Genomic DNA, 57,740 nt, shown 5'->3' on the forward strand with positions numbered 1-57,740 from the left:
CTCTTTTCTCATTGTTGTTGATGTATTTATTAATATGTTCAATTTATTGGATTTTTTAAATAAATGATGAATGCCCTTTAAACAAGTTCAATGATACAGAGATGTAGAAACAGTTAATAATCTCTATAGAAATCCTTATTACCCTCCAGGCCCAGAGATATGCCACTTATGTCATGAAGCTGTTCATCCCAGGCTCTTTTGGATGCTTATGACACTTCGTAGCACTCATATGACACTTTAAGTGACATAGGAACTTGGGAACTTTGAGGACAATTGAAAGCATCAAAGGTATTCAGCAGCCAGGTGCGGTTGCTCACGCCTGTAATCTCAGCACTTTGGGAGGCAGGCGAATCACTTGAGGTCAGGAGTTTGAGACCAGCCTGGTCAACATGGTGAAGCCCCGTCTCTACTAAAAATACAAAAATTAGCTGGGCGTGGTGACGCGCGCCTGTAAGTCCCAGCTACCTGGGAGGCTGAGGCCTGGGAGGCAGAGGTTGCAGTGAGCTGAGACTGCGCCACTGCACTCCAGCCTGGGCGGCAGAACAAGATTCTGTCTGAAAAAAAAAAAAAAAAAAAAAAAAGGAATTCAGATCGTGACAAGTAATCCATAAGGTTCACACATGAGAACGTTAAGAGAAAAGAATGGAAAACCAGAGTGGGAGCGTAGGACCTGGAGTTCCAGGTCAAGGACTCTAGACTCTATTCCATGTGGTGTTTCAGTGGACTATCCACATAAATAAGCACTGCTCTAGAATGGCAATGGTGCATAGCTTTGGAGTAGGCAGAGCGGAGACTGGGAGAGCTGGAAGGATAGTCAGGAATAAGAGGTCATTGAGGCCTGGGTCCTGGCAGCAGCAATGAAATGAAAAATGATTTGACAGCCTGGGCAATATAGTGAGACCCCTGTCTCTACAGAAAAAAAAATTGACCAGGCACAGTGTCTCAGGCCAGGTGCTCCCAGCACTTTGGGAGGTCAAGGCAGGAGGATCTCTTGATCCTAGGAATTCAAGACAGGCCTGGGCAACATAGGGAGACCCTGTTTCTAAAAAAAAATTACAAAATAAAAATTAAATTAAAAAAAATTAGCCAGGAGTGGTAATACCTGCTGTAGTCCCAGCCATTCAGCAGGCTGAGGTGGGAGGACCATTTGAGCCCCTAAGGTCAAGGCTGCAGTGAGCTGTGATCATGCTAATGCACTCCAGCATGGGCAGCAACAGAGAGAGCCCTTGTCTCAAAAACAAACAAACAAACAAACAAACAAAAAACAGTGATGTGAAACATGGGGGAGAGTCAGCAGAACTTCATCAGTGATTTGGATGTGAGTATGGGAGAGATTAGGAACCTCTCATTACTCTGTGGTTGGGTGGAGAAGGAATAGTGGCAAAAATTAATGAGAATTCAAGAGGAAGACTGGTTTGGGGAGGAAGATGGTAAGTCTGGATTGGGTTTTATTGCCTGTAAGATGCTAGTAGGTCATGAAAGTGGAACTCTCGAGTTCCTTGCTAAGGTGTGGTCCGCAGAGCAGCAGCATGTGATCCCCCAGGAACGTGTTAAAAATGCGGTGCTCGAGACAGCTGGCCTGCTGAATCAAATCTGCGTCATAAACCTGCACTTGTTAAACCGTGGTCTCTGACTTAACATCACACTGCTGAGGAAATCACCAAACTTCCTATACTCCGGTCATTAAAGCTTCTAGGATTTTTTTGTTTTTTTTTGAGACAGAGTCTTACTCTGTCACTCAGGCTGGAGTGCAGTGGCACAATCTCAGCTCACTGCAGCCTCAACTTCTCAGGCTCAAGAGATCCTCTCACTTCGGCCTCCTGAGTTGCTAAGACTTGGTTAATTTTTTGTACTTTTGTAGAGACAGGGGTCTTGCCATGTTGCCCAGGCTGGTCTTGAACTCCTTGGCTCAAGCGATCCACCCCACCCGCCTCGGCTTCCCAAAGTGCTGGGATTACAGGCATAAGCCACTGTGCCCAGCCAGCTTCTAGTATTTAGGGTGTGTTTTGCAGATGTGGTTACTGCAAAGGAGCTGCAGAAGAAATAGATTTGTAAAGTTTGCATGAGATCCTTCAAAAAATTCTGCCTGTAGGCCGGACGCAGTGGCTCACGCCTATAATCCCAGCACTTTGGGAGGCCGAGGCAGGCAGATCACCTGAGGTCAGGAGTTCGAGACCAGCATGGCAAACATGGTGAAACCCCAACTCTACTAAAAATACAAAAATTAGCCAGGTGTGTGGCAGGCACCTGTAATCCCAGCTACTCAGGAGGCTGAGCCAGGAGAATCACTTGAACCCGGGAGGCGGAGGTTGCAGTGAGCCAAGATCGTGCCACTGCGCTCCAGCCTGGGTGACAGAGCAAGACTCCATCTCAAAAAAAAAAAAAAAAAAAAAAAAAAAAATTCGGCCTGTAAAGGCTACCCAAGGCAAAGGACACCTGTGGACCACGCATACAGCTGGGCCATAGCTGCTGACTCATCTGCCTGATGCAGCACTCAGTTGCTCTGTATTTCACACATTTCTCTCTGTATTTAAGAGCAGCTATAATAATATCAAAGAGAAAATTACTTATAGAAGTTTTAAAGAACATGTCAAATTTTAAGAATTTACATATAGATATTAAATAATAAGTGAGAATTTGGGTAGACTAGCATAATTATAAAATGAATATCTTATTCTCAAAACTCTTCATGTTTTAAATATGATGTTTTCATCTTAATTGCAAAAGTCTGTTCCTAAAACTCACCACAAAACAGACATCTATGTGTGAGAAATCATTTCCTAGTCTCACAAAGAAAAAAATCATAACTATGACATTTTCTAATATGTGGTTTATACAAATGCATAGACAATCCTTTCCTGTTCCGTTTGTTCCTTTTTTAAAATCAGATATATACAGATACTATACTATAGTATAGTACACACTGTACTACACTCACTCAATGCAACTTCTGCCTCCCGGGTTCAAGCAATTCTCATGCCTCAGCCTCTCCAGTAGCTGGGACTACAGGCATGCGCCACCATGCCCAGCTAATTTTTGTATTTTTAGTAGAGACGGGGTTTCACCATCTTGGCCAGGCTGGTCTCGAACTCCTGACCTCAAGTGATCTGCCCGCCTCGGCCTCCCAAAGTGCTGGGATTACAGGCGTGAGCCACCATACCCGGCCAACACACATTTCTGGATGTTAAAATTTAATCGAAATCCTCAACAAGAGGGAAAAAATCAGAAGTGACTTTCATTTGTAGAATGTGCAAAAGCAATATGTTTACCAATGGTGGGGTGAGGGGCCTTGTAAAATGATCTGTAAATAAAATGTTCCTACTCCACGGACTGCTTAAATCAGAAGCAGAGTTATTAGGATGAACCACAGGAAACTCCCATCTTCATAGGTCAAACTGGTCAATTATTGGTCAAATATTGTCAGTTTTATATGGTTCAGCCTCTACTGTAATTAAGCGTTTTCTTATGTGTCACCCTATGCAGTAACTGGACAATAAAGTAGAAAGCAAAGCAAACGGTGTACGAGTAGGATTTTTTTCTTTCATGTGGTTGGTTTTCAGTGTTGCACTGCCTCTGTAATGCTGTTGCTTCACTGACTTTCTTAATGATAACTCTGTAACTTGACTGCCAAGAAAGAAACTCAATTGTGATGAGCCATTGGTTACAGTGCCCTTGTCTGATAATTGCTCCAATCATCAGAAAAGAGTTGACAGATAGTGTGACAGGTTGGAAATCAGCCCCACAGGAAAAACATTTTTTTCTTTAGCTTACTGGAAATGTACATATGATGTCTCCGCTTGCTGATTATGCCTTCTTTGTACTGAAACTCTAAAAACCTAAAATGCAAAGACCTAAGGGTAAAAGGCTATCTCACTGTTTCAAATCTGTTGCCAAAAAAAGCTGACCTGACACAAATAAGAAGCAAACTATGTTTATGTTCAAAATGTCTTATTTCATGTAATCAAATTTGGAATGCATGGCTAATTCATGCCTCTTGCCTTAGGGCTAATTTTGTATCATGACAATGTAATGAGAAGAATAAATTATCCAACAATTATAGGGAAAAAATAATGTTATCTGGGAGTTTTTAAAGGAGATAATATATACCTCACATTTTAAATTATTTTATAAAACCTTAAGTAGTCAAACAAGGGCCAGGAAAATCGTCCAAGTGAATTATTTCCAAGTTTAAAAAAATTAAAAGAATGAACAGGAAATTAAAAATGGGTGCCATGGTTTAGTGGTTACATTATTACAATACCTTAAAAATAGCACAGTGATGGACATATAATAAACACTCAAGAATTGTAACAACTGTTATTATTACTACTATCACTACTAACACCAACATTACCATGACTATTAATAATATTATTGACCAGGTAGAGTTGCCTTTGAAATAATAGTTTCACTTATTTTATTTCTATGTATTTCAAAAAGTGTCAATTTGGTTACAGATTTCTTTAGTTAGATCAAGAGTAAAGATGTTTTATTCTGCAATAAATTACAAAATTAAATATGTATGCAATGCCTAATCTTATACGGTGCTATAGTAAACATTAATATAATTTGTACAAAATTGGCATCTAAAAATCTGGATTTGAGTGTGGGTTCTGTTACTAATTGTTAACCACGGAGAAGTTGCTTAAAGTCTATGAAACTTAGTTTTCTTATCTGTAAAATAGGGCTAATTATAGTAGCAATAATAATAGCTAACGGTTAGGATTTAATGCTTCCTATGTGCGAGGGAATTTTCTAAGAATTTTATATACATTAACTCACTTGCTAATACTTCCCATAATGCCTAGCATTAATTTAGTAAAAGAAGATTGAGCTGTCAGTCTCCGTTTGCCTTCCACCACTGGCCCTTCTCTGCCAGGAAGCTGACTCCTGCAAATAGATCACTTGGGCTTCCTTGACACCTGACTTTCAGCTGGATTCAGACAGAGGAAGGTACCAACAGGAGATTAGAAGCTAGCAGGAGACAGAGGCAGAGCTATGTCTCTCCCTTTGCTCCCTGAGCTAGCAACTCTATTCTAATGTGTGTGTTTGAGGAGGGAGAGAGATCCCTAAGACTAGACCTCTCGCCAAACATTCTGGAAACATAGGTCCTCTTCTAACTGGACTCAGTGAACACAACATCCTTTTTTTGCCTCTTTATGCCCAGGGTGGTAAACACTTCCTGCTGTTGCTAGTTTCTTGGTACCTAAACACCCGTCTCTAGTACCCTTATCATAGCTAGGTAAGTAGTTCCTTCATTAAAGTATCTTGATTTGACCCCTATGAGGGGAATACTCTTTCTTGCTGGGACCCTGACTTTTTTAGGGACTGCATATTTTAGTATTTCAGTCAACTACTTGTTACTCAATATAATGGTAACTTAAGAGTTTTTTTTTTTTTTAATGAATCAGTATGTCAGGGAATATAATTTTGCTTTTCAATAGTTTAAGAAACCAAATGTTTCTAACTTGAATGAGTTCACTATTTTTTTTAAATAAACAAACAAAAAATCTTTCATTTGGTTCACACTTCAGGGAAAGGATATTTTAGATTCAGTTTAGTTTCTGAGCATAACCAATTAGCCTGGTATATCCCAGTTAAATGGTTCATGGTTTGGTTTGGTTCAGGTTAAGCATAAAACCCTGACATTGTGGAAAAGGTCAGTTGGAATATATGTGTTTCCCTGAGTGGGACAAATGCACACTCTAATTATGGGGATATATTCCTAGGATGGTAGAAACTTAATGTCATCCTAGTAATAAAATTATTCTCAGTTAAGTGAACGGCTCATCAACCACTGGCGTTCTTAATGTGTGTGGTTCAGCTTCCCAAACAAGATCAGTAATAGGGCGTGGCAGAGAGCACCTGTAGTCCCAGCTACCAAGAGGCTCAGGTAGGAGCCTCTTGGATTTATTGAGCCCAGGTGTTCAAGACCAGCCTGGGCAACATAGCAAGACTCCCTCCCATTAAAACAATCAACAGCAAACCATGTACACCTCTTTTCTAAGTGCTTCTCCACCCTCCACCCTCCACCTTCTCCCCTTAAATTAATTCCTTTCCAATTAGATTTGTCTTCCTCAAAGTATGGGCCCCAGACAATCTGGGATTTGTCAGAAATGCAAATTCTTAGGCTCCACTGCAGATCTTCTACTAAATGAGAAATTCTGGGTTAGGGCCCAGCAATCTGTGGCTTAACAAGCCCTCCAGGTGACTATAATGCACTATAATGTTTGAAAACCACTCAGTTACATGTTTCTTGAAGTCCGATCCTATCTATCTAGTATTTCTGTGTTGGAATTGGGTTCCACTCAAAGATCATGCTGATATTATTAATTTCATGTGTGTGTGAGTGACAAAATAACAGGGACAATTGATGGCATGCCCAAAGACATAAGTGTTTGAACTCCAGAGCTAAGATTCCTAACCGCTAAGCTAGAATGCTCCCCTAAAGGCTGCGCAGAAGCAATAATGAAACCCATGCAAAACTCAAGGAAAAACTAGTCGCATAAACTTTTTAACCCTCAAACACCCGTAATCTGATAATGCAGTATCTATTTATGATAATACATGTTTGCTTCATTATTTTTATCCAGTTGAAAAGGCCAAGACGTAATTTTACTAATACACATCTAAATTTTCAAGCACAAGTTCCTGGTTACCCTGTAACTAAATAACTTCTCACATTTTGGCTATTGAAAGCCAGTTTCTTTGCTTAATGAAAACCAGGCAAAGCTGCACACATACAGTGCAGCTACAGTCTGTGATAAAGCCATGGACACCTCGTTCCGAGCATTCCAAATGTGTTTAATTGTATCTTTTGGCTTTCATATTTCTTTTTTCTAGGACAATAGGTCTGTTTTAGTTACATATTTTTTTTGCCTGAAGTCAGATCTCACAGCTTCCGGTGAAAGGCACAAAATGGTCAGGAAGAGCAGGGTTGGAGGTGGGTGGGAGTTGATTTCTAATCTAGGGATTCCCTTAGTCGGAAGCTAATGATGATTCACAACGCAGGCACATCTTTAATCTCACAATGAATAATGTATAATGGTTTACAGAAAGATTTAATAAAAGATCCCTATGTTCCAAAGCAAGTAATTTGGGAGTTATGCTAGTTCCTCCCTCTCTCGCCCCCAAACACAATCTGTCACCAAGCCCTACTGATTCTAGCTGCCAAACCATTCTCAAACCTGTTTTATCCTTTCCATTCTCATTACAACTGCCTTAATTTAGGACCTAGACTCTTAATTGGACTTCCTTTCTCTTGCTCCCTTTTGCTTCATTGTCATGCCAACTACAAAAAACTTTTCTTAATATCATATCGCTTCCCTATTTTAAATGTCTCCAACACCCACCCGATTAAGTCATTAGCAGGCATACCTCCTACCTCATCTTGTTGCTCAATCAATATTCTAGCAATTTGCTGTACAAGCCAATCTGTTTCATACCTTCTAGGCTTTGCTTTCCAGCCATTTCCTCTGCCTGGAATTCCCTTTCTCCTATGCCAAGAGGGAAATACATTATATTTTCTTCAACATCCAGCTCAAAGGCCACCTCCTCTAGGGAGTCTTCCCGGTTCCATGACCAGAAATTTCTCCATCCCTTGCCATCCCTGTGCCTTGTACATAATCTCATAATCCTTCACATAATTATCATTATTTTAACAATTTTTTTTTTCTTGAGATGGAGTCTTGCTCTGTCCCCGGGGCTGGGGTGCAGTGGCGCGATCTTGGCTTGGTGCAAACTTCGCCTCCTGGGTTCAAGTGATTCTCCTACCTCAGCCTCCTGAGTAGCTGGGCTTGCAGCGCCAGCCACCACACCCGGCTAATTTTTGTATTTTTAGTAGAGACAGGGTTTCACCATGTTGGCCAGGCTAGTTTTGCACTCCTGACCTCAAGTGATCTGCCCACCTCAGCCTAAGTGCTGGGATTACAGGTGTGAGCCACCATGCCCCGCCCATCACATAATTACTTTAGCTACTTATTTATATGTCTTGTTTAATGTGAATTTCTGGACAGTTCCACACAAGGCCTGACGTAAAATAGGTACACATAATTTAAGAAATAATTGCATTCATCAATACCACATAGTATGTTAAATGCTATCAGACACGATACAACTGGAAAAGTTTTGCGTCTCATGCAGATGTTCTGAAGAGCCAGATAGTTGAAGTTGAATGATACAGCTTTACCACCTGTCACCTGCAGCAGTTGCTTATTCTTGTCTTTAGTTACAGAGTAAGAGAAAAAATTGCTTTAACTACCATAAAAATCTTCCTATTCCTGAAATTATATCTGTACAACATAAAGGAATCATAAAGAAAAGCCAGCTGAGCACCTACTTTTGCCTTATTCTGTTCTAATTACATGTTTTAGGGTGTCTAACCCTGGTATGTCTAGGTGTATCTAAGAATTTTGATTTTGAAGATGCACTTGAACTGACCACGTTCTTAGGCATAACCACTAACCTCAAAAGTCAAAGTATAGCGTGGGCATGGTGACTCATGCCTGTAATCCCAGCACTTCGGAAGGCCAAGGCGAGGGTATTGCTTGAGACCAGGAGTTTGAGATCAGCCAGGGTGAGACCCTCTCTCTTCAAAAAATTAAAAGAAAAATTAGCCAATGTGGTGGCACATGCCTATAGTCCCAGCTACTCAGGAGGCTGAGGTGGGAAGATTTCTTGCTTCCAGAAGGTAGAGGCTGCAGTGAACCATGATTGCACCACTGCACTCCAGTCTGGGCAACAGGGTGAGACCCTGTATCAAAAAAAAACAAACAGGCCAGGTGCAGTGGCTCATGCCTGCAGTCCCAGCACTTTGGGAGGCTGAGGCGGGTGGATCACTTGAGGCCAGGAGTTTGAGACCAGCCTGGCCAACATGGCGAAACCCTGTGTCTTCTAAAAACACAAAAATTAGCCAGTCCATGGTGGTGCATGCCTGTAATCCCAGCTACTCAGGAGGCTGAGGCATGAGAATTGCTTGAACCTGAGAGGTTGCAGTGAGCCGAGATTGTGTCACTGCACTCCACTCTGGGCGACAGAGTGAGACTCTGTCTCAAAAAACAAACAAAACTCGTACAAACAAAAATCAAAATTCAAAGTATAAAAGCTCAAGGTATAAAACAAAATGCTAATGTATTAACTAACAATAAAAGATATAGACCCGTGCAAAGATCTTGCTATTCCTATCCACTCATGCCTAAGCAAGAGTTAAGTTAGAAGTCAGAAGTTTGGCCGGGCGCGGTGGCTCATGCCTGTAATCCCAGCACTTTGGGAGGCCGAGGTGGGCGGATCACGAGATCATGAAATCGAGGCCATCCTGGCTAACACCATGAAACCCCGTCTGTACTGAAAATACAAAAAATTACGTGGGCGTGGTGGCAGGCGCCTGTAGTCCCAGCTACTCAAGAGGCTGGGGCAGGAGAATGGCGTGACCCGGGAGGCGGAGCTTGCGGTGAGCCAAGATCTCGCCACTGCACTCCAGCCTGGGTGACACAGCGAGACTCCATCTCAAAAAAAAAAGAGAGAAAAAAAAGAAACTACTAGTCTTATGAGACATTTCTTCCAACCCAGAGAAAAGCAAGGTGAACTATTCCTGTCCTCACTGTAACAGAGCACACTGATTCTCCAGGGCCTGGATGCACTGTGTCGGGTAGAGTGAATGACTCTTTCTCCTGGACAATGCAGGAGCATTACTAAATATCTTTCTAGGAGAGATGGATTTTGTCATCTCCATTGCCTAGGTTCTGGCCTTCTGCTAACATTTTTTTTTTCTTAATTCAGACAGTGCGTAATAAACAGTGACCTCAGAACTCACCCCCTTTCACTCTTGACTTTCCTAACCACTTTTGCAACTTGGCCTTTTTGTCTTGTCCTGTCCTTGGTATCCTAGTTATGATTATCACTTCTTCTCCATCACCTTACCGGTAGACCAGGCAATAAGGCAGTCATAGTGATAAAATTCGGATGGTTGCAGTTTTCTCAGGCATTCAATTATGGTCTGTCTCATCTGTAGAAGACAGGTCCCATCTTCAATATTTTTATCCTTTCTGGCTTTCTCCTTAGAGAATAACATTCTGGGAGTACCTAACAGTAGTTCCCTAGATACTGACTATACTTAACATGATGGTCTTGACAACTACTGCTGTCCCAAGATATTTTTTTAAAGGAAGAGGAAAAATTAGACATGATGAACTGAATCTTTCTCATACTGACTCTTCAAAACACTTCTGCTTCCACTCAAAAGCTGAAGATGGGGCTGGGTGCGGTGGCTCACGCCTGTAATTCCAGCACCCTGGGAGGCCGAGATGGGTGGATCATTTGAGGCCAGGAGTTCAAGATCAGCCTGGCCATCATGGCAAAAACCCATCTCTACTAAAAATACAAAATTAACCAGGCATGGTGGCGGGCACCTGTAATCTCAGCTACTTGGGAGGCTGAAGTAGAAGGATCACTTGAACCCAGGAGGCGGAGGCTGCATTGAGCTGAGATCGCACTAGTACACTCCAGCCTGGGTGACAGAGCAAGACTCCATCTCAAAAAAAAAAAAAAAATGCTGAAGATGGGAGGTGACCCTCATAAGGTTATAAGGAATAGAAGAATTACTCCCTGCCAGAGGCTAGAAAAAGAGCTCTGTTCATATAATCTTCCTGCAATTTCCTGCAATGATTTTCCATGGTTGCAGAGGCTTAGGAGAGAATGTATATACAGGCATTGTCTGTGTTGTTCAAGATGTGACTTCCTTTCTTCCTTTTTTTTTTTTTTTTTGTTGTTTTCTTTTGAGACAGTTTCGCTCTTTTTGCCCAGGCTGGAGTGCAATGGTGCGATCTCGGCTTACTGCAATCTCTGCCTCCTGGGTTCAAGTGATTCTCCTGCCTCAGCCTCCCAAGTAGCTGGGATTACAAGTGCCTGCCACCATGCCCAGCCAATTTTTTTTTTTGTATTTTTAGTAGAGATGGGGTTTCACCATGTTGACCATGGTCTCGATCTCTTGACCTGGTGATCCGCCCACCTCGGCCTCCCAAAGTGCTGGGATTACAGGTGTGAGCCACCGTGCCCGGCTTTTTTTTTTTTTTTCTACTCATAAGATGCCTGGTTTTTTGTCCAAGGTTGGCCATAATTATTCATGACCTTGAAGAGCATAACTTGTGCATTATCTCTCACGACTGTATACAGGAATATTAAAAAAACTTGGTCTTGATCTACTATACACATATAAACCAATTTCAGCTCCCAAAAAGAAATAAATTATTCAACGTATTTTTTAAAGTTTTAAAATTCTGGCTGGTGAGTTTGGGGCACATTTCTGAAATGTGATTCTAATTATTTATATAATACAAAAAAAAAGCTAAGCCTCTTTCAGTGTATGACTCACAACTTTTTTTCTACCCACATATAACTTTTAAAATCATCTTTACATAATATCAGCATATTCTGGTGCTTAACTATATTATAGCTGGCCACTTAGAAGAATTAAATAAATCTCTCAGTTGCTCCTGTGAGGATCATTTGTTTTGTGAACTCTTTTCTTTTCTTTTCTTTTCTTTTCTTTTTTTAGACAGAGTCTCACTCTGTTGCCCAGGCTGGAGTGCAGTGGTGCGATCTCGGCCCACTGCAATCTCTGCCTCCTGGGTTCAAGCGATTCTCCTGCCTCTGCCTCCTGAGTAGCTGGGACTACAGGCGCCCACCACCACGCCTAGCTAGTTTTGTATTTTTAGTAGAGAAGGGGTTTCACCATGTTGGTCAGGCTGGTTTTGCACTCCTGACCTCAAGTGATCCACCCGCCTTGGCCTCCCAAAGTGCTGGGATTACAGGTGTGAGCCACCACACCTGGCTTTGTGGGCTCCTCAATAGATTTACTCAACCCCGACACCTGGATTCCTGATTCTTTATCCTTCTCATCATAAAATAGGAAGACTGTACTTCTGTGCAGGGCATCACACAGACGACACTGCAAGGAAGTGGGCCTTATTGTTAAAAAGTTTACAATTTTGGGCCGGGTGTGGTGGCTTACACCTGTAATCCCAGCACTTTGGGAGGCCAAGGCAGGTGGATCACGAGGTCAGGAGATCGAGACCATCCTGGCTAACACGGTGAAACCCCGTCTCTACTAAAAAATACAAAAAATTAGCTGGGCGTAGTGGCGGGCTCCTGTAGTCCCAGCTACTCCAGAGGCTGAGGCAGGAGAATGGCCTCAACCCAGGAGGCGGAGCTTGCAGTGAGCCGAGATCGCGCCACAGCACTCCAGCCTGGGCCACAGAGCAAGACTCTGTCTCAAAAAAAAATGTTTACAATTTTACGAAGTACACTGACATGTAACATATGAACAGCAAAATAAGTAGAATGGGTGGGGCACAGGGGTTCATGCCTGTAATCCTAGCACTTTGGGAGGCCAAGGTGGGTGGATCACCTGAGGTCAGGAGTTCGAGACCAGCCTGACCAACATGGTGAAACCCTGTCTCTACTAAAAAATACAAAAAGTAGTCGGGTGTGGTGGTGTGTGCCTGTAGTCCCAGCTACTCGAGAGGCTGAGGCAGGAGAATCGCTTGAACCCAGGAGGTGGAGGTTGCAGTGAGCGGAGATTGTGCCACTGCACTCCAGCCTGGGCGACAGAGCGAGACTCCATCTCAAAAAATAAATAAATAAATAAGTAGAATGTCACTATAAAATTAGTAAATTAGATTTAGGATGTTTATATTAGGGATAAGTAGCTTGAGGGTTAATAAAAATAGATGAGGCAGATTGCACTGACTTCCATGTGCAGAATGAGGAGCAGTATAATCCAGTGGTGAAGAAAGTGGCAAAGGGGCCAGATAAGCCTGGGCTCATCTTCCAGCTCTAAAGTTGGCTCCCCATGCCATTAGTTAGGGGACCATGTCCTATGGACCTTGGGCATTTATGATCTAAGCCTCCATTTCCTCATCTGTAAAACTGGGTTAATAATCCTCACTTTAGTGTTTATTGAGGTGATTAAATGATGCAAATCCGGTAAAGCATTGAGCACAGTGCCCGCACATAGTGAGAGCTCAACAAATAGTTTTGTTTTAGAATTACAGCACTTTGTATTTATTCAAAGCATTTTCAGATACATCATCTTATTGATCTGAGCCTTAATTCTGTAAAGATCATGAGGCAGGTATTATACACCTCTTGTACCTCTACACGCACACACACCCCCCCCACCCCTTCCGGTTCTGGACAGACACAGAAAGTTCAAGAGTCGTTCAAGTTAGTGATAGAGCTGGTATTACAAGAGTCAATAACACTGGTCTTTCTCCCTCCTATCTCACTGAGTAGGGAGGACATCCATATGTGTTCCCAGGTTCAGGCAGAGTGGCATCATGTCAACAACTACTGTTCTATTTCTGTGGTACAGTGTTCATGGAATAGAAAAAAAAATGCTATTTTCTTAATGGCTTGAAAAAACTTTATAGACAACTTAAAAGACGTCAAGGGCTCTTTGAGTGGCAGAGAAAAGGTGACTTTTAGATGAGGTGAAGGATTGGTACTTAGCCCTGCTTGGGGAACAAGCTCACCAGAAGTAAGGGATTTTAATCAAAACTGCCTGGGAAGAGGAGATATATTTCAATTTCTTCTGAAACTAAAGGTATTATTTAGCTGCAGAATTGTGATAAAGATTACCTGGGGTAAAATGCATAAAGGAATGTATATATGGAGCCATGATAGAATCTGGGGATCTGGAAGCAAAGAAAATAAGAAAAATAATACAGCTCCATTCTCTTTCATTTTTATTACATTGCCTAAATTTACACTAATTAGGATTCATCTAGGTTAATAGGCAGTTGTGGATTTTTAAAGATGCACATAATTCAAAAGTTTACTTATCTGCCAGCCATTAATAGATTAATGTGTTGTTTAATCAGATTGCTTTCCTAACTTTTAAATGACACTGAAGAAAACATGGCCGGGCGCGGTGGCTCACGCCTGTAATCCCAGCACTTTGGGAGGCCAAGGCGGGTGGATCACGAGGTCAGGAGACCGAGACCATCCTGGCTAACACGGTGAAACCCCCGTCTCTACTAAAAATACAAAAAATTAGCCGGGCGTGGTGGCGGGCACCTGTAGTCCCAACTACTCGGGAGGCTGAGGCAGGATAATGGCTTGAACCCGAGAAATGGAGCTGGCAGTGAGCCGAGATCATGCCACTGCACTCCAGCCTGGGTGACAGAGCGAGACTCAGTCTCAAAAAAAATAAAATAAAGAAAACATTTTTTCACAGGGAGAGGAGGCAGGTAATCTGCGGGTAAAGAGCAATTGGAGAAGTAGACTAAATTGGGTTCAGTCAACTAATAGGTGCCTAAGTAACCTGGGAGAACACAGGACTTTCAGGGGAATGAGTTGCAGAAAGGGAGATGGCAGAGTCCTACAATTATTATATGGCAAAATAATTTTCCAGAATTATGCCTGTATCCAGAGAAGGTGTGGAAATATTTTTCTTCTTCACCTTCTTCTTACGTAAGGGGGGCCCTTAGTCTTCCTGTAACCTTATAACTAATGATATCACTCACTGTTATTTGATTATATAATGGTTAAACAGATATTTGTGGGCCGGCCTGAGTGGTTATATTAGTTCTAGGGGGAAATTATTCTTGAAGTGCTTTTTTTTTTTAATTTACCATGCCTCCAAGACAAGTTCATGTTTTGCCTTTTTTTTTTTTTTGAAAGGATGAAGGGATTTATCGAAAATGAACGTACACTCCACAATGTGGGAATGGGCCTAAGCATAGGGGCTCAAAGGCCCTGTTACAGAGTTTTTGTGAGTTTATATACCTGCTACTTGGGGTACGCCCTATGTAAATGAAGAGGATGAAGTAAAGTTTCAAATTAATTTACTCCGTACATGCCCTGTGGAGGGGATATTTGCTGTCATAGCTGAAGTATGAATCGGCCTTTTGTTCCCTGCCTCCACGCCCTATTTTACTGCCTCATCTCCCCTCTGAGAGATGTGATCCCCATAAATCTTTATGGGAGGCAGAAGGACCGATGGTCTTTTTTCTGTAACTGCTTCATGCTGGCTCCGGGTGTAGTCCCTACTTATTGGGGATTAAAGAACTCTCATCCTGCTCCAACTAGTGGAGGCAGGGTAGATTCCTGATGGCCAGTGGTGGTGTCTTTACCTGGAACTGGCTGGAACCTTTGTTGCATGATCATCTGAAGCTTGATGGTCTCTTTATGCTGGCATGCCAGGTTTCTGGGTTCTCTCTCCCTGAGCAGCCCTGGTGACCCTGCTCTTCCTCCTGGCTGGCTCTCCAAAATATGTTAACGGTGGAGGGTGTCCAGGTTCTTGGCATCTTGAACAAATGGCATCTTGAACAAAGAATTGGACAAAATGCACAAACAAACCGAGGAAGGGACGAAGGGAAACTGAAAATGAAAGTACACTCCATAGTGTGGAAGCAGGCCTGAGCGTAGGGCCTCAAAGGCCAATTTTTGAGACAGGGTCTTTCTCTGTAGCCAAGGCTGGAGTGCAGTAGCATGATCCTAGCTCGCTGCACCTTCTACCTTCCTGGGCTCAGGTGATCTTCCCACCTCACCCTCCTGAGTAGCTGGGACTACAGGTGTGTGCCACCAAGCCCAGCTAATTTTTGTATTTTTTGTAAAGACAGGATTTCACACTGTTGCCCAGGCTGGTCTCGAACTCCTGGGCTCACATGATCCACCTCCCAAAGTGCTGGGTTTACGATTCTTGAATTTTAAATAAATAGTATACAAATTAAATGTTTTAAACTTAGGAAGTGCTATGTCTCTATTAAATATATTGATATCGCAAGCTAATATCTTTACATTAGGAACAGGCAGTTATAATAATATCCTTTATTCCTCAGCTCTCTCCAAATTGGGTGCATGTCTTGATTTTCTACTGTTATTGGCCAGTATATTTTTTGTATCACTGTAAATATTTAATGGAAAGGCAGTAGAAATAGATATATTTTATATTTTCTAAAAATAGTTTCAGTTGTTTAATTGCCCAAAATTGGTTAGAGGACTTGTTCCAAGTACAGAGTCTATCTGCTGAAAATATCTAATCTTCACAAAATACATTGTTGAACAAATTCACATATTTTGAAAATAGAACTGGACAGCAATGTCTATGGGGAATCCTTGCTAGTTATCAACCTATCCTAAAGTTGCTTGATTTCTCTTTCTTATTTTTATTTTTATTTTATTTTATTTTTTATACTTTAAGTTCTAGAGTACATGTGCACAACGTGCAGGTTTGTTACATATGTATACATGTGCCATGTTGGTGTGCTGCACCCATTAATTCGTCATTTACATTAGGTATATCTCCTAATGCTATCCGTCCCCCAGCCCCCCACCCCACGACAGGCCCCCGTGTGTGATGTTCCCCATCCTGTGTCCAAGTGTTCTCATTGTTCAATTCCCACCTATGAGTGAGAACATGCAGTGTTTGGTTTTCTGTCCTTGCGATAGTTTGCTCAGAATGATGGTTTCCAGTTTCATCCATGTCCCTACAAAGGACATGAACTCATCCTTTTTTATGGCTGTGATTTCTCTTTCTAAATATTCTATTTCTCCTGAAATTATTTGAAACTTCAAATGAAAATCTCCAAATATGCATGGCACCAAATTCAGCACAAAACTTATCAGAGCAAGTAGCATTTATTTGGCATTACTCTTTTCCTAACTGACCTCCTTCATTTTTCATTAAATTTATATCATGGTTACCAGATTTGTGAGTTAATTTGAGTCAGTTTCTAAAATACCACATTAACACAGAAGACATTTAAATACAAGGATTCAGAACAATAAGTAACACCTTGTTTTAGGCTTTTTCTTTCCACTTACACCATCTTGGTGCTAGTTACTATTATCTCTTTTCTTTTTTTGAAAGAGAGTCTCACTCTGTCGCCCAGGCTGGAGTGCAGTGGCACCATCTCAGTTCACTGCAACCTCCGCCTCCCGGATTCAAGTTATTCTCCTGCCTCAGACTCCCAAGTAGCTGAGATTACAGGCGCCCACCACCATGCCCGGCTAACTTTTGTATTTTTAGTAGAGACGGGGTTTTGCCATGTTGGCCAGACTGGTCTTGAACTCCTGACCTCAGGTGATCCGCCTGTCTCAGCCTCCCAAAGTGCTGGGATTACATGCGTGAACCACTGCGTCCTGCCTACTATAATCTCTTAATTGACATTTTACAATAACTTCTGAAACTGGTCTCTATTTCCAGTCTGCCATCTGCAATCAAATCTCAACACAGTAGCCAAAGATTTATTTTAAAATAAATCAGATGGTGTCACTTTTCAGCTTAAATTCCATTAAGTGCTGACTACTGCACTTAAAATAAAATTCAAACTTTTTACCACAGCCTATGAGGCTCTGCATGACTTAGCTTACCTCTTTTCTTGTTGTTCTTCCCCCTCATTTCTGTATTTCAGCACCACTGGCTTCTCGTGTTCCTCAAGGAAGTCCAATTTGTCCCCTGCCCAGTTCTTTGGCACTTGAAATCTTCATTAGGAGTGCCTGACTCCCATCTTTCCCAAATCTGGACCCTGCTCTTCTTCAGGTCTCAGAGTTCTCTGCCTACCTATGTCATGTCATCCCCAAGACCACCCAGTCCTTCTCTAGAATACTATCCTGTCTTATTTCCTTTGCAGCACGTGTTACTAACTACAATTATTTTATCTATTTATAGCTATCTCTCTGTTTGTCCTCCCTTCCCACTAGAATTTCAGCTCAATGAAAAATGGATCTTACCTTGTTCTTAGACACTATCACTTGGAATTGTTCCTGGTACATATAGCAGTTACTCAATAGGAGTTGATTTCTTGATATTTTAAACTCCTATAACCTACATTTTAGAATTTAAAGAAGGCCTCAAAGACTATTAAGTCTGACCTTTCTGTTATAGATAATACAAATGAGAGCACAGAGAGGTTAAATGACGTATTTGGCAAGTGAAAAGACAAGTACTAGAATCCAGTTCTAATTCCATAACTTCACACAGCTACTCTATTACAGCTAGTTAGCTAGTCACCCTGAATTCTTTCCCTAATTCTTCAGCTAGCTTGATCATATATCTCTTCTTTCCCTAGATAATTTTAAGCTATTGTTTTGTCCATTCATCATGGCTAATATAATTTATTTGTGAGTCTTATTAGCCTTCTTATTAACTCTATGAAGTGCTTTGTGATTCTAGTTATGAAAACTATCTTATGAAAATCAACCATCACATGTGAAAAAAGCCAGTCTACAGCAGTACTGCACACAGTGCCTATAACAAAGGCTCAGTTATGCTGTTGCAGGAGAGAGTCAATAATTAGTAACACATTTCTAAAGGTCTCTCTTGCATAATTTTTGTGTCCAGATGTCTATGACATTTGGGTTCTAAAATAGAGTTCCAAATACCACACATTCATGTACATTTTCCAAGAATAATTGGATGATTTTGAGTCTTTCTATTTAATAAACATCAGGACTAAAGATGGCCTACTTCACAATATCAAATTTATTCATTTTAAACATCCATTTTGATGTGGAAAGTGTTTGGCATAAATACAATTAAAAGAGTGCCGGATTGTAAATCCTTTGAAGTTTTTGTTTATGATCTATCTCTTCCAACTGCTAGTAGTGTAAAAATGGAATGTAATTTGCATAAAATTTTTCAATTCACATGTTCTTAGAGCTTAACTATTAACAATTCCCACAAAACACTCTGGTGGATCCCCATGGCTGGGGGTGCAAAGTCCAAGTGCCCTAATAAGGTACAAGCTCCCTTTCCTGCATCTGGTCCTGCCTACCTCTCAAGCGTCAACAGCTGCCACTCCCTTCCCAAAGTTTATGCTCCAGGAACACTGAGTTGCTTGTAATTCCTGGAACACAATGGAATGTTTCTTGTTTCCATGTCTTTCTGCATACTGTGCCCTTTCCACTTCACTCAGCTTGGTCCTATGCAATCTACAAGTTTCAGTTCATAGGCCACTTCCTGTAAGAAACTGTCTCTGATGTCCTCAAGTTGGGTGAGGGAGACTTAGAGTTTAACTTCCTCCCTGAGTTACAATGAATTATAACTAATTGTTTATGCATGTTTCCCAGTGGGCCATGGACTACTAAAAGGAGCTCATCTTTGCCTCCACAACATCTAGTAGGAGTTAAATAAAAGTTAAATGAGTCAGGTATATTGGTGTGCCTGTAGTCCCAGCTACTCTGGAAGCTGAGGTGGGAGGGTCACTTGAACTCAGGAGTTCAAGGCTGCAGTGAGCTATAATTGTGCCACTGCCCTCTAGCCTGGGCAACAGAGCAAGATCCACCCTTTCCCAAGAAAAAAAATTAAATTAATAAAAAATTTGCATAATAAAATTAAATCAGCAAAAAGCAAAGGCTGGACTTCAGTGATTACTAGGTGCGTGAAAAACCTCAGTTAACTAGAACTGAGTCAATTTGCTGAAATTTTGAAAGAAGAAGATTTACACTTTATGTTTTTTGTTTTTCTTTTGAGACAGAGTTTTGTTCTTGTTGCCCAGTTCTGGAGTGCAATGGCATGATCTCAGCTCACCACAACCTCCACTTCCCGGGTTCAAACAATTCTCCTGCCTCAGCCTCCCGAGTAGCTGGGATTACAGGCATGTGCCACCACGCCCAGCTAATTTTGTATTTTTAGTAGAGATGGGGTTTCTCCATGTTGGTCAGTCTGGTCTCGAACTCAGGTGATCTGCCCACCTCAGCCTCCAAAAGTGCTGGGATTACAGGTGTGAGCCACCGCCCCCAGCCTATACTTTATGATGTTGTTGTTGTTGTTTTCCTTTATATTTTTAAAAACAGTTTCAGTATTTCTTTTTTGCTTTTACCAAGGATCTCTTCTGTTGTTGTTGAGACAGAGTTTTGCTCTGTTGCCCAGGCTGCAGTGCAGTGGTGCAATCTTAGCTCACTGCAACCTCTGCCCCCCGGGTTCAAGTAATTCTCCTGCCTCAGCCTCCTGAGTAGCTGAGATTACAGGTATGCACCACCACGTCTGGCTAATTTTTGTATTTTTAGTAGAAACAGGGTTTCACCATGTTGGCCAGTCTGGTCTCGAACTCCTGACCTCAAGTGATCCACCCACCTTGGGCTGGGATTACAGCCATGAGCCACTGTATCTGGCCTCACTCATTCTTTCATTAATTTTAAAGAGATCCTTGGGCTGGGTGTGGTGGCTTACACCTGTAATCCCAACACTTTGGGAGGTCAAGGCGGGAGGATCAGTTGAGACCAGGAGTTCGAGACCAGCCTGGCCAACATGGTGAAACCCCATCTCTACTAAAAAACATAAAAATTAGCGGTGGTGCACACCTGTAGTCCCAGCTATATGGGAGGCTGAGGCAGGAGAATCTCTTGAACCGGGGAGGCAAAGGTTTCAGTGAGCCAAGATCGCACCACTGCATTCCAGCCTGGGTGACAGAGCAAGACTGTCTCAAAAAAACAAAAAAAAAGATGCTGTATATTTTTTAAATGAATATAGATATTTGAGATTAATAAAATATAAATATATTTAAAACAATACTTAATCCACAGAACTGATGTCATTATATAATATTACAATCTGCATATTAATGCATTCATTCAACAAATATCTATTGAGAACCCAGTATGTGCCAGGCCCTGTGAAGGTACTGGGAACTCAGTAGTGAACAAGCTAGAGGTAGTTCCTGTCCTCAGGGTGCTTATAGTCTAATAGGAGAGACAGACAATGAACAAACAGGTAATAATAAATGAGGTGACTCTTGTGAATAAAAAAAAAATCTGGAAAATATGTTAGAATAAAATAGGAGAAAATGAAACAGGTATTCAAATAAGGCCCTTCCAGAAAAGTAAGTTTTAGACTAAGATCTAAGGTCTAAGAAGCAGCTAGCACAGAAAGAGGTGGGGGAATAGCATTCTGAAGAGAGGGATCAGTATGTGCAAAGGCCTAGTTGAGGAAGAGCCGGGCTGGGTGTGGTGGCTCACGCCTGTAATCACAACACTTTGGGAGGGTGAGGCAGGTGGATCATGAGGTCAAGAGAGCGAGACCATCCTGGCCAACATGGTGAAACTGCGTCTCTACTAAAAATACAAAAATTAGCTGGGCAGGTGGCGCATGCCTATAGTCCCAGCTACTCGGGAGGCTGAGGCAGAAGAATCGCTTGAACTCAGGAGGCTGATGTTGCAGTGAGCCGAGATGGGCGCCACTGCACTCCAGCCTGGTGACAGAGCAAGACTCTAACTCAAAAAATAAATAAATAAATAAATAAAAAGAAGAAAAAGCCACATAGTCAGGCATGGTGGCTTGTGCTGAAATCCAGCTAATAGGGAGGCTGAGGCAGGAGGATTGCTTGAGGTCAGGATTTCAAGACAAACCTGGGCAAAACAGTGAGACTCTATCTCTTAACAACAAGACTGGGCTGGGCGCAGAGGCTCACATCTATAATCCCAGCATTTTGGGAGGCCGAGGGCAAGACAGCTGGATTGCTTGAGTCCAGGAGTTCAAGACCTGACTGGGCAACACGGCAAAACCCCATCTCTACTAAAAATACAAAAAAAAAAAAAAAAAAAAAAAAGAAAGGTCATGGTGGTGAGCATCTGTAGTCCCAGCTGAGGCAGGAGGATCTCTTGAACCTGGGAGGTGGAGGTTGCAGTGAGCCAAAATTGAGCCACTGCACTCCAGCCTGGGCAACACTGTAAGACCCTGTCTCAAACAACAACAACAACAACAACATCAACAACAGTAACATGGCTGGGTGTGATGGCTCACACCTGAAATCCTAGCACTTTGGAAGGCAGAAGCAGGAGGATCGCTTGAGCCCAGGAGTTTGAGACCAGCCTGGGCAAGATAGGGAGACCCCATCTCTATTTAAAAACAACAATGAGAACCTCATGTGTGGCTGGGCGCAGTGGCTCACGCCTGTAATCCTGGCACTTTGGGAGGCTGAGGTGGGCGGATCACGAGGTCAGGAGTTCGAGGCCAGCCTGGCCAACATGGTGAAACCCCGTCTCTACTAAAAACACAAAAATTGGCCACACGTGGTGGAGGATGCCTGTAATCCCAGCTACTTGGGAGGCTGAGGCAGGAGAATCACATGAACCCAGGAGGCGGTGGTTGCAGTGAGCCAAGATCGTGTCACTGCACTCCAGCCTGGGCGACAGAGTGAGACTCCATCTCAAAAAAAAAAAAAAGAAGAAGAAGAACCTCATGTGTTTGAGGAACTGAAATAGGGCCATTGTGGATGGATACAGCATGCTGGGCAAGACCAAATCATGCAGAGCGTGTGGGCCATTACAAGGGATTTCCTTCTAATCACAGTATGAAAAACGTGGACAGGGGTAGGCCAGTCACAGTCTATCTAAATTACTTCATGTAGTGCTGATTTATGTTGCATTTACATAATCACCTAATTTTATCAGATACTCAAATAGTATTTATGAAATTATTTTTCAGAATACAGAATAGAATATTGTCATACTGAACATCTTCTCAGAAAATGAACATTTATTTTAGTAGATCTAGTCAACTGTATATTGACAGAAGCTTGGCCCTTCAGGGTGCCCTCTCATCCAACCTTAAATGGATATTCACAGAGAAAAAGGGCTATTGACATAAGGATCCAGAAAGCAAAATTTTCTCTTTTTTTTTTCTCAGAGAGAGAGTCTCGCTCTGTCGCTCAGGCTATAGTACAGTGGCATGACCATAGCTCACTGCATCCCTGAACTCTTGGGCTCAAGTGATCCTCCCACCTCAGCCTCCACATGCCCCACTCCTAGCTATTTTTTTTATTTTTCTAGAAACCAGATCTCATCATCTTGCCCAGGCTGTTCTCGAACTCAAGAGATCTTCCCGCCGCAGCCTCCCAAAGTGCTGGGATTACAGGTGTGAGCCACTATGCCTGGCCTAAAATTTTTTCTCTTTAACTCTGGGCACACTGGTTCCAAAATGCAACATTCTCTCCAGTTGATTATTGTCCTGGCCATGAAATTCCAAAGGACTATGACCTGAGATCGAGCTGGGGGTGGAAGCAGATGCTTTTAGCTAGGGATGAATGTTGCTGTCTTCATACTTGAATTCTGGAAGATCACTCTACTGCTAGCTCTTTTATTCTCATTGTTCTTGCATAAGCTGAATTTTTGTGCCTCCAAGGTATTCTCCCAAATGAGGAGGAGGCTATGTTTCTATATCCTTTTGTGTTTGAAGGACAGTCTCAAACTCAAAATGAGAATATAGAGATCACACAAGCCAGACACAGAAAGACAAATACTGCATGATCTCACTCATATGTGGAATCTAAAAAAAAAAAAAAAAGTTGATATCAGAAGCAGAGAAGGGAACAGTGGTTGCCAGAGACTGGGGAGGGGGAGAAGAATGGTGGTATGGGGAGAAGTTGGTCAATAGGAACAAAGTTACAATTAGATAGAAAATAAATTCTGTACAGTTGGGTGACTATGGTTAATGGTAAAATATGTACATTACAAAATAGCTAAAGGAGAGGCCTTTGAATATTCTCATGACAAAGAAATGATAAATGCATAAGGTGATAGATGTACTAACTACCCTGACTAGATTATTAAACAGCATAGATATTTATGAAAACATGTACTATTACAATGTGTCAATTAATTTTTTCAAAAGAATATAGTGATCATAAGCACACAATACTAATGAATATCTAGGTAGTATTTTATGGTTTGTGAATGCACAATTCCTATAACTTGAGGCATTTGCCCTTTACTGTGCTCTAAGAGAGATTGAGAAGTCAGCTGTCAGCAATTTCCCTGGGGTCTCGAAGCCTTGGTGATGTAAGCACTTTTCTTCATTGGGTTAAACTTAGGAGGAAAGGAAAATCTGCTGAGTTAGTATTTTTGGTGGCAATAAGCCAGTTTTCCTTTCCATATGTTGTTTGTCCTGGAGCACTTTTATAAGGTACATGGGATTCATTTCCACTGAAGGAGAGGCCGTACAGCATAGGGGAAAAATGAATGACACAGGACTGTATGATTAGTTATTTACCATGATCTGCAGAAGGGTATAAAAATTGGGAATGGGCAGGCATGGTGGCTCATGCCTGTAATATCAGCACTTTGGGAGGCTGAGGTGGGAGGATGGAGGCTGGGGATTAAGAATGGGCACAAATTCAGGCTGCCATTCCAGAAAGTGAACAGGTTTTCTTGATTTCTTGTACAAAACAGGTTGCTAGAAGGTCAAGGCTGGGAAAGTTTGGTTTGAAGTGCTGGCCCTCACTGAGGTGGGGTTTTGGACTAAGAAAGGACCCCTAGTTTGCTAATTGAGTTCAAGTGATGGTTGAGTTCCCAGTGCTCTGACAAGGGAAGTAGAGATTACTGCAATGGTAGCATATGGGAAGGATTTGGAAAGGAAGGCTTCCTGGAGGAAGTCCTTTCTAAGCTGAGATCTAAATCATGGAGATGGAATTTCAGGTACAGGAGTGGGATGGGAAATAAGTGAGGTGTGCTGGTGTGTGGAGCATGGAGAAGCTTTTATGCAAAATATAGTTAATGAAGGTGTGTTCTAGGAACTGAATGTAATTTGAAACAGTGTGCAAGTTGCGGGGGAAGGGGTGATTGAGAGGAGGCTAGAGTTGTGCAACCAATTATGAAGGACAAGCTCAAGATTTAACTGAGGATAAGGGTGACCCAATAAGGGTTTTAAGGAGAATGATCAGTTGATGAATATCAATAAATATCAATTGGGTGTCATTGTGAAGAATGGATTGGAGGGGTCAGGAGGTAAAACAGAAGACCAGTCAGAGGCTATTGTAATAATGAAAGTGATGGATAGTGATGAACTGAACTAAGGTAGTGGTGGTGGAGTGAGTGGAAATGGATGGAATTAGGAAGTGAAATTAGTAAGACTTGATATGTGTTTGGAAGAAGGGAGTGAGGGAGAATAAGTTGTCCAGCGTTCTTCTAGGTTTCTGGTTTAAAGAGGAGGTAGATGATATGTCTGTTCCCTAGGTAGGATGGCACCCAAGAGAGCTGGTGCAGTGTTCTTTGCATTAGGCCACGCTCCCTCCTCTCTACTGCAGGTCATGCTCTGGTGAGAGGGAAGTCTGGGCAGCCAAAAGGCAGCTATGAATTGAATACGATAGTCATGATTTCCCAAGGTAGTACTGTTCTATGCCTACTGATTCTCATCTGGTTTATCGTTTTTCTGGAGAACAGCATCGAGTTTGGACCATAAATGACAGTCACCTACTTATATGGGTGACTGCCCTTAGAAGGAAAAATGTGTTAGTTATTTTCTTAATTTAAAATTATTAATAAATTTTTTTAAATGTTATTATTTTTAGAGATAGAGTCTTGCTTTTGTCGCCCAAGCTGGAGTGTGATGGTGCCATCATAGCTCACTGCACCCTCGACCTCCTGGGTTCAAGTGATCCTCCTACCTCAGCCTCCCAAGTAGCTGGCACTACAGGCGTGCCACCAAACTTTGCTAATTTTATTTTTTGTAGAGTTGGGGTCTTACTTTGTTGCCCAGGCTGGTCTCGAACTCCTGGGCTCAAGCAATCCTTTCTTTTGGGCCTCCCAAAGTGCTGGGATTACAGGCTGAGCCATTATGCCCAGCCTAGCTCTTTTCTTGAACACAAATTTTACTGGGGTTGCAGATATAAGGTAGTGTGTGAAAGAGATGAATGGGGTAAAAAAATTTAGTAATGAATAATCCATTATTCTTATCATTTATTTGAGTAAAATTACTGTGATAGAAATTCTAAGTTATATCTATTCTGACTGAAAAAAGTTACTGAACTTTGGAAATTATTTAATGAAGTACTATCTTGGGTATATTAAACAAAAGAAAAAAACAGAAATTATTTCACCCTAACCTGTCACTTTATTTTTTAAATTGTGAGTAAATACTATAAAGAGGTGTAATAAACCATGGCCACGGCCATGGCTACAGTAGTGTATATTTTTTGCACAGGCTTTTTTTTTTTTTCACATGGATGTGATTTAATGTAGAAGAGATTATTCTTAGGATATAATTGGGCTTTACTCCAAAGTGGATGAAGCTCAATTATATTCTAAAGTGAATAGTTGATTCCAGGGCTATGAAAAAGATTTCCTGGATCTCTGAACTGATGAGACTGTTCTATAGCTCCATGTTAAAGTCTTAAAATCCACTTAAATGTTTTTTTTTAATCTGGAAGCCTCATTTGTATATTTGTAGCCCACTTCCTTCCAAAAAGGATCCAAGATAGCTCAAAAATATTGAGTCCCCATTAGAAACCAGTTTTTCATAGTAGTTGATATGTTTCTAACCCCAAACTTTTTTTGAAAGCTAACTTATACAGGCTGCCTTGTTATTTCATTTTCAAACAGATTGCATTCCAAAAATGCATTTCAGGGTTGGCTCTTTGGAAATTGGAATACATTTTTTTTCAGAAACATTGTGATGGTTGAGTTCCCAGGCTAGTGCACAAAAACCTGGTCAACTTTGGATGTATACTACTCATTTGAATTCTGGTTTCTAGAAGTATTACTGAGGAGAGTGGAATAAATAGAGCTTTACCCCCATTTTCTATATAAGAGGAAAATTCCAGAAAATGTGAAGCCTGTCTTATTATCTCCACCCTTTTCTTCATGTTTCTCTCTCCTGTTGGTGTTTCGCCAGGGCTTCTGTCCTGGCCCAAGGCAGCACAGCTTCCCTCCATTTGGGCTTGTTCCAACTCCTAAATAATGTTATATTTCCTAATGATTGCTTCTTTCTTCCCTAATAAAACTTCGATGCCCTCAGCGTAGTTATCTTAACCTCCCATTAAAGCATTGAACACCCATATGTGAATGACTAATGAATTCTCAATATTTGCAGAGCTGTTTTTAAAAAGACAGGGAATATATGTTATTTCAAACATGTATGACGTGGGGGAAAGAACGTTGTGCAATAGAGTAATAGAAAAGGGGTAAATTCAGGTTAGGATAAGGCAGTTTTAGACTAGGGCTTCCAGAGTTAGATTCTTTAAATTCCTACTTTTATTTGTTTGTTTGGTTATAGTCTCTGCCTTTCCTTTTAAATGAGAGCAACAACTAGCATTAGCATATCACTTTATAAATACTATGATATACATTTGAACTGGTAAGGGATTATTTCTATTTAACAGAAAAGGAAACTGAGGCTCAGAGAAGCTAAGTGCCTTACTCAGGATCTCTAGCTGGTAGGGTTGAAGCTCAGATTGAGAATCCGGTTTCTAAGACTCCTCTTCTGTGCTAGTTCTGATGCATTAGACTCTCAGAGGTTCCAAAGTTCCAAATATCTCCATGTTTATAGTTTAGGCTCTGGCACTGCTGCAAAGAGAAGAGCATGGAAAGTCAGGGATTTAGTTCAGCAATGCCATTCCCAAAGCAGTTTCTGTCAGAATTTAGATGTGCCTCCTTGGCTGGGTGCAGTGGCTCATGCCTGTAATCCCAGCACTTTGGGAGGCCAAGGCAGGCAGATCACTTGAGGTCAGGAGTTCGAGACAAACCTGGCCAGCGTAGTGAAACCCCGTCTCTACTAAAAATACAAAAATTTGTTGGGCGTGGTGGCACGCACCTGTAATCCCAGCTACTCAGGAGGCTGAGGCCTGAGAATCACTTGAACCCGGAGATGGAAGTTGCAGTGAGCCAAGACTGTGCCACTGCACTCCAGCCTGGGTGACACAGCAAGATTCTGTCAAAAAAAAAAAAAAAAAAAAAAAAAATAGATGCGCCTCCTCCTGTCAGAAATGGTTGCTATGCTAATAGCTGATGTAAACGAGATTTGGTCAGAAGGGAGTGGGGAAATGGAGTCAGGAATAAATGGAAACATTTTGCATATTAGAGAAGATATATATTTTATATGTATATGTATATAATAATGACTTTATATTGCATATCATCATCAAAAAACATAGATCAATACCTTCCATAAATATTTTTCAGTGTTCCATTATTGATAAGACAATGAAATTATGTATCCTATAAATGTCAGTGTTTAGGAAACTTTAAGAGATGGAGAACATACGCTTGCTGAAATAGGGAAGAAATGAAAAGTAAAATTTAAAAACAGAGGCACAATTCAAGAAGCTATGATATTCGTGGTCGCAATCAGAATGAAAATGGAGCCCAGTCAAACATGTATCTGTATGTTTGGAAGAAAAGTGCCCTAATGGCAAGCTCTGCTCATGGCAGGGAACCTTCCTTCCTATTCCTAAATGACGTGCATGGACGTGTTAAACAGCCTTGGGTTACTTCCTTGTTTGGGGCCAATCAGCTATCATCAGTGAAAAAGATTACACAGGAAAACACAGATGCCCAGAAGTCCTGACTGTAGTTTTGGAAGTGAAATGCTGAGGGTACCATTTAGGTATCTCTCAGGGTGCTTAAATGTATAAACCCCTGAACAGGCCGGGCGCGGTGGCTCACGCCTGTAATCCCAGCACTTTGGTAGGCTAAGGCGGGTGGATCATTTGAGGTCAGGAGTTAGACCTGGCCAACATGGTGAAACCTTGTCTCTACTAAAAATACAAAAATTAGCGGTAGTGGCCTGCGCCTGTAATCCCAGCTACTAGGGAGGCTGAGGCGGGAGAACCCCTTGAGCCTGAGAGGTGGAGGTTGCGGTGAGCCGAGATTGGGCCATTGCACTCCAGTCTGAGCGAGAGAGTGAGACCCTGTCTCAAAACAAAAAAGTGATGGTGAAAGAGCAAAGGCAAATAATTTACTCTTCATGTTAAAAAAACGTTTACAGGGACACCTGGACTTAAAAATAATATTAGGGTGGGGCGCAGTGACTTATGCCTGTAGTCCCAGCTACTCAGCAGGCTGAGGCAGGAGGATTGCTATAGCCCAGGAATTCAAGGCTGCAGCAAGCCATAATTGTGCCGCTGCTCTCCGGCCTGGGTGACGGAGCACTGCCCCCAACCCTCCCGTCTTTATTTTTTTTTCGAGACAGAGTCTCACTCTGTCACCACGGCTGGAGTGCAGTGGCATAATCTAGACTACGACCTCTGCCTTCCAGGCTCAAGCAATTCCCCCACCTCAGCCTCTCCAGCAGCTGGGACTACAGGCGCGTGCCACCATGCCCAGCTAATTTTTGCATTTTTAGTAGAGATGGGGTTTCATCATGTTGCCCAGGCTGGTCTGGAACTCCTGAGCTCAAGTTATCCTGCCTTGGCCTCCCACAGTGCTGAGATTATAGGCGTGAGCCATCATGCACGGCGACCCCTGTCTCTAAATAATAATAATAATAATAATAATAATAGACAAACATTTATCAAAAGCTGTTCAATAACGAAAAACTTTTGCAACTGAGTGATGAAAGGAAGGTGCTAGGCTATTGCCTGCATTCAAAAGAGATGAGTCATAGAATCTTACTGTGGGAAGGAAAGAAAGGGGTTCTTGTCAAGGGGAGGGATGAGTGGGCAGAATGAGCAGGGAGGGTTGTAGTAGGTTTTTAAAAATTGCTGATAATCTATCAAGCCTAGATTGGAGAAGAATATCCCAACAATGAAAATGTTAATCCACTTACTTTAAACAAAGGCTAGGCATTTAAGTAGGCAGATAGGATGGAATTTGATACCATTTAGGGGTGATTGGATCTATTTGAAATTCAGAACCTCCTCAAAGAATGTTAGGGCTAAATTGGGGCAAAATTAGCATTTTTTCATTTGTTTTGAATTTTATTTTGGCAGGTAGAAGGACTTCTTGTTTGTATAGAAGTACACTTGGCTTTATTAAAGTATAGGAAAATTCACTAATATCCATTTACTGTACTATATTTTATTAGTAAAAGAAAGATTTTAAAATCAAAGAGGTAGTCATATACATTGGTAATTCTTAATATTCTTTACTCAGGTAATTTGTCATTATTTATTTAGACATGAAAATACTATGAGCCTCTATAACCTTAAGTTCCAGTGCAAATTATTATTTTGTTCTGTTTTTTTTTTCCACCAACAATCTTTGCATTGTGCTAGCACACAATTCTCACAGTTTAATAAAGGAGCTTCTTTTGTATTTTAAGAGCTGTGCAGAGCAAGTACTGTATATCTTTAAATGTAAATAATATATAAATTATGTTTTCATCAAATTATATTAAAATCTGCTATCTAAATACATTTATGCTGAGTCCCATATTTTTGGTTTAATGAATATTTGTTGAATAAATGAATTCTTATATTGAGAATTTAAGAACAAGTTACTTTTTTTAAAGAGCGGATTTAGTTAGATAAGACAGGTGATACAGTATGGATGAAAAAAAGCAGATATAATTAAGTCTACTGGTAGCAGAATAACTTAATATTATACAATCCTTCTGGTTCAATAAGACTCAGAGATGTGATACTAAAACTCAAAATATACAAGCATTTTTTAGTTTACTGAGCTTGTTAAATTCATTATTTCATACGGTCTTCATAATTTCTATCTCCAAAATATCCCTTAAGTATGTCTGCTCCTCTCTGTTGACACTGCATTCCTTAGTCCAGGCCTTGAACACTGCTACCCTGGGCTACACTCAATGGCTTTTACTTTATTCCATTCTCTACACAAATTAATTTCTCAAAGTGAAACCAGACCATGTCACAACCCTCTTGCTGTCCCACAACACTTAGAATAATCTCCATGTACCTTACTATGGCTGTCGGGCCGTACAGATCTGGCTCTGCCTTTTCTCTAACATCATCTCACCTCATTCTCCTCAATCATCCACTTCATTCCTGGCAAGCATCTTCTTTCAACTCCTCCAATACTATAGTATTTTCCATCTCTGGGTCTTTATGTATACTATTCTGTTTCAAAAACACATTCCCTGCCTAAAATATTATCATACTCATTCATATCCAAAGTTTCTCTTTCATCCAGCCTGGGCAACATGACAAGACCCTGTCTCTACAACATTTTTTTTAAAAAATTAGCTGGGCATGGTGTTGGGCACCTGTGGTCTCACCTATTTGACAGGCTGAGGTGGGAAGGTGGCTTGAGCCCAGGAGGTCGAGGCTGCAGTGAGCCTTGTTTGCATCACCGCTGCACTATGGCCTGGGTGACAGCGTGAGACCCTGGCTCAAAAACATAAAATAAAAAGTTTCGACTGGGCACAGTGGCTCATGCCTGTAATCCTAGCACTTTGGGAGGCCGAGGCAGGTGGATCATGAGGTCAGGAGTTCAAGACCAGCCTGGCCAAGATGGTGAAACCCCGTCTCCACTAAAAATACAATTAGCTGGGCTTGATGGCGGGCGGCTGTAATTCCATCTACTTGGGAGGCTGAGGCAGAGAATTACTTGAACCCAGGAGATGGAGGTTGCAGTGAGCCGAGATAGTGCCACTGCACTCCAGCCTGGGCAACAGCGCGAGACTCTGTCTCAAAAAAAAAAAAAAAAAAAAAGTTTCTCTTTCCTGTTCTCTTATTTGTATTTTTCATAACATTTGTCACAATTTGTAATTGCTTTGTTTTCAATTGAGTTTTTTTTTCTGTTTTCCTCCTAGATCCATGAGCATAGAGACTATATTGATCTTGTTCACTGATGAATGCCTAGTACAGAGCTGCTGTGTAGTAAATATGCAATAAAAATTCATTACATGGGAGCCAGGCACAGTGGCTGACTCCTGTAATTCCAACACTTTAGGAGGCCAACGCAGGAGGATCGCTTGAGGCCAGGAGCTCAGCACCACCCTGGGCAACAGAGCGAGACCTTGTCTCTACCAAAAATTTAAAAGTCGGCCGGGTGCGGTGGCTCACACCTATAATCCCAGAACTTTGGGAGGCCGAGGTAGGCAGATCTCCTGAGGTCAGGAGGTCGAGACCAGCCTGACCAACATGGAGAAACCACATCTCTTTTTTTTTTTTTTTTTTTTTTTTTTTTGAGATGGAGTCTCGCTCTGTCGCCCAGGCTGGAGTGCAGTAGCGCGATCTCGGCTCACTGCAAGCTCCGCCTCCTGGGTCACGCCATTCTCCTGCCTCAGCCTCCTGAGCAGCTGGGACTACAGGCGCCCGCCACCACACCCAGCTAATTTTTTGTATTTTTTTTTTTAGTAGAGACGGGGTTTCACCGTGTTAGCCAGGATGGTCTCGATCTCCTGATGTCGTGATCCGCCCACCTCAGCCTCCCAAAGTGCTGGGATTATAGGCGTGAGCCACCGCGCCCGGCCAAGAAACCCCATCTCTACTAAAAATACAAAATTAGCCGGGCGTGGTGGAGCATGCTTGTAATCCCAGCTACTTGGGAGGCTGAGGCAGGAAAACTGCTTGAACCCGGGAGGCAGAGGTTGCAGTGAGCTGAGATTGCACTATTGCACTCCAGCCTGGGCAACAAGAGCAAAACTCTGACTCAAAAAAAAAAAAAAAAAAAAGTTAGCCAGGTGTGGTGGCAAGCGCCTATACTCCTAGCTATTTGGGAGGCTGAAGTTGGAGGATTGCTTGATCCAGAAGTTGGAGGCTGTAGTGAGCTATGCTGGCACCACTGCACTTTAGCTTGGGTAACAGAGTAAAATCCTGTCTATAAAATATCTATCTATCTATCTATCTATCTATCTATCTATCTATCTCATGAGAATTAGTAAATGAAGAAATGAACAATAACCTTGTGAAGTGCACAGGTTTTTCAAAGGGGTCAACATTATTTACTAATGATCACATACCTGTTAAGTGGTGAACCAAACAGAAGTTAAGACCTTGTGATCGATGGTCTAAGGTTCAGTTTTACTCACTGATTGGCTATCTAGCTATCTCCCGCTCTTGCCACACACCCCTGTAGAGAAAATTACTTAAGAATAGGAGCAAAGCTAAGAATAGGCATGAAACATGAAGGGCACAAATAATAGATAAATTTGTTATGTCCCATACATGAACAATGAGCAAACCAAATATGATAGCTGAGAAGGAGAGACATTCCTCAATATCCACAGGGGATTGGTTCGAAGAACCCCCCATGAATACCAAAATCCATGGATGTTCAAGTCCCTTATATAAAATGGTGTAGTATTTGCATATAACCTACGCACATCCTTCTGTATACTTTAAATTTAGTAGTCTAGATTATACCTAACACAATTTAAATGCTATGTATAATACCTAACACAATGTAAGTGCTATTTATAATATGTAACACAATGTAAATATTTGTTATACTGTATTGTTTAGGGCATAATGAAAAGAAAAAATTGGGGGCCAGGCAACTTGGCTTATGTCTGTAATCCCAGTGCTTTGGGAGGCCAAGGTGGGAGGATTGCTTGAGCTCAGGAGCTCAAGACCAGCCTGGGAAACCACAGGTAGACGTTGTCTCAAAAAGAAGTAAAAGAAAATAAAGAAAAAAGTGTACATGTTCAGTACAGATGTAATTAAAAAAAAATTTTCAGCTGGGCATGGTGGCTCACGCCTGTAATCCCAGCACTTGGGGAGGTTGAGGCAGGCAGATCACTTGAGGTCAGGAGTTTAAGACCAGCCTGACCAACATGGTGAAACCCCATCTCTACTAAAAATACAAAAATTAGCTGGGTATAGTGGTACATGCCTGTAGTCCCAGCTACTCGGGAAGCTGAGGCAGGAGAACTGCTTGAACCCGAGAGGGAGAGGTTGTAGTGAGCTGAGATCACGCCACTGCACTCCAGCCTGGGCAGCAGAGTGAGACTCTGTCTCAAAACAACAACAACAACAAAAAATTAATTTTTTTTTTCTTTTTTACATGAGCCAGTTCTATAATAATGAGTAACATTTTCATGTACCTCCTTTTCCATCTCTTTTTTTTCTTTGCTATTTTATTTCTTCCTCGACTCCACCTTTGTAAAAATGTTTGATATGTATTCCGTGGAGGCGATTAATATATTCTCTGTGTAAAGCATCTGGAAACTCTAAGAAAAAGTAAAGAGGAAAATAAATCTTTACAATTTAACTATGTATATAATTTTGTATCTTACTAAAACCTATTGTATCACAAACATTTTCCCATATTACTAAAAATTCTTCACAAGCATGGTTTCTAATATCAATAAAAGAGATGATATGGATACAATCTTTTAAAATAACAAGTCCTGTCCTTCAATTACTCATTCATCTTACAATGATATGTTGAGCATACATTATGTATTATACATTAATAATACCACCAAGCCTTAGGGCTTCAATCTGATTTTCCTAGAATTTAGTAGTCATCTTTTCACACTTCAAAGCTATATTGTGGACCTCTATAATTTCAGCAGAATTACTCGTTCTCTCCTCTGTGTTCCCATAGCATAGTGTTTATGACAGTATTATGATAACTTTTGTTTTATATCATAATTAGTTAGGTGTCTCTTTCCTTCTGTTGATTATAGGCTCCCAAAGGGCAGAGGCTGTTGTTCATCCTTGTGTCCTCAGGGCCTAGGACAGGACCTGGAACTAAAGTGGATTTTTTTTTTTTTTTGAGACAGAGTCTTGCTTTGTTGCCCAGTCTGGAGTGCAGTGGCATGATCTCAGCTCACTGTAACCTTCCTCCAGAGTTCTAGCGATTCTCATGCCTCAGCCTCCCGAGTAGACGGGACTACAGGCACGTGCGCCACTGCGCCCAGCTAATTTTTTGTATTTCCGGTAGAGACGGGTTTCGCCATGTTGGCTAGGCTGGTCTTGAACTCCTGGCCTCAATTGATCCACCCTTTTCGACCTCCCAATGTGCTAGGATTAGAGGCGTAAGCCACCACGCCCAGCCTAAATCTTGAATTTATTTTTGTTATATCTGGCTGCTTCTAATTTCCAGTAACAATTTACTCATCCCACAGATAAATACCGTGGGTGCTACTTTCTACCATGCATTGTTCTGGGTATGATACATAAAGACCTAACAATAAACGGAACTTTCCAGGCCCTTCCCTTTTGGATCTTATGTTCTAATAGAGGAAGATGGTCAATAAGCAAAGAAGCAACTAAACAAACAAGAAAATTATCACATAATGGTAAATATTTCACAGAGAATTAGAACAAAATGATAGGTAGAGAATGGCCACTTCAGGCTGATCATCAGAAAAGGCCTGCCTTTAGGATATTTCCCCTCTCTCTCCCTTCCTTTCTAGTTCCCTTGCCAACAGGCCTTCGCCATCTCACGACTACATTAATTATTACAACAGCTTACTGGATGGGCTTCTGGACTCCCGAATCTACTCCATATCCTGCTGCTAGACCGATCTTCTGTTTGATTGTTGTGGAAAGAAGGGGATAAGTCCTGTGGAAAATTGTAATTTTCTCCTTTGTTAAACATACAGCCTAAATTACAGAATTCAGATCTAATTTTTACTCACCAGACAGAAAACTTAATGACTCATTTAATTAATAAGGGATTAAAATGGGAGAGATCTCTTTGAATTTTGGCTCTGAGACCTTTCTGATTAGAGTTTATGGAGAAGGAATTATGCAGTATCTTGGAGGGAGCAAGGACCAAGGCCTTTTTCTTTAACCATTGAGGCTGCACAGAAAAGAACATTCACTCATGGAGCTCCAACAAGGTGCTATAAACTGTACTGAGTGTTTTATTTGCCATCTATTATATAAATCTCATACTAACCCTCTAATTAATTAACTTGTCTAAAGTTCCCATCACAATTAAGTGGTAGAGCAGTGACTAGAACTCAAGTCTGTCTGGGTACGAACCTTCTAACCTTATGAATTATTTGGTTACAAATGATATCCTGAGAAATATAAGAAAGATAAGCAGAACTGCAAATCAATTGACAGAGAGCAGTACCTGGAACAGTTATTTGTAGAATAAATGGATAAACAAAAATAAATAGGATAATTTACACATAAAGTAATCATTTAGGGAAATGGAAAGGGAAAGGAAGTAACCACAGTTAAAGATATTTGTCTGTTCACTAACGCAACAAATACTCATTAGTACTTACTCTGTGTCAGATGCTGCGCTTGGCATTGTGGATATTATTCCTGCTCTTCTGAACCTTACAAGCTGGTGGAACAGGTAGATATTAATATATACTTGCTTTGAAGAAAAACACAGCCTGTTTTGAGAGTTGGACCTGAGCTACTTTGGATCGTCCTTGGTGACTGGTGTTTAAGTTGAAACATGAAAGGTAAATAGGAGTTTGTTAGGCAAGGAAGGAGGTTATGAGCATTCACAGGTCTCAAGGCAGAAAGCAGTATGGTGTTAGAACTGGAAGGGAAACACTTTGGATAGAACGTGATGAAAAGAGTGGGGAGGTGGAGATCAAGGAGATCATGCAAGAGCTTAAAGATTTTGAGCTTTATCTTAAGAGCAATGGGTAGACATTGGATGAGAGGCTTAAACCTGAGGGACAAGACCAGATTTATATTTTAAAGAGCTCATATGTCTTCATGGTAGAGCACAAACTACAGAGAAACCAATCTGAATGCAGAAAGACTTCTTAGGAAGTGTCATTACAATAAGGAAGTGAGACTTGATAATGTATCCCTTTGGTAGAGAGAACTGGAGGATTCAAGAAACATGTAAGAGGTAGAACAGACAGTATTTGGTGATTGATTGGAAAAGAGAGTTTGAAGGACAGGTTTCTGGAATGACTTGTCATATTTCTAATGTAAATAATAACTTGGTACTAGTTAATGGGATTAGGGACCCAGATGGAGTGAGAAGTGTATAGGAGTTAATATCATAAATTCCATTTGAAGAAGTAAGCCATTGGAAGAACGCAGTTGGGGCTGGGTATATCAGCCAGTTGTGATAAAGGAAGGTTTAAAACTCATTGGCTGATGACAATGATCTCTAAACTGTTTTGATTTCTCATGCCTATGAGTAAAAAAAATTTAGTAAGTAGCCCTATAAATTGTATTTATTTATAAATCATAAGATATTGTCAATCTCTACATTAAATATTAGCAATGATTGATTTATTGTATGGATAAAATAAATAGAAATAAAAATGGTAACTATGTTTTCATGTACTCCAATAGATCATGATACTTTGGAGATAACTAGTCTAGAGAATTAAAGGAAAGAAAGTACTGTTATTTCAGACGTACAACTACTGGAAGTTATAATACCTTAAATCTATTAATTTAAATGAAATCATAGAGAAGGCAAGTTAACCTTTTTAAGATTAATAATCAGTCAACACAATGAAGGCAAACTTCTAAATTTTAAGCTAAACGTGGAATAACTTATTCAAATTGAGAGGCAACCAACCTGGAGCCCAAGTAGCAACTCTAGAAAAATAAAGACTGGCTGGTCCCAGAACAGACAAAAAAGCTTCAAATATCTAATAGGATATTAGGGTGGGAGTATATGTTTACCTATTAGTTCGAACTGTGTGACTTGCACATCACAAAGACACAATGTGAGCCAGCTCAAGCAAAAAGAGAAATGAATTAGGAGGATACTGGAGTGTTTTATAGAGAGTAGTAATGTGAATCTTAGGGAATTGGACCCAGAGACCTGAATCACATCAGTTCCCACAGTTTCAAGTCTCTGTTTCTTTGCATATCAACTTCCTTCTTTACTGTCTTTTTTTTTTTTTTTTTATGGAGACAGAGTCTTGCTATGTTGCCCAGGCCAGTCTTGAACTCCTGGCATCAAGCGATCCTCCTACCTCAGCTTCCCAAAGTGCTGTGATTACAGGCACAAGCCACTTTCTTTTATATTAATTAATTTTCTTTTCTTTTCTTTTTTTTTGAGATGGAGTCTTGCTCTGTCACCCAGGCTGGAGTACAGTGGCATGATCTGGACTCACTGCAACCTCCCCCTTCTGGGTTCAAGCAATTATCCTGCCTCAGCCTCCTGAGTAGTTGGGACTACAGGTGTGTGCCACCATGTCTGAGTAATTTTGTATTTTTAGTAGAGATGGGGTTTCACTATGTTGGCCAGGCTGGTCTCAAACCCTGGCCTCAGGTGATCCACCCGCCTTGGCCTCCCAAAATGCTGGGATTACAGGCATGAGCCACTGTGCCCAGCCCTAATTAATTTTATTTTCATAACCTATGAAGTGGATACAACTAACATTTCCTTTTTATGGATGGGGAAACTGAGGCACAGGGTCATAAGGTTAAGAAGAGGTAGAGCCAGAATTCAAAGCCAAGCAGTACAGTGCTAGCATCCACACTCTAATTTTTCAGAAGTAGAGAGACTAGTACAATTAATCCCGTGTGTGGACTCATCATCTTGCTATGACAATCCTCAACTTATGCTCACTTTGGTTTCATATATATCCCCACAAATTTCTCCCCATCTTCACTAGATTATTTAGTTTTTAAAGCTAAAGAAGGCCCACAAATTACAATTAGTTGGTAGCCTCTTAAGCTTCTTCTACTGTATATACTTTCCCTTCATTTCTCTTTTCCCCCCTTGCAATATATTGAAGAAACTGATCTTACAACATATCCTACATCCTGGATTTTGCTGACTGTAGCATGTCATTTAACGTGCTATTCTATCCCCTGTATTTCCTGTAACCTAGTAATTTATCTTGGAGGCTTGATATTGCACAGGTTTGGTTATTTGAAAAGACTGCTTCAAAGCTGGTGTTAATACTTCCATTAGGAGACACATACTATCTCTCTGATGTGTTGGCAGTTAGTGATGATTGCTGTCTAGAGCAGCACTGGCCAAAGAAATTTTGGACAGGTACAGTGACTAATGCCTGTAATCCTAGCATTTTGGGAGGCCAAGGTGGGCAGATGACGTAAGGCCAGGAGTTTGAGACCAGGCTAGCCAATATGGTGAAATCCTGTCTCTACTGAAAATACAAAAATTAGCCAGGTGTGGTGGTGCGCACCTGCAGTCTCAGCTACTTGGGAGGGTGAGGCAGGAGAATCACTTGAACCCAGGAGGCGGAGGTTGCAGTGAGCCAAGATCATGCCACTGCACTCCAGCCTGGGCAACACAGAAAGGCTATCTCAAAAAAAAAAAAAAAAGAAAAGAAATTTAATGTGAGACACGTATATAATTTAAAATTTTCTAGTATTCCTACTTTATTTTTATTTTTTTTTTTTTGAGACAAGGTTTTGCTCTATTTCCAGGTTAGAGTGCAGTGGCATAATCATAGCTCATTGTAGCCTTGAACTCCTGGGCTCAAGCAATCCTCCTGCCTCAGCCTCCCAAGTACCTAAAACCACAGGTATGCAACACACCACTCCTAATTTTTTTTTTTTTTGGTAGAGACAGGGGTGGGATATTGCTACGTTGAAGTGCTGGGATTACAGGCATGAGCCACCATGCCCAGACTAGTACTACCATTTTAAAAAGTTAAAAACAAGCCAGGCACAGTGGCTCACACCTGTAATCCCAGCACTTTGGGAGGCTGAGGCGGGCAGATCACAAGGAGTTCGAGACCAGCCTAGCCAATATGGTGAAACTCCATCTCTACTAAAAAGAATGCAAAAATTAGCCGGGCATGGCAGCGGGCATCTGTAGTCCCAGCCACTCGGGAGGCTGAGGCAGGAGAATCGCTTGAACCTGGGATGCGGAGGTTGCAGTGAGCCAAGATCACGCCACTGCACTCCTGCCTGGGTGACAGAGCAAGACTCCATCTCAAAAAAAAAAAAAGTTAAAAACACGGATCTAAGTTAAAAGTTGAAAGTATAAAAAGCTAACAAATGAAAAGTTAAAACAAGTGAAATTTATTTTCATAATATTATTTACCTTGATATATCCCAAATATTATTATTTTAACATGTTATCATGATAAAAAATATTATTTTTGAGATAGGGTCTCACTCTGTCACCCAGGCTAGAGTGCAGTGGCATGATCTTGGCTCATTGCAGCCTCTGCCTCTTGGGCTCCAGAGATCCTCCCACCTCAGCCTCCCAAGTAGCTGGGACCACAGGGATACACCACCACGCTGAGCTAATTTTTGTATTTTTAGTAAAGACAGGGTTTCACCATCTTGCCCAGCTGGTCTCAAACTCCTGGGCTCAAGTGATCCTCCCACCGTGGCCTCCCACAGTGCTGGGATTACAGGGGTAAGCCACTGCAACCAGCCAAGATAAAAATTATTAAAAAGGTATTTTATATTCTTTTTTTCATTTAAGTTTCCAAAGTCTGGTGTGATTTTTTCACTCACAGCCAGTAGGTGCTGCAGCCAGCTTGACTGGCTAATGAGAGTCAGTTGAAAGCATTTTATCTGAACTCTACATTCAATGACATCTCATTGGTAGCTCAAAATTGGATATGGTGGGAGTATTTATACCATGGTGAACAATAGAAATCAGGGTTTTCTTCCTTTCAGAGAATCAGTCATTAAACATTTGCCAGCCTGCCACTGCTCATAACACATTTCAATTAGACTAGCAACATTTCAAGCGCTCAAAGCCATGGACAACTAGTAGATATTGTATTGGACAGTTCAGGTCATCCATTGTTTCATTAGGAGTCTGCAACAGAGGGTAATCTAGTCTATCATTCGCTCTTCCTTTATTAGGTAGAATACCTCTATCAAGAAAGGACTTTCTTCATTAATTATTTAGTGGCTAGGCACAGTGGCTGCCACCTGTAATCCCAGCAATTTGGGAGGCTGAGGTGGGAGGACTGTTTAAGCTGAGGAGTTTGAGACCAGCCTGGGCAACATAGCAAGACCCAGACTCTATAAAAATAAAAACAAAAACAAAAACAAAAACAAAAAAACTATTTAGTTACCTTAACGTATAGTAAATACAAGGAAGGCAGGATAAATCCTTAGTTCTTTTCCTTTATTAACTAGTGTTCAAAATAATGAGTTGAGACAGGGTCTGACTCCACTTGCCCAGGCTGAAGTGCAATGGCATGATTATGGTTCACTGCAGCCTTAACTTCCCGGGTTTAAGTGATCCTTCTACCTCAGCCTCCTGAGTAGCTGGGACTACAGGTGTGTGCCACCATAGCTGGCTAATTTTTTTCTCTCTATAGTAGAGATGGGGTTTTGCCATGTTGCTCAGGCTAGTCTCAAACTTCTGAGCTCAAGTGATCCACCCACCTTGGGTGCTCATATTTTTATTGATGCTCAAATTGTCCTATCTTTGGCCAGTAGAAGCCTCTTCGAGTTCAGAACTTACACTTTAAACTGCTACAATACCACAAGTACCATTCAGACTTACATCTTATAATCTCAGCCATTAAAAGGGACTGACTATATTGTTTTTTCTTTCTATAATGATGGTGACACCATATGACCCTATTTTTTAGATCAAAAGACTAGGATTCACCGGCCCAGCTTGTTTCAAGTGCCCACCCCTGTGACCAGTAGTGTCATGGGAGAATTGGCAGCCCTGTTAAGAACCAGAGAGGGGGCCGGGCGCGGTAGCTCACACCTGTAATCCCAGCACTTTGGGAGGCTGAGGCGGGCGGATCATGAGGTCAGGAGATCGAGACCATCCTGGCCAACACGGTAAAACCCCGTCTCTACTAAAAAAATATATAAAAATTAGCTGGGCTTGGTGGCATGTGCTTGTAGTCTCAGCTACTCAGGAGGCTGAGGCAGGAGAATCGCTTGAACTAGAGAGGCGGAGGTTGCAGTGAGCCAAGATCGCGCCACTGCACTCCAGCCTGGAGACAGAGCGAGACTCTGTCAAAAAAAAAAAAAAAAATGAATCAGAGAGGGATCATCTCCTTTGAGAATGAAAGTTAAAAAAAAAAAGTCGGGGAGGGGCAATTCCCAGAACAAGCACTTGATAGATAAAACCATAGGTGCATACCATATTTAAAATATTACACAGAAATTTTAAAACATATCATCTTTCTCATGTCATTGATTGATTGCTTTGTTTACTCATTTCATACATATCTATCAAGAATGAATGGCTGGGCATGGTGGCTCACGCCTGTAATCCCAGCACTTTGGCAGGCCAAGGAGGCTGGATAACCTGAGGTCAGGAGTTCGAGACCAGCCTGGCCAACATGGTGAAACGCTGTTTCTACTAAAAATACACAAATTAGCTGGGCGTGGTGGTGTGCGACTGTAATTCCAGCTACTCGGGAGGCTGAGGCAGGAGAATCGCTTGAACCCGGGAGGTAGAGGTTGCAGTGAGCCAAGACTGAGTCACTGCACTCCAGCCTGGGTGACACAGTAAGACTGTCTCAAGAAAAAAAAAAAAGAATGAGTGATATTGATAGGAGTATTATTCTGACTGTATAAATTAGTTAAAAGAAGTATAAACTTATGTAAAATTCTTGAATCTTTAAAGTTTTTTTACTTTATCAAAATGCAAGAGAATGAGTGTGAAAAACATCTCATAGCAAGTGGCACAGAAGGCATAATTACATATATTTTAAAAGACGAAGAACATCTTTTTGTCTCATGTGATTTCAAGAAAGAGGCACATTTTTACTCAGGTTGTCCCTTAGCCATGAAAAGTAAATTTTATATTAAACGATCTTATTTTAAATTTGTCCATGGTAAAAATTAAATGGAACAATAGCTCTAATACAGCAACTGTGGTCTCTTTGATTTCTTAGCATTCTCTCACTCACTGAACTCTCTGAAAGCACTAACATGGATCCAACACCCCACTAATCAATTACAGCCTGGCAGGTAGGTATTTTAGGAATGGTCATATGCTTGTATTAAAGGAGAGCTCACTCCAATTTTCAGTGAGCAAAATATGAAGAACCTATCTTCTAGTAAAAAATAGAATGCACAATAACCAAAATATTCAAAGAATGAATTGTTAAAATTCACCAGGTACTCCAAAATAAGCAAAGAAGTATTTCCATGACTTCCTTTTTAAAATCAAAAATATCAATAAAGGTTTAAAATTGGATGCTTAAAAACTGTAGTTGTCTTATAATGTTTATGGCTTTTTAGTAAAATCCTTCCACAAGTACATTTGCAAACAGTTTAACAAACACAAACATAAAACGTGGTAGCTGGGAAAATAATTGATTAATCTAGAGACCAAACAGGGAAAGTTACTAGGCAAAGGGAGGCAGAGATGCCAAGATCTGCAGATGAAAAAATTTCAACTTGTCAATTCATTTTATTAGAGTCTTGGTTATCAAGTTTTTGAGGAGACTAGGAGATAACTTAGGAAAAATGGAAATATTATAAACTATATTTAAAAGTTTTCATTCAAAATGGAAATAGTTTTAGTACTACAGGGAGAAAAATGTGTATTTTTAGAACTTAGATGATCTATTTCATTGAAGACTGTCAATGAAGGAAAGACTGGGGCATGACTAGCAATTTTCTTCTTCTTTTTCTTTTTTTCCTTGAGACGGAGTCTCGCTCTGTCACCCAGGCTGGAGAGCAGTGGTGCCATCTCGGCTCACTGCAAGCTCCACCTCCCTGGTTCACGCCATTCTCCTGCCTCAGCCTCCCACGTAGCTGAGACTACAGGCGCCCGCCACCTCGCCTGGCTAATTTTTTGTATTTTTAGTACAGACAGGGTTTCACCGTGTTAGCCAGGATGGTCTCGATCTCCTGACCTCGTGATCTGTCCCCCTCGGCCTCCCAAAGTGCTGGGATTACAGGCGTGAGCCACTGCGCCCGGCCCGCAATTTTCTTCTTTTTACACTGATTATTCTAATAGTCTCACCCTTGTAATCCCAGCACTTTGAGAGGCCGAGAGGGGAGGATTGCTTGAGCCCAGGAGTTCAAGACCAGCTTTGGCAACATAGGGAGACTGTCTCTACAACAACAACAACAATAAAGATTACCAGTGTAGGCCAGGTGCTATGGCTCACACCTGTAATCCCAGCACTTTGGGAGGCCGAGGTGGGTGGATCACCTCAGGTCAGGAGTTTGAGAGTGAAACCCTGTCTCTAATAAATATACAAAAATTAGCTGGGCATGGTGGCATGTACCCGTAATCCCAGCTACTTGGGAGGCTGAGGCAGGAGAATTGCTTGAACCTGGGAGGCGGAAGTTGCAGTGAGCTGAGCTCATGCCACTGAACTCCAGCCTGGGCAACAGAGTAAGATTCTGTCTCAAAAACAAACGAACAAACCAAAAACCCAAAACCAAAAAAAAACAAGATTACCAGTGTAAGGCACTATGCCAGTGTGTTGTGGATACAGAGGTAACTACTACATGATATCCCTCTAGAGAGTTCATAGCACGGTAGTGCAGACAAATAAGTGTACAGACATGTTAAAATAATTTAGGAAGGGCAAAGAGAAACATGAATCCTGAGCATTATAAAGGCATAAAGGCAGAAAGGTGTATGTGTGTAGGTAGGTAGGTAGGAAGACTTTCTAGGAAGAGATAGTACATAAGATAGGTTTTATAAAAAAAAGATTAGGAATTAGCTAAATGATGAGGAAGAGGGTAGAAAGAGGCAGGGTAGAGTGTTCCAGACAGGAACAGCAGAGAAACAGCACCATTATTAGAGAACAAGTAGAAAGACAAGAAGTGGAGGAGGATGAGAGATTAAAATATAAAGTTAGATGGGGGCAGATCACAGAATTCTTGAATTCTATGTCAAGAAGCTTGAACTTTATCTTACAAGCAATGAGGAGTCAATGAGCTTTTAAAATAGGGAAACTGGCTGGGTGCAGTGGTTCACACCTGTAATCCCAACACTTTGGGAGGCCGAGGTGAGAGTATTGCTTGAGCCCAGAAGTTCAAGACCAGCTGGGGCAACATAGTGAGACCTCATCTCTTTAAAAAAAAAAAAAATCCAGGCCGGGTGCGGTGGCTCACGCCTGTAATCCCAGCACTTTGGGAGGCTGAGGCAGGCGGATCATGAGGGCAGGAGATCGAGACCATCCTGGCTAACATAGTGAAACCCCATCTCTACTAAAAATACAAAAAAATTAGCCGGGCGTGGTGGCGGGTGCCTGTAGTCCCAGCTACTCGGGAGGTTGAGGCAGGAAAATGGCGTGAACCCAGAAGGCGGAGCTTGCAGTGAGCCGAGATTGTGCCACTGCACTCCAGCCTGGGCAACAGAGTGAGACTCTGTCTCAAAAAAAAAAAAAAAAAAAATTCCAAACAAATAAAATGTGGAAACAAAATTAAAATATATAGATAAGGGCAGACCAGAGATTAGAAGAGACTAGTTGGCTGGGTGTGGTGGCTCACTCCTGTAATCCCAGCAATTTGAGAGGCTGAGGCAGGCAGATCACGAGATCAAGAAATCGAGACCATCCTAGCCAACATGGTGAAACCCTGTCTCTACTAAAAATACAAAAATTAGCTGGGTGTGGTGGAGTATGCCTGTAGTCCCAGCTACTTGGGAGGCTGAGGCAGGAGAATCGCTTGAACTCAGGAGGCAGAGGTTGCAGTGAGCCAAGATCGCGCCACTGCACTCCAGCCTGGGCGACAGAACGAGCCGTCTTTAAAAAAAAAAAAAAAGAGAGACTGGTTAATAGGTTTGCTGCAGTATTTGGGATAGGAGAGGATGATAGGCCAAACCAGGGCAGTAACAGCAGAGGCAGAGAGTAGGAAAAGGATTCAAGAGCTAATTAGGAGGTATAATTGGCAGGACTTGGTGGTTGGATGAATGTGGGAAATATGGAAAATGGAAGAGTGCAAGACTATTGTGAGGCATAGCATCAACACCAAGTGCAATAGAGAATACCAGAAAAGGAGTAGGTTTGAAGGGAAGTGGTAACTGCAGTGATTTTAGGCTTGTTGAGTTTAAGAGGTAGGTGGAGGATACATGTAGCAGACAGTCAGCAGCTATTGAGAAAGGTTTGGGGTGCAGCTATAGATTTGGTGTCATTACCGTATTTGTGATAATTAAAATCAATGGGTCAAGTAACTCAGAAAGAATGTAGGCTGAGAGAATTTTCTCTCAACCCACAGTTAAGTTGTACTTTTACAGAGCTTCTCTCTGCCATTAACTGTGGACTTTAGATGCAGTACCCATCATGAAAGGGTCCACCTACTAGATTTATCACTGATTTATGTATCTTTGAAGTTGTTCTCCAAAGCCTAGACATGGAGGCTCATGTTAAGTGAAGAAGCACAGAACAGCAACAAAAAACAAGCAAATACACAAAAGTATCTAAGATTAAATATATTGACAGTTCTTCAGTACTATTTCTTATGTTCCAGGGGTTCAACAATACCACCAACATACTAATTCTTCAGTTTGTTCTACTTCTTAGTTGAGCTTTTATGCCAAACTCTACCTGTCTCGCAAAGACGTCACAATATTTTTAGTGTTCTAGTTGTTTCTCTTTTTCTTTTTTTTTTCTTTTGAGAAAGAGTCTCACTCTGTGGCCTAGGCTGGAGTGCAGTGGCATGATCTTGGCTCACTGCAACCTCCACTTCCCAGGTTCAAGCGATTCTCCTGTCTCAGCCTCCCAGGTAGCTGGGATAACAGGCACACACCACCATGCCAGGCTAATTTTTGTATTTTTAGTAGAGACAGAGTTTCACCATGTTGACCAGGCTGGTCTCGAACTCCTGACCTCAGGTGATCCACCCGCCTCGGCCTCCCAAAGTGCTAGGATTACAGGCGTGAGCCACTGCACCTGGCCTGTTTCTTTATTAATATATCATTGACAATATGCTGTCAACATAATAATTTACCAATATTACCAGATCTCTTGTGGAACTTTTAAAGTGGCAGCTGAATTCTTTGATTAACTTCCAAAAGAAATCCCAAACAGACAAACAAACAAACAAACAAAAAACTCTTATGATTTTTGTTTACTTTTAAGTCAAATTGAAACTATTTTCTGGGAGCTTCAAGAAAGAACCATTAACAAAACTCTTACAGTAACATTTCAGAACCATGTGTGACAACCATGCAGATTAGTACTCACCCAAATTCCAAGAGCTACTAAAAATAGACCTTGTGTAATTGGGCAAATGAGTGGGTGGGTGGATATTTTAGTAGGGCCGTGACCTCTAAGATTTTCTGTTGTCTTTGCTATGGTCTATAAACTGAACAAAGTGCTGTTTTCTTTCTCATCAGGGTAGTCTGTAACTAGCCTGGTACCAACGCATCTTTTAGGAATGAAGATATAATTCCTGTTGTTGTTGTTTATGACAAATACGGGCTACTTATACCTTCTCTCTTATGTTCCTTGTCCACAGTAAACAATTTGCCACCGCAATTCACAATTCCAATTCCCAACAATGCCAATTTGCCATAGCATTTTTTGGATGAGCTAGTAATCTGCTTCAGAATCCTTAACATCACGTTACTCAGCAATAACTAAGTACTATTCAGTTGGAGCCAACAAGCAAGATGAAATTCTAGTGCTATTGCTGGTCAAGACCTTCCTTTTCACACTTAAGACAGGCATCCCATGTGACTCTCCTTGAGATAAAAAGTGGACTGGAGGCCGGGCGCGGTGGCTCACGCCTGTAATCCCAGCACTTTGGGAGGCCGAGGCGGGCGGATCACGAGGTCAGGAGATCGAGACCATCCTGGCTAACACGGTGAAACCCCGTCTCTACTAAAAATACAAAAAATTAGCCGGGCGAGGTGGCGGGCGCCTGTAGTCCCAGCTACTCGGGAGGCTGAGGCAGGAGAATGGCGTGAACCCCAGGGGGCGGAGCCTGCAGTGAGCCGAGATTGCGCCACTGCACTCCAGCCTGGGCGACAGCGAGACTCCGTCTCAAAAAAAAAAAAAAAAAAGTGGACTGGAAATATAAGACAACCAGGATTGTGCTCCTTCTTCAAGAAGCTCAAAGTGGAATAAGAGACAGACATGTGAGCAGTCAATGAGCAATAACGTGAGGTACATGAAATAAGGGAGGTTACTTCACATTTACACTTGAATCTGATTTTCAGGTTAAACAAGAATAGGAGAAGAAAAATACCATAGTCTATGTCATCTATGCACATACCTGGAGTCCATGCAAAGCTCTTACGTCCTACCCCAAGTGACATCCATGAGAACAGGATCAGACCAATTTATTTCATTCAACCACATAAGCGTATTGAAAATTATCTCTTTGAAATGTCACAACCGAGATTTAAAGTTAACAATAAATACAAATACTGTCTACTTTAGCCAGTTAGACATAAATAACCCAAATAAACTGGTTCATGAAAAATCGTAGTAAACATGGAGCAGTCCAAGCATAGCACTGGGATACATTAGGTTATTACATAAGAAATTTAAGAAAATCCTCCCATGAGCCTCATAGTGAATCTTGAAAGTTCAGTGTCCAGCAACAGACTCCACAACTTAAAGAGGGATGTGGAGAAAGTGGAAGGGATTCAACAGACAGTCACAGAGATGATTAAGGGGTTGGAAAAATAGGAGCTAGAAATTATTTAGCCCAATTTAGATCAGACTACTAGGTTTCTTAATAACAGTATTTAAGCACAGGAAGGGTTGTTATATACAAGATGATGAACAGCTGCTTTCTATCACAATTGGAGAGTGAACAGAAGAAACAGACTTTGATCAAAGCATGAAAAACCTAAGATGGATATATAAAAAGGAACTTTTGAAAATGAGGATTATCAGATGTGAGATCTCCTCAGGATCCCCTTCTTGTACCTGCTCCTCAAATGATGCTGTCTCATGGAATTCTTTTTCTTTTTCTTTTTCTTTTTTTTTGAGACAGAGTCTTGCTCTGTTGCCCAGGCTAGAGTGCAGTGACGCAATCTCAACTCCCTGCAACCTCCGCCTCCCAGGTTTAAGCAATTCTCTTACCTCAGCCTTCCAAGTATCTGGGATTACAGGCATGTGCCACCATGCCTGGCTAATTTTTGTATTTTTAGTAGAGATGAGGTTTCACCATGTTGGCCAGGCTGGTCTCGAACTCCTGGGCTCAAGTGATCTGCCTGCCTCAGCCTCCCAAAGTGCTAGGACTACAGGCATGAGCCACTGCACCTGGCCATCACAAAATTCTAAGTTCTCTATCTCTTCTCATGTTGCATGGTCTCCATAGTTCACTTTACTTACTCTGATTTTACTTAACCTCTTATAAACTGATAATTCCCAAATATATATCTAAATATCTCCAATCCAGACTATTCTCTAAATGCCTGCTGGACTTTAAGCTTTCATCTCTTCCTGTTCTATTGCAATAACATCGTAACTGATACCCCTGTCTCTCTAGTCTTCAATTCTGTTCTCTGGCTTATATGATGGCGGGAACCTTTCTATCTAAAAAGCAGTCTAATCATGTCACTTCTTTGCTTAAAATCTTTCAATGGGTTCCCACCACTTACTTTTTCTCCATCATTTGGCCCCGTTTATCCAATATCATCTGTCACTCCCCAAATGTTAATTCCAAGATGATTTCACTTTGCACTCATGTGTTTATGTCTCTGTGATTTTTATGGTCTCTGTACTCTTCACTTCTCCTAGAACACTCCCACTTTTTTCCTGTGGTCATCCTCTCCTCTCCAGTTTCAGGAATTTTTTTCTGATCTTACCAAGCTAGACTAATGATCCTCAATAGATGTTCATAAATTTCCATGAAAACTTCTCTTGAATAATGCTGTAGTTAGTATTGATAAAAGCCTTTCCAGGCTGGGAGTGGTGGCTCATGCCTGTAACCCCAGCACTTTGGGAGGCCAAGGTGGGCAGATCACCTGAGGCCAGGAGTTTGAGACCACCCTGGTCAACATGGTGAAACCCCATCTCTACTAAAAATACAAAAATTGGCTGGGTGTGGTAGCACATGCCTGTAATCCCAACTACTCGGGAAGCTGAGGCAGGAGAATTGCTTGAACCCGTGAGGTGGTGCAGTGAGCCAAGATTATGCCACTACACTCCAAACTGGGTGACAGAGCGAGACTGTCTCAGGGAAAAAAAAAAGCCTTTCCAGTCCTCAGATTCAGTAACTACTCATCTAGAAAACACCTGCATTAAGTGGCTAACAGAATATAGAAACCCATCCTCAAAAGCAATATATACCAGACTAGTTTATTTATCACACTAGATTCAGGCTGCTGCTCGTCTGACACCCCTTGCAGCACTGTCTCAAGCATTTCCATATTCCTCTTTCACTACTGGGTTTTTCTTTTCCTTGCTCTTAGCCCAGCAGTTACTCATATAGACTTAATATGTTATGTACTCATCTCCACTCAATTCTTACAACATCGCTATGAAACAAGGTCAGCATCTCCATCTTATAGTTGAATAACTCACCAACTATATGCAGATGACATAGATGTATGTGTGAGTATATATCATATACGTGTGCTTATGATATATACACATCCTATGAGCTCCAGCTTATTTAATGTGCTCTCATATGTCTTAAAAGAACCTCAAAATCAGATTTTGAAAAGTGAATTCATAATTTACTCCCCAAACTTTCTTCTTCTGATGTCACCTGTCTCAGTGTATTGTGTCAGAAACCTAGACGTTATCCTCAACATTTTGTTCTTTTTAAATCCCCCTATCCAATCCATCACCAACTTCTCTCAATTCTCCCTCCTAAATCTCTCTCAAATATATTCAGTTCTCTCCGCTTTTACCATTATCGATCTAGTCCAAGCTTTCACTGTCTCTTGTAATAGCCTCTATATCCTCTCGTCTTCTTCATATCCATTCTCTGCAGCTAAGATGACGTCACTCCTGCTCCTGCTCTCACCAGGTGCTGTGCTGGCTCCCCTTCACCTTCCGCCATGATTTGGAAGGTTCCTGGGGCCCTCACCAGAAGCAGATATCAGTACTATGCTTCATGTACAGCCTGAATAACCATGAGCCAATTAAACCTCTTTATAAATTAAAAAATATACATCAAAATTCAAATTTGATCCTGTTACTTGACACTGCCCCTTCCTCCTACTTCACTCAAGCCCTTCAGCTGCTTCCCATTGTTCTTATCAAAAAGATAACCTCACCACTGCCACAGGGCCCTGCCCCCTGGATCCCATCCATTACATCTCACACCCACCTCATCTCACATCCTGTTCTCCTCAACTGTTCCAGCCATTTGGGCTTGTTTTCCGCCCTTCAAACCTGTGATGACCCCTTCCTCTGTGGGTCTTTGCACAGGATGGAAAGCCATCTTTCTTCTCCACTTCACCTAGTTCACTCCTAATCATCCTTGGGCTCAAGAGTCACTTTCCCAGGGAAGTCTCTGATCATTCTAAAGAACTCGGTCCCCAGCACTTTTGGAGGCTGAGGCGGGCGGATCACGAGGTCAGGAGATGGAGACCATCCTGGCTCACACAGTGAAACTCCGTCTCTACTAAAAATACAAAAAATTAGCCGGGCGTGGTGGCGGGCGCCTGTAGTCCCAGCTACTCGGGAGGTTGAGGCAGGAAAATGGCGTGAACCCAGGAGGCAGAGCTTGCAGTGAGCCGAGATTGTGCCACTGCACTCCAGCCTGGGCGACAGAGTGAGACTCCATATCGAAAAAAAAAAGAAAGAACTGGGTCACATCTTTCTATTACAGGTTAAAAATACTTAGGACCAAAAGCATTTTGCATTTCAGATTTTTTCGGATTTGGGAATATTTGCATTATGCTTTAAAATTTTTTTATTTTATTTTATTTTTTTCAAGACAGGGTCTCACTATGTTGCCCAGGCTGGTCTCCAACTCCTGGGCTCAAGCAATTCCTGCCTCAGCTTCCCAAAGTGCTGGGATTACAGGCATGGGCCATAGCACCAGGCATTTGCATTATACTTACCAGTTAAGCATTCCAAATCAGAAAATCTGAAATCCAAAATGCTCCAAAGAGCATTTCTTTTGAGCTTCATGTCAATGCTCAAAAAGTTTTAGATTTTAGGCCGAGCACGGTGGCTCACACCTGTAATCCTAGCACTTTGGGAGGGTGAGGCGGGTGGATCACCTGAGGTCAGGAGTTCCAGACCAACCTGACCAACATGGTGAAACCCCGTCTCTACTAAAAATACAAAAATTAGCCAGGTGTGGTGGCGCACGCCTGTAGTCCCAGCTACTCAGGAGGCTGAGATAGGAAAATTGCTTCAACGCAGGCAGCAGAGGTTGCAGTGAGCCGAGATCTCGCCATTGCACTCCAGCCTGGACGACAGGGTAGATTTTATACCCTTTTGGATTTTGGATTTGGGATGCTCAACCTGTATAAGCTCCAAAGGGGTATGTCCTTTCCATTTCCCCTTCCTCCCTTCTTTTCTTTCCCTACCCACTCCTCTTCACAGGTGTTTTTGTGATTATTAGATAATTGATCTCCCCCATTAGATTGCAAACTTCATGAAAGGAGGGACTGTACCTATTTTTGCTCACAATATTGACTCCTGTACCTAGTATATCATCTGGCAGGTAGAAAGTATTTAAATATGATGAATAAATTAACTTGTTGGTTTATATTTATCAGGCACTGAGCTAAGTGCTTTACATAGATTATCTCATTAAATCTTCACAACAAACCTATGAGATTACTACAATTCTGTATTAGCTCCATTATACAAATGAGAAAACCAGGATAATAGAGATATTAAATAATTTTCTCAAGGCCTCACAACATAAATACTGAAATCCTCTCTATGGTAAAATTATATGTGACTGGTGCCCATCATTTGTGGATGTCTATGGAGATGTCAATCTATTAACCAAAGTAACATGGAGCATGTGAGAAGGAAGAGACCTCTGAATCACAAATTGATCATTTACATCTCTTGAGCAAACCTGAAAATCCTGAATTTAAGAGCCAACAACAGAATCCCACGGCTGTTAGGTCAGGTTACTTAAATAGAAGAAAAAAATAGGCTGTACCTGAATTGTACTTGTTCAATGAGCCTAACTGTTCCACTGACCAGTGAGGCATAATAACTTTGCAATGTGCAACACTGAATGTGACTGGCCTGGGCAAATATACCTCAGTCAAAAAACTTACCAAGCCAAAATAATGACCCGATTTTCATTTCACCAATGGGAGAACAACTTGCCTATCTCATTTGTGCTGACCATCTTCCTATGTGGAGATAATATTACTGACTCTCAGAACAAGGATCTCTAAGGAAAAGGGTTTTAAAAAAAAAGGAGAAAAGAAAAAGAAAAAAAGAAATAAAAAATATTACTGACCCACTGTAAGTAGTGCAACTACTTTGAGCAGTTTATCCAAAGGAACTCGTACATTTTTCCTTCTCCAGCCACACTATCTGACCCACCCCTTTTGTGAACAGAGAACGGCAGCACATTCTTATGGCACTCGCTGCAAGAGTAATATTTCAGAGTTTGAGGGAAATTTTATGTTCGTTGATCACAAATGTTTGGAAGAGCTTCATCTTCATTTCTGGAAGTTTTTGTTAAGGATGTTTAAAGTATCACTGCCATCTTTTATGAAACTGCTATCATGACTATGGAATTCTCAGTGTGCCTGAGGGGTGGCAAGTTGATGAATATGTAATCTAGTGGATACAAGAAAATTGTTAGAAATTCTAGTAGTTTCTTGAAACACTAGTAGAAGTTATTGAAGCAGGACTTCAAGAGGTGAAAATAAATGCTACATCTCCCTAAATCTCAACTAAGTATTAGCATACCAAAACTAGGCTTGATTACTATATTTAAAATATATTAGATTCTTAGACACTACCTTAAATCAGCAAAATTCAGACGAGACTGCCAATTTTTTTTTTTTTTTTGAGGCAGGGTCTCACTCTGTCACCCAGGCTGTAGTGCAGTGGTGCAATCATAGCTCACTCTAACCTCAAACTCCTGGACTCAAGAGATCCTTCTATCTCAGCCTCCCAAGTAGCTGGTACTACAGATATGCACTACCACTCCAGTCTAATTATAAATAAAAATTTTTTTTGTAGAGACAGGGTCTCATTATGTTGCCAAGGCTGGTCTCAAACTCTTAACCTTAAGTGAGCCTCTGGCCTTGGCCTCCCAAAGCACTGGGAATGCAGGTGTGAGCCACCATACCTGATCCAATTCATCATTTTTCAATATAACATGTATCTGGCAAGGTAACCTACCTTGTTTACTAAGGGAATTTCTTCCTAGTGGATAATCTATATAAGAGGCCAAATTAAAGATGAGATTGATGAGTATATAACTAGAACAAAGGAAATTGATATTATTAACAAATACCGGATTCAGTCACTTCCTTGCATAAAAACCTTTCAGTCTTCCTGTGGCTTTGGGGATAAATCCAAGAGTCTCGCTTTGTTGCCCAGGATGGAGTGCAGCAGCGTGATCTCAACTCACTGCAACCTCCACCTCCTGGGTTCTCACACCTCAGCCTCCCGAGTAGCTGGGAGAGCGCCACCACATCTGGCTAATTTTTTGTATTTTTAGTAGAGATGGGATTTTGCCATGTTGGCCAGGCTGGTCTAAAACTCCTGACCTTAGGTGATCCACTAGCCTCAGCCTCCCAAAGTGCTGGGATTACAGGCGTGAGCCACCGTGCCTGGTCCCCTTCCTTTCTTTTCAAACTTCACTTCAGGCATTGGTCCTGTAGCCCTAACACACTGAGCTACTTACTATTTCCTTACTTTTCAAATAAATTTCCTTTTATTTTGGTGAAATTCACGTTTGTATCTCAAAACTGCTCAAGGATCTATCTTCCCTAGCAACTCAATTTGATTTTTCAAATGAGCAACAGTCATTCTACTCTCCATGTTTCCATAGCTATTTGTACATACCTCTATCAACACTTAACCATTATAGTTACCAATGTAAAAGTTCTCGCTGAGTGAAAGGTGAGTTTCTTGAAAGTTGGGACAATCCTATTTATTAAATACTAATTTTGGGCAAACAGTAGAAACTCAAAAAATGCCCTCCAATTGCTTGGTATGTCCATAAACTAAGTGGTAAACCGGCTGTCTCCATTCTTCAATAATTGCACATTCTTTTTTTTTTTTTTTTTTTTTTGAGACGGAGTCTCCCTCTGTCTCTGTCACCTAGGCTGGAGTGCAGTGGCGTGATCTCTGTTCACTGCAACCTCTGCCTCCCAGGTTCAAGCGATTCTCCTGCCTCAGCCTCCCAAGTAGCTGGGATTACAGGCACGCGCCACTGTGCCTGGCCAATTTTTGTATTTTTAGTAGAAATGGGGTTTCGCCATGTTGGCGAAGCTGGTGTTGAACTCCTGACCTCAGGTGATCTGCCTGCCTCGGGCTCCCAAAGTGCTGGGATTACAGGTGTGAGCCACCGTGCCTGGCCACAACATTCTGTATTATAAAATATTCCCCTATATATTCCATTAGATCAGTGGTTCTTTCACAGTTTTGAATTTTGTGACTTAGAAGAATTTTAAAACATTTTGGAGAGCAACAAAGAAAGAACATTAAAACTACGATCCATTAACATCATAATTTCAAAAATATATATTAAGTCTAAATATATCAGAGAGTATATAATTTCAGAATAAGGGCAGCCTTTTATTTTTATTTTTTATTTTTATTTTCTTTTTTTATATATTTTTTATTGCACTTTAAGTTCTAGGGTACATGTGCACAACATGCAGGTTTGTTACATATGTATACATGTGCCATGTTGGTGTGCTGCACCCATTAACTCGTCATTTACATTAGGTATATCTCCTAATGCTATCCCTCCCCCCTCCCCCCACCCCACAGCAGGCCCCAGTGTGTGATGTTCCCCTTCCTGTGTCCAAGTGTTCTCATTGTTCCATTCCCACCTATGCATGAGAATATGCGGTGTTTGGTTGGTTGTCCTTGCGATAGTTTGCTGAGAATGATGGTTTCCAGTTTCATCCATGTCCCTACAAAGGACATGAACTCATCATTTTTTATGGCTGCATAGTATTTCATGGTGTATATGTGCCACATTTTCTTAATCCAGTCTATCATTGATGGACATTTGGGTTGGTTCCAAGTCTTTGCTATTGTGAATAGTGCTGCAATAAACATACGTGTGCATGTGTCTTTATAGCAGCATGATTTATAGTCCTTTGGGTATATACCTAGTAATGGGATGGCTGGGTCAAATGGTATTTCTAGTTCTAGATCCTTGAGGAATCACCACACTGTCTTCCAAAATGGTTGAACCAGTTTACAGTCCCACCAACAGTGTAAAAGTGTTCCTATTTCTCCACATCCTCTCCAGCACCTGTTGTTTCCTGACTTTTTAATAATTGCCATTCTAACTGGTGTGAGATGGTATCTCATTGTGGTTTTGATTTGCATTTCTCTGATGGCCAGTGATGGTGAGCATTTTTTCATGTGTCTTTTGGCGGCATAAATGTCTTCTTTTGAGAAGTGTCTGTTCATATCCTTTGCCCACTTGTTGATGGGGTTGTTTTTTTCTTGTAAATTTGTTTGAGTTCTTTGTAGATTCTGGATATTAGCTCTTTGTCAGATGATTGCAAAAATTTTCTCCCATTCTGTAGGTTGCCTGTTCATGCTGATGGTAGTTTCTTTGGCTGTGCAGAAGCTCTTTAGTTTAATTAGATCCCATTTGTCAATTTTGGCTTTTGTTGCCATTGCTTTTGGTGTTTTAGACATGAAGTCCTTGCCCATACCTATGTCCTGAATGGTATTGCCTAGGTTTTCTTCTAGGGTTTTTATGGTTTTAGGTCTAACATTTAAGTCTTGAATCCATCTTGAATTAATTTTTGTATAAGGTGTAAGGAAGGGATCCAGTTTCAGCTTTCTACATATGGCTAGCCAGTTTTCCCAGCACCATTTATTAAATAGGGAATCCTTTCCTCATTTCTTGTTTTTGTCAGGTTTGTCAAAGATCAGATGGTTGTAGATGTGTGGTATTATTTCTGAGGGCTCTGTTCTGTTCCATTGGTCTATATCTCTGTTTTGGTACCAGTACCATGCTGTTTTGGTTACTGTAGCCTTGTAGTATAGTTTGAAGTCAGGTAGCGTGGTGCCTCCAGCTTTGTTCTTTTGGCTGAGGATTGTCTTGGCAACGCGGGCTCTTTTTTGGTTCCATATGAACTTTAGTTTTTTCCAATTCTGTGAAGAAAGTCATTGGTAGGTTGATGGGGATGGCATTGAATCTATAAATTACCTTGGGCAGTATGGCCATTTTCACGATATTGATTCTTCCTATCCATGAGCATGGAATGTTCTCCCATTTGTTTGTGTCTTCTTTTATTTCGTTGAGCAGTGGTTTGTAGTTCTCCTTGAAGAGGTCCTTCACATCCCTTGTAAGTTGGATTCCTAGGTATTTTATTCTCTTTAAAGCAATTGTGAATGGGAGTTCACTCATGATTTGGCTGTCTGTTATTGGTGTATAAGAATGCCTGTGATTTTTGCACATTGATTTTGTATCCTGAGACTTTGCTGAAGTTGCTTATCAGCTTAAGGAGATTTTGGGCTGAGATGATGGGGTTTTCTAGATATTCAATCATGTCATCTGCAAACAGGGGCAATTTGACTTCCTCTTTTCCTAATTGAATACCCTTTATTTCCTTCTCCTGCCTGATTGCCCTGGCCAGAACTTCCAACACAATGTTGAATAGGAGTGGTGAGAGAGGGCATCCCTGTCTTGTGCCAGTTTTCAAAGGGAATGCTTCCAGTTTTTGCCTATTCAGTATGATATTGGCTGTGGGTTTGTCATAAATAGCTCTTATTATTTTGAGATATGTCCCATCAATACCTAATTTATTGAGAGTTTTAAGCATGAAGGGCTGTAGAATTTTGTCAAAGGCCTTTTCTGCATCTATTGAGATAATCATGTGGTTTTTGTCTTTGGTTCTGTTTATATGCTGGATTATGTTTATTGGTTTGCATATGTTGAACCAGCCTTGCATCCCAGGGATGAGGAAGGGCAGCTTTTTAAATTGTACAAATTTACCTTTTAAAAAAAATTATCTAGATTTTATTTATTTTTCATTTCACCACCAATTACTGAAAGATAGTATTTGGAAAACACTGAACTAGACTAGCATTTTCCCTGAAATAATTTTGAAAAACTGTTTGTTTTGTATACATTCTTAAGTTAGCATGTGCGATATTTCACGGTATGTTCAAATTGTTGTAATGAATGTCATTTCTGGCAGGTTATAAACACTACAAAATAAAATTATGTCATCTTAGGAAATACACCCAATGGAATCTCTATACTACAATTATTTGATAGCAACCACCAATAATT

General features: G+C 41.3%; 1 long non-coding RNA gene across 1 annotated transcript, besides 1 other annotated feature; it reads right to left on the minus strand.

The window, feature by feature from the left end:
• Positions 2,340-2,540: a silencer, noted in NCBI's record as "peak7086 fragment used in MPRA reporter construct". NCBI's record gives its function as "represses an SCP1 promoter by STARR-seq MPRAs in K562 erythroleukemia cells {active_cell/tissue: K562}" and the evidence as "EXISTENCE:reporter gene assay evidence [ECO:0000049][PMID:32103011]".
• On the minus strand, positions 22,833-33,790 carry LOC105375922 (uncharacterized). The gene is made up of 4 exons (XR_929097.1): positions 33,671-33,790; positions 32,588-32,697; positions 27,134-27,279; positions 22,833-23,266 (listed from the first exon to the last, which is right to left on the minus strand). It is a non-coding gene; the product is annotated as an uncharacterized LOC105375922 (long non-coding RNA).
• Between the last annotated feature and the right edge of the window lie 23,950 nt (positions 33,791-57,740).

The sequence above is a fragment of the Homo sapiens genome, chromosome 8 (assembly GCF_000001405.40).
Source record: "Homo sapiens chromosome 8, GRCh38.p14 Primary Assembly".
NCBI lineage: Eukaryota > Metazoa > Chordata > Mammalia > Primates > Hominidae > Homo > Homo sapiens.